General features: G+C 33.0%; 6 protein-coding genes across 9 annotated transcripts; all 6 read left to right on the forward strand.

Moving 5' to 3' along the window:
• Nucleotides 1-627: 627 nt before the first annotated feature.
• On the forward strand, nucleotides 628-3,564 carry LOC112802580 (uncharacterized). Its single transcript, XM_025845845.3, has 3 exons — nucleotides 628-1,152; nucleotides 1,295-1,383; nucleotides 3,171-3,564. Exons 1-3 carry the CDS (start codon nucleotides 1,126-1,128, stop codon nucleotides 3,322-3,324), a joined length of 270 nt encoding a protein of 89 aa, XP_025701630.1. The 5' UTR covers nucleotides 628-1,125; the 3' UTR covers nucleotides 3,325-3,564.
• An 11,554-nt stretch (nucleotides 3,565-15,118) lies between these two features.
• LOC112802581 (two-component response regulator ARR5) lies at nucleotides 15,119-17,777 on the forward strand. The gene is made up of 5 exons (XM_025845846.2): nucleotides 15,119-15,541; nucleotides 15,641-15,723; nucleotides 15,840-15,917; nucleotides 16,017-16,087; nucleotides 17,318-17,777. The coding sequence occupies exons 1-5, from the start codon at nucleotides 15,406-15,408 to the stop codon at nucleotides 17,529-17,531; spliced, it is 582 nt and encodes a 193-aa protein (XP_025701631.1). The 5' UTR covers nucleotides 15,119-15,405; the 3' UTR covers nucleotides 17,532-17,777.
• Nucleotides 17,778-30,778: 13,001 nt separating this feature from the next.
• On the forward strand, nucleotides 30,779-33,821 carry LOC112802582 (formin-like protein 4). The gene is made up of 2 exons (XM_025845847.3): nucleotides 30,779-31,702; nucleotides 32,454-33,821. Exons 1-2 carry the CDS (start codon nucleotides 30,951-30,953, stop codon nucleotides 33,742-33,744), a joined length of 2,043 nt encoding a protein of 680 aa, XP_025701632.1. The 5' UTR covers nucleotides 30,779-30,950; the 3' UTR covers nucleotides 33,745-33,821.
• Nucleotides 33,822-37,560: 3,739 nt separating this feature from the next.
• Nucleotides 37,561-40,750, forward strand: LOC112802583 (protein EDS1). The gene is made up of 3 exons (XM_025845848.3): nucleotides 37,561-38,652; nucleotides 38,818-39,603; nucleotides 39,866-40,750. Exons 1-3 carry the CDS (start codon nucleotides 38,323-38,325, stop codon nucleotides 40,631-40,633), a joined length of 1,884 nt encoding a protein of 627 aa, XP_025701633.1. The 5' UTR covers nucleotides 37,561-38,322; the 3' UTR covers nucleotides 40,634-40,750.
• Nucleotides 40,751-52,109: 11,359 nt separating this feature from the next.
• LOC112802585 (protein EDS1L) lies at nucleotides 52,110-55,404 on the forward strand. 4 transcript variants are annotated; one of them, XM_025845850.3, is made up of 3 exons: nucleotides 52,110-52,801; nucleotides 53,526-54,284; nucleotides 54,484-55,404. In XM_025845850.3, exons 1-3 carry the CDS (start codon nucleotides 52,397-52,399, stop codon nucleotides 55,228-55,230), a joined length of 1,911 nt encoding a protein of 636 aa, XP_025701635.1. In that variant the 5' UTR covers nucleotides 52,110-52,396; the 3' UTR covers nucleotides 55,231-55,404. The 4 variants fall into 4 exon arrangements, with proteins under 4 accessions (XP_025701635.1, XP_072093862.1, XP_025701634.1 ...); XM_072237761.1 differs by having other exon boundaries at nucleotides 52,123-52,801; nucleotides 53,817-54,284; XM_025845849.2 differs by having other exon boundaries at nucleotides 52,125-52,801; nucleotides 54,490-55,404.
• A 1,244-nt stretch (nucleotides 55,405-56,648) lies between these two features.
• LOC112802586 (protein EDS1L) lies at nucleotides 56,649-60,297 on the forward strand. Its single transcript, XM_025845851.3, has 3 exons — nucleotides 56,649-57,359; nucleotides 57,967-58,752; nucleotides 59,192-60,297. The coding sequence occupies exons 1-3, from the start codon at nucleotides 57,021-57,023 to the stop codon at nucleotides 59,906-59,908; spliced, it is 1,842 nt and encodes a 613-aa protein (XP_025701636.1). The 5' UTR covers nucleotides 56,649-57,020; the 3' UTR covers nucleotides 59,909-60,297.
• Nucleotides 60,298-67,343: the final 7,046 nt, after the last annotated feature.

Consider the following 67,343-nt stretch of genomic DNA (forward strand, 5'->3'; position numbering starts at 1 on the left):
TAGTTGCTCTTAAGTTGTATAAAGTGATATTTTATGTGATTTAAAAAATTGTTTCTTATGATTTGTACTTATTATAACATAAAAAAATTTATGATTCATAATCTATTTTTGAATTATTAATTGTATATTTTATTTTATTTAATTATTTTAAATTAAATAATAAATTTATATGGATAAAATACTCTTTTTATAATATAAAAACAAAAATATTATTTAATATTAATTCATTTTTTCCGATTTTCTTTTTAATCAAACAAAGAAAAAATATATATTTTTTATTTTTTCTTTATCCAAACAATTTGAAAAAAAAAATAAAAGTACATTTAAATTTTTTATTTTTTTCTTTTTTTATTTTCTTTCTTTTTATTTCTATCCTCCTATCAAAACAAACCCTAAATGATTAGAGATGTATTTACATGTTTTATTAGTCAAGAATTGATCTGTCACAAAAATAAAAAAGTTAAAAACTTATTTTTTTTATATATAAAAAATATGGAAAATAAATTTATTATGCAATAATATTCTCTTATAGTCTTATTTAAATATTTTCTTAGCACAAAATCACAATAAATTGTTCCTACAACGGTTGCGTGGCATTTAGGCATTGGCAGTCAGTTCTTGAGTTGTGTGCACCACCATGACGCGGAATCTTTTGTTCTTTACCGTCCCAGTTGCAATGCAAAGTGCAATTGTGCAAACAACCAATAGGGTTGCCTCTCCACCAATTTTAGCATTAGTTTAATCCATACCAAAATTTTAATTTATTATTATGATTGCGACTAGTATTCTTTATTAATCTATATCTATATCTATATCTATATTTATATAAATTAAATTTGAATAACAATAATAATAATTTTGATTTTAGTCAGAATCATAAATATGTTATATTAAAATTAAAAGTTTTTTAATATCAATACATTAAAAATAATTTTATTAATTTTTTATATAAAATTTTTTTTATATTAAATATCTTAATTTGTGTCTTTAGTTGACCTATTATTGCCCACTATAAAGTCCAACACAGTATTTACTATTTACCCTTCATTAGTTCATTCCTCTCTCACTCTCTCTGTTGTAAACGCCCTCTCCTCCCCTTGTAAAGTTCGTTCTCTGCCGCTGTCAATGGCAAACCGCTGGCTTAGACCCGAGGTTCCTTCCGATCTATCGCTTCACATCCTTCATATTCCAATCTCTTCTTGCTTCGCGTTTCTTATAACTGGCTCATCCTTAATTTTCTCTTTAGGGTTTCGGTTTTTTGTTTCTAATTTGATTATCTTTTTTGTTGATTTAGGTGTACCCTCTGTTTGCAGCCGTTGGAGTTGCGGTTGGGATCTGCGGATTCCAATTGGTTCGTAACATCTGCATCAATCCTGAAGTCAGGTCTATTTCTTTCTATTCATTGTTTTCTTAATTTTCTGTGTTGGAATTGCAAGACTCGATTTTTATTTCACTTTAAGAGTTTTTTTAATGTGGTAGCTTGCGATTTCTGGAATTATTTAATAAAACGGATTTTTTAAACAACTTTAGTGGGTTTGAGTTTCACTAAGTTTTTGAAGGAAGAGTAAAAGTATTAGAAAACTCAATTTTTTTCCACAAGATACAATTCTCATTTTTCTGAAAGATATCTTTCTATTTAAAAAAATGTTTTAATATAATAAATAAACAAAAAGTATTCTTATATCATTGTGCCAAAACATAATTAATAGATAAAAAATATTAGTTTTACAAGAGGTACTCAAATATCAAATTACTCTTATTTTTCAAAAAAAAATCTTTAAAAAAAATCACTTAAATTTTTTTTAAAGCTCATCCAAAAAAGCCCTTATAAAAAAGCTTCTCATTTTTTATTTTGGCCCTATGAGATTATCAGCGTGAATTTTTGTTTTCAAAATAGTCTAAGATTAGATTTGAATATTTGATAGAGGGATATGATTTTGCTGCTTAGATTGAAAAGATTGCAGAAGCTATTTTTGTTGGATAAGAATTCTTCCATGACTGGTTGAGTCAAACAAGGTTTATCCGTTTATGACTATTGACTTGAGTCAAGAGTCAGATTCAATTTTGCATTATAGTCTATATGTATTTCTAGTTTGATTTAGGTTTTTCACATTTTTTGTTTTGGATGAAATTGTTGCCTATGTCTTTCTAGGCATTGGATTGGAGAGTATAAAAATAATTATAAAGTTTACCACATGTTAATTTTTGTAATATTCAAAAGGTACCCCTCTAGTGTTCTGGTTGATATTTAACTCCCTTGAGTAATTAGAATATTACACTTACTTTCCTTGTTCTAAATTTTAATTTTGTTTTCAAAAGCAGTTTAGAAATAATTAAATAACTATATTATCCTTAGTTATATTCTAACTCAATGTCACTTACAAACCCAAGAACCTATATCAAATCCCACGCAAAAATCCAAAAAACATAAATCAAATGCAATAAAAAATCAACCACTATTTTCCTCAAGAGATAGAAGATACTCATAATAAAAAAGAAAAAAACATAAGCAAATCCCAACTACACTAGTCTACTCATTCCTCCAAGTAAAACAAACAACCCAGCAGCAAAGATATATAAACCTAACAACTACTTCCCTTGGATTGGAGCAGAATGGTTGATTCACTTTTTGCATGAGACAACAATGACTTATTCCTACTATTCTACATACTTTTTTTTTTGTCTTGGATGAAATTGTAGCCCAGGTCTTTTTAGTTTGGTTTAATTTTTTCTTTCATTTTGTTGGTCTTGGATGAAACTAGGGTATCCAACTTTGAAATCACTGACTAATTTCCTCTTATTGAAGGAGGGTTTGTGAATTCATGAGTTGGAATTTTGAAGGAGAAGAAAGAAGGGTTTGTAGTGCCAAAATTTAAAATTTAAGACTACAATCTTTTCCTTTCATTTCCTTTTCTTCCAAAACCCCAATTCACAAATAACCCCTTAAGGAACCTACTGAGCTTACTGCATCCTATTGGGCCATACCTACATGATTTATCTTTCTAGTTTCTAGTATTAGAAAATGGCCAAGGGCCAGGCTCCCAGTAGAAAAGTCATCAGTTTGAACACAAAGGAAGCTATTTCAGTTTCATTATTGCTGCTTTGTAGCCAATTAACTTGGTTTTTGTTTGTTTGAAATGAATACCTAGTGGTTTTGAATTTGTTTTCAGAGTGAGCAAGCAGAACAGGGCTGCAGGAGTGCTCGAGAACTTTGATGAGGGAGAAAAGTATGCTGAGAACTTTCTGAGGAAGTTTTCACGCAACAGGGCGCCGGAGATTATGCCCTCCATCAACAGCTTTTTCGCCGATCCAAACCGCGGTTAAGTTGCTTTCGGGGAACAGAAAGATCAATTGATGTGTGAACTCTATTGTTATGGCATAGACCTCTTGTTGTGCTATTTTAGAAAACCATAAATGTTGATTTTCTCAAGATTGAGAGTCAGTCTGGTGTTTGATGAACCAAATATTATAAATGTTTTATAGCCAAAATTATGTTTACTATGATGTGGACGAGCTCTTTTTAAGTTTGGTATTCAAAATAAATGGACCTGAAATTTTTACTCCTATAGTCTCTTATTAACATAAGTTCGGGATTGTTTGGATAAGTTTTTTAAAAAAAAAAGAAGTTATTTTGAGGGAATTTTTTTTTATAAAAGTATTTTTTTTTGGGTGCCTCAAAGTAAAATAATTTAATGTTTAGATATCTTGCAAAAGAATATTTTTTATTTATTAATTATATTTGAGTACAATACTACAAAAATAGATTTTATTTATTTATTGTGTTAAAATAATGTTTAAAAATAAATTTTTTAAAAAAAGATGTAAATTATAATTTTTATTTTTTTTTATAACAAGCTCATCAAAGGGAAGACAAAATGTAAACCATGCGTCACTCAGAATTTTTGGTGGGAACACTACAGAACATCCTTAGACCTTAATGCATTCATACAAATAAATCAAAATAGTGAAAAATTAAACACATAAATCTTTGGATGACAAAATTGTAAATGCAGAACTAGATGTGTAATGAGTATATGTATCAAACAAGACAAAATATTTCTATAAAATAAAAGGATGTATTATATAATATCTTTTTTAATAAAATGTATCGTTTACTTTCATGCGATATTTGAAATAAATTTTCTTTATCTATTTTATGTGGTGTTGACTGATAATGTGAAAAATAAAAGTTTTTAACTTGTTAACATATCACACTTCAATTGGATGTGACACAAATATAGAGTGAGGCGTATTAAAGAATAAAGACCATAGATCCATTTTGATCTCAATGAATTGATAACAATGGTGTTTGCGACTTTTTATTTATACGACGATGAGGTATATGAGAATTAGGAGTAGAAGAGAATTAAGAGTATTTGAGGAGGAGGTTTGCCCTAGTTCTAGTCCAAAATCAGGGGGCTACAACTTGGTGGAGCCAGCTCCGATTCTTCCCCACTTGGCACAGGGTCACCAACTTTTGCTGTCACCCTTCAAAATAAATAAATGGATTTGCGTAAACAATGTCTTCTTTTATTTGTTCTAGAAAATAATCTATTTTTTAAAATTCATTTCATAAAAAAAAAAAAAATGGAAGGTCAATATCTAACAGCTCCAATGAAAACCAGCAAACCACTTTCAGAAAATCTTACATAATTCTAATACTATAACTAAGAGGGTGAAAAAACTTTTTTGTATTAGTTTCAGCTATGATTATGTCTTGCACTTTCATGTAGATCAATCATGGTTCGTGGATGAAAACTAGAGAAGTATTTGAGGAGTACATTTGAAAATGGATGAAAAGGAAGATCCAAATATACCAGAGTAAAATTTAGGTTAATATATATATGAAGTTAAATTTTTTATATATTGGAGACTCAAGTGTCAAGCACAATAAAGTTACAAAATTTGATATTTTACCTGATGTGGGAGTATTTTGCAAGTATAAAATATGCAAGAGAGAATTGTAAATTTTTTTAAATTTAAAAATTATAATTTTAAGAAACTGAATTGTACCAAATTCTTTTTCTTTTTTGTTTGAAAGTACAAAATGGGAGGGTGTTTTGCTAATTCCCACGTCCTTGTATTACTCATGTTAGTGATGGCAATAGAGCAAGGTGGAGGTGGGGATGTTTTTCTGTTCTCTGATTTTGTCTTTAAATTTGTTTTCCGTCCCCACTCTCGATCCTGTTGTGAGAAAATATTGTCTCCTATCTCTATTTTTTGCGAATCTCATTTTTTACGAGGTTTCTATTCTTCATCTTTCCAATAGTTCTGACTGGTTATTAATTTTTATAGGAGTAGAGATGCAAATATCTATCCTATAAAAAAACAAGATTTTATATAAAAAGACTAAACGACAGACAATAATTTATTTCGAACTGATGAGATGGGGGACGTGATGGCGAGGCAGAGCACAGAGCAATGGACGAGGTGGGAGACGCGACAGCAGAGAAGAGAATAGACACGACAGTGGAGTTACGGACGTAACCTCGAAGAGGAGAAAGAACGCTGAACAAAGAGAACGACGCGGTGAGGGTTGACGACGTGGTGAGGAGTGACAGTGTGGTGAAAAAGGAGAGTGACAAGAGGGTAGTTGCAGAGAAGTTGGATGGATTATAGACGATGTTAGGGATCTCTAAATTGAAGAAGAGTTATGTAAATAAGAATTATGAATTTAGGGTTTTTCTCTTTATATATATATATATATATATATATATATATATATATATATATATATATATATATATATATATATATATAACATGTGAAATGACTAAAAAATATATATGAGAAATAAACTATTAAAGACAATTAAGTAAATTTATGAATTTTAGGAATTAATGAGGATGCCCCGGGAGAATTTTGCTCCCGTCTCTATCTCCGTAAATAAAATTTTTCGCAAATCAATCCTCATTTGGAATGGTTCCTATAAAAATTTTCGTATCTCGAAAAATTTTGCCATCCCTAACTCATATTTTGGTTAATGATTAGTGTTTCACTCATTTAAGGACCATTTCTAAATTAAAGTATGCAAAATTTAAACTTTAATTGTAAAAATTAGACCATCTTTCTCCTGGCAAATTGAAGAACTAGTCATCCGTTTGTTAGCAGAATTGACCTTGCATAAGAACATGTGAGAACCGATTTGAACCTTCAAGGTTTATAAAAATCAGTGATCTGGTTGATTTTTAAAAACCAAACTAGGTCAAAGTTTTACTCTTTTTTTTTTAGAAAAATCCTTTTCAATATGATATCGTTTAAATAGAAAAAAATATATTATTTTCATCTTTAATGTTAAAACTAAAATTTAAAATTATTTCTAATATTTTTAACGATATATTTAAGTCTCTAATATTTTAAAATTATTACATTATTATTCTACTGTCAGCTCTATTAAAAATTCTATAACGAACCTATTAAAAAAAAAATCTATAACGATGATATATGCGTGGATGATATAATCCACAGTAGAAAACTAATTTCATATTACTTTTAGCGAAAAATAAAACACTAAATAAATAAAAAAATAACACTAACATATCAGGAAAGGAAATATATTTTGGATTTTGTATTGGTAGTGTTATTTTTATTGATTTATGTATTTTTATATTTTTTTATTAGTTAGTAATATGAAATCTATTTGTAACGTGTACGGATTTATATCTATTATAGAATTGTTAACAAAGTTAATAATAAGATAATGTTATAATAGTTTTAAAACATTAAAAATTTAAATATAATATTTAAAATAAAAATATTACAAAATCGTTAAAAATTATTATTTTTAATTATTAATTTATTTTTTTAATCTAATAATCTAATAACATATCCTAGTCTATTATTCATATTCTAACCTAAAAATATATTCAGGCCCAAAACAAATAAAAGTCCACTCAAGAGAGCTGGCATCATTTATACCTACCCGACCTCGTAGAAGTCGGACGCGACAACAATAATTCAGTTCTACTTCTCTAACTAACTCCTAAGATATCTCCTATTTATTTAGAAGGGGGATCTCAACAACTCTCCTAAAAAAAGGAAACAGTAATCCACCATAAAAGATGGAACTACACTAAGGCTTGATTTGGTAAAATTTTTTGAAGAGGTGCTTGTACTTTTTAAAAGCTCAAGCTCCTTATTTTGTGTTTGGTAAATCAAACAGACAATGTGCTTGTACTTGCAACTTTTAAAAGATTGGGGTACTTTTAAAAGCACCTAAGATAGAGCTTTTCAAAGTTGGCTTGTGCTTTTCAAAATTCAAAAATCTAATATAACCTCGTATGTTAACTAATTTTCAAATTTAATACTTACATTTATGTCTATTATAGTATTTTTAAATTTTAAAAGCTATTTTACCAGATGCAATTGTTGTTGCTTGTGTTTATTGAAAACTATTTTTAATTTGATTTACCAAACTTTAATGCTATAATTTTTAAAAGGCCATCTTTTAAAAATTAGCTTTCATAAGCTAGTTTTGAAAAGTAAAAGCTTTACCAAACTAAACCTAAAGGTGGTTATTTATTCTATTATAAATATACTAACATCCTCAGATATATTCAGGACCCAATCTACTAAAAACCTACATTAAACCCTTGTTAACTTAAGCATCAGAATCCGTTACAAGTATCACCCCCTACTTCCTCACGAGGAACTTGGACGGCGGCATTTCGGTACAAGTAGAAGTCGGACGCTACCCTAAAGGGAGTTTGGATCTCACATTCAGGTCCAAAAGCAACCTCGTTTTAGGTAACCCACAAAACATTGGCGCCGTTGCCAAAGACCTGGAAGTTTACACCCCACCATGGCGGACAATCAGTTCGAAGACGGACACACAACATCCGAATCAGAACCCGAACCTCAAAACAATGACCGAGCACTCATGATACCTCTGCGACATGATAGAGCAAGTGGTCCTAATTAGAAGGGAACATCAGGAAACCCCCTGCCTAGGAGAATTAATTCAAAAATACATCCCTTAGAGAATGAAGAACTCCTGCATCCAACATAAATTATGGGACTTGTACATGGGCACCATGGTCGATTAGAGCAACTTGAGCGAGAGACCGAGCGATAAATGGAAGCTGAAAGAGACTTGTGAAAGGAGGTGCGACAACGAAGAGAGCTAGAAGAAAAGCTCTTGAGATTAGAAGCTGGCCTTCGAAATCGGAGCAACCATGCAGATCAGGAGGAAAACCCTCTTGGAGGAGAAGATATATTCATATAAGAGATCATGTGGGTTAGGGTTCTTAGGAACTTTAAAAACCCCGACATAGACCTATATGACAAAATGACCGACGCAAGACACCACCTTAACAATTTTAAAAGTCGAATGTATTTGGCTTATGCGTTTGATGCAATCCGTTGTAAAATTTTTCCGACAACGTTAACCAAAGCGGCGATGAAGTGGTTTGATAGCTTACCACCTAGGTCAGTAACTTGTTTTGACAACATTGCAAGAAAGTTTTTCACCCACTTTTTAATTCAGAAAGATAAAGTCAAGCATGCTCCTAACATTCTAAGGGTTAAACAAGAAGTCGGAGAAACTCTCCGAGTTTATATGGAATGATTCAACAAATCTTGTTTGGAGACTTAAAATTTACCTAAAGAAGCAATGACAATGGGTTTAGTTAACGGCCTTAGAGAAGGGCCGTTGCTCAATCTATATCCAAGCGACATCCAACCTTTTTGTACGAAGTACAAGAACGACGGAAAAGTACATCAACATGGAGGAGAATTTCTGACTTAGCGAGCCAACTCCAAAGCAAAAACTTCCTTATCAAGCTCGAGATAAAGATAAAGAAGCAAAGAAAAAGGATGAACACAATTCAGACAAGCCTCGAAGATACCATAATTACATCCCCACTCCAGTTTCTCTTGTCGACATCTACAAGGAGATTTGCCACACTGAAAAACTTCTCCCCCTCATCTCATCAAGAACAAGAAAGTTGAAAGTCAGACGGAATAATGTGAGTATCACAAATTATATAGACATTTCACCAATGATTGCTATGATTTGAAAAACATGATAGAGAAACTTGCCAGAGAAGGTCAGTTAAAAAGATACTTCACAGAAAGATCGAACAATCCAGGAAAAAGGAAGAGGGGTGATGAAGACAGGGGTCGATGAGATCGGCCAACCCAAACCCCTGATAGGCACATCCACATGATAGTTGAAGGATGTGCAGGAGGAGGGGTAACTAAGTCTTCTCGTAAAAGACATCTAAAAGAAGTCTACCAAGTTGGTGAATAATGCGAAGTTTCTGATTTACCCACAATCTCATTCACCAAAGAAGACGCTCAAGGAATAACCCCTGGCCATAACGATCTTGTCGTAATTACAAGGATACTAGCCAATGCAAACCTCCAAATAACTCTGGTAGATCAGGGGAGCTCGGTCGACATATTATTCAAACCTACTTTTGACAAGCACATGTTACAAGAAAAAGAATTAAGAGCTTATCCCGACAATCTTTTCGGTTTAAGAGACATGCCCATTCGACCTCTTGGCTTCATCTCCTTGCATACCACTTTTGGTAAAGGTTTGAAGTCTAAAACTTTGAGTATAGACTACATTGTGGTCGACGTGGCATCGGCCTACAATACCTTGATAGATCGGACAACTTTGAACAGATTAGCTGGGGTCATTTTCACTCTTTCCCTGCATAAAATTTCTGACTTCAGAGGGAATCGCTACCATAAGAGGAGATCAGAGGTTGGCGTGAAAATGTTATAATGAAAGCTTGAATCTACGAAAAAGTGTTAAGGAAAAAGAAGTCAACACCATTGAACTGGGTGGTGTCTGAGCACGAGAAGAGCTACGAGCTCAACTTGGTGGAAAGACTGAAGAGGTTTACATCGGAGATCAGGCAGAAAAAGCAAGCATAGGAGCTAACCTGGATAAGAACTGAAAATAGATCTTGTTAAGCTCTTACAACAAAATTCTAACATCTTTGCTTGGTAAACTTCCGACATACCTGAGATACACCCCGACCTCATGAGTCACAAGCTCGCTATCTACCCGAGCTCAAGACCTGTTCAACAAAAGTGACGAAAGCTCGGGCCCGAAAGAGCACAAATCGTGGTATATGCACATTAAGCAACTTTCGACGCATATAAAAACCTAAATCCATAGTTGCTATTTTCACTACTTCACTTTCAGGAAATGACATGTAACATCAACTTTGAGCATGCTTAAAACAAATCATGAATTCATCAATTAACTCCCAATCATCGTGCTTCAAAGCTACTAAATAAGTGATTGTTACATTTAATTCCCCTTTATAAAATTAGGAATGAAAAGCACTCTCCAACTGTGCCCAAGTTACAATCGAATAAGCCTGAGATTTGAAAACCAAGTAAAAGCATTCTTCCTTAAAAAAGAAAGAAAAAAATTTCATTTTCAAATTTTCATCATTTACTAAATTGCGTAATTCAACCATATATTGAGTGATATGCTTAGTAGTCAATCCACCAACCTCTCCAGCAAACTTTGTTATTATCTTATGATTTTTTACACTCCTAGGTACTTCTGCCATTTGTACGACGGCAAGAAATGTAGAAAAAAAAGTATGGTCGATTCATAAAACCCACATTGAATCCAACCCTATTGAGAACATCTTCGACAATTCTCGTAACTTGATAAAGTTCACCGTGTTGATTAACTCGCATTCGAACCAATACTTCATTTGCATTCTGATTGCGTCGAACTACTCGAGGGATCTCTTCACCCAAGTGTATATTTTCATCCCTATTTCTAGCCATGTTCTCTAAATCTTCTGGGTTTACTTCAACATTTTGTCAATCATCTTTGTCATAGTCAACAATTCGGACAATCCGCTTGACTTGTCTAGCAAGTCGTTCAAACTTTATCTCGTGATCAGCCATTATGGGATTCAAGATAATAGTCATCCGTTGAGTTAATAAATTGACCAAATCATGATGACTTTCATTGACATGCTATCGAAATGTCACCATCGAACCCTTGCTATTCAATGTTGTATCTACCTGATAATCAGAAACAAACTCAGGATGTTGTAAAGGTAGTTGATTACTAACTACCCCTGATGTACTCCCAAATTGAATTTGAGGCCCGTAACCACCCATTGGTGGAGTATAACCTAGAGGGAGGCCGAAAGGAGGCTAGCCTACAGTTACTGGCAGTTGCGTTTGTGTTGGAGCAATTTGTGGATGTGGATAGGGATGGCAAAAGCCCCGGCGGAGTGGGTATCTGCGGGGATTTACCCACTGGGGGCAGATATGAGGATAGTTTTTTACCCGTGGAGATGGGAGACGGATACCCGTATAATAAATGGAGTGGGGATAGAGGTCCCTGCCCCGTGGAGACCCATATATATATATATATATATATATATATATATGAGGGGAGGTGGAAACCATAGCCGCTGTTACTCACACTTCACAAACCCCAAATCCCTCAATCCTTCTTAATTCTGAAGCCTCAAATGGACAAACCCCATCCTGCTGAACCACGCATGGAGCCATGGACGGCCACCTCCGACCCCCAATCCTTCACCACTACCTCCTAGTCTCCCACCTCAGTCTCTCTCCCTCACCACCACCTCTCAGTCTCTCACGCATTGTGGATCTCAGTCAAGACACCGTCAGGCCACGCACGCCGGCACACTATAGCAGGGAGCCCGTTGTCTTCGCCGTCGTTGTGTCTTCTTGTCATCGCGAGTTTGGCCGTGTCATTTGGTCGGGTCTTCTCGTCGTCGTCCTCTGGGTCATCTGGTTACCTCTTTGCGTCTTCTCGTGGTCGCCGGCCGTCACCTGTTCTCCGTCGAGTAAGTCACAGAACTCTGAAATCTTTATTGTTTGCTTTCATTTTGAAGGATTTGTTATAATTTCTGTGAGTTAGGTTAAGCATAATTTATATTTTTTATGCTGAGTTATTGAGTCTGGTTTCTATGATTCTGAAATTCTTATTGTTTTACTTTGATATTGATTTTTTGATGTTGAGTTATTGAATTTGATTCCTATGATTCTGATTTTTCATTGTTTGCTTTGATTTTGAAGGATTTGTTATATTTTTTGTGAGTTAGTTTAAGTATAATTTATATTTTTGATGCTGAGTTATTGAGTCTGGTTTCTATAATTCTGAAATTCTTATTATTTGATTTTGATTTTGATTTTGATTTTCTGATATTGAATTTGATTCCTATGATTCTGAATTTTTCATTTGATTCCTATGATTATGAAATTTTCATTATTTACTTTGATTTTCTGATGTTATAATTGTTGAATTTTTGAATCTGATTCCTATGATTCATTATTTGTTGAATCTTTTTTATGTAGGATTTAAGTAAGTTGGAATCTACCATCACTACCATTACGAGATGAAAGGAGGATTGAAAATTATGTTTTTACAATATAATAAACTTTGTTTGGTTGTTTACGGATATGTTTTGTTATTTATATTTGTTGATTATTGTTATTTAAGTCTTTAAAGATTATGAAAATTATGTTTGTAATGAAAATTGAAGATTATTTTTAATTTTTCCTAATTTCTTCATTTTTTTAATTTTTATTAGTTTTTACAAAAATTCGCGGATATCCGCGGAGATCCAGGTCACCCGGCGGATATAGGGTCCCGTTACCCGTCACGGGGATAGGGCGGGAACAGGGATTGGGGCGGGAGGCGGGGCGCATGTCCCCTCCCCCATGGGACTCGTTGCCATCCCTAGGCGTGGATTATGCCCACTATTCCCAGCAGGTGATTGCTAACCGTCGCATTCTCTTCCAACATACTACCTTTCATATGTGATGTTAATTTTGCAGAAGTTTGTGCAACTATAGGAACATTATTATTTATGGATAACCCACTATTGGTATTAGAGATTTCGTTCGCCATATGTATAATCCTTCCACTTCTAAGTTGCATAAACTAAATCATCACAAAAATTTTTTGACACACTTTCTCAAAATTGTCCCGCCGGACGTGCCAATTTGTTATGCAGATTTTTAGCAAATCTAGGTTGGTTTGATATCTAATGATTTGGAAGCGAAACCTACTCCTCTTATGAGTACCAATTTCGAATTGTACATCAAAATGTCCCAATTTTAGATGAATAAAGAAGAGAAAAAAATATTCAAAATGTAAATGGAATTTAAATGACTTGAAATTGAAATTACAGAACAAAGTAAATGACTTAAAATTAAATCAAAGCAATAAAATACCTTCAACAAAAGTCAAAGAACTTTGAATTCAAAAGATAATATAGAAATGTTAAAGAGAAAAAAAGGCTTTGCAAGAAAGTAAATTTGCAGAAATGGAAAGATTACAAGAAAGTTAAAGAAATTTAAAAGCTCTTTGCAAACTCGAAAAGTCGTTGGAGATGTGAGTATGCGAGAGTGTTTTTTGAAACTGAATTTCAACTCCAATTTCTTTCAAGTTATGTCTATTTATAGCCATCTTCAACCAATTAGATTTTCTTCACGTGCTCCTTATACAAGGAAATCAAACATAACTGCTCCCGCTATAACAAGTATGATAACCATCTTCAACTGCCGTAATTACTGGCCTATCCATTGCTTCGATCACGAACTTTTATTTTCATTTATATTTTCAATCAATCTAGCTTATTCATTGATGATTTTTTTTATCACTTTTAAGCACTTTTTCGACGTAGGCTTGGTTTGGTAAAGCTTTTTAAAGAGGTGCTTGTGCTTTTTAAAAGTTTAAGCTCCTCATTTTGTGTTTGGTAAATAAAAAAGATCATGTGCTTGTGCTTGTAGTTTTTAAAAGATCGGGGTACTTTTGAAAGCACCTAGAATAGAGCTTTTTAAAGTTAGCTTGTGCTTTTCAAAATTTAAAAGTCTAATATAACTTCATATGTTAACTAATTTTTAAATTTAATGCTTGCATTTATGTCTATTATAGTATTTTTAAATTTAAAAAGCTATTTTACCAAATAGAATTGATGTTGCTTATGTTTATTAAAAGCTATTTTTGATTTAATTTACCAAACATAAATGCTACAATTTTTAAAAAGCAATCTTTTAAAAGTTAACTTTTATAAGTTACTTTTGAAAAATAAAAATTTTACCAAACTAAGCCATAGTCTATACAAATGCCTTTGATTTGCTGGTCATCAAATTATTATTTTTAGCCAACACTAAACTTTTACTCCATCTTCATTTTAAAATTTTGGATCTTTATCCTCATCTCTTTTTTTATAAAGTAATTTTATTTTTTATTCTTATATATATTTTCGTATATCTTTGAGATATTAAGATATATATATGAATATATATGAATTTTCATTCATTTATAATTAAAATTTATTTTTGATAATAAAAAAATAATTTATATAATTATTTAATTATATTTTTTTAAATATACATATAAAATTATTTTATATTAATAATATATTATATTTATATAAACATAAAAATACATATGAAGAATAAGTTACATTGAGATAAAAAACATATAATTAAAATATACTATCTCATTATGTACTCCATGTAAAAATACTAGTATTTCTCTATTTTTATTGTCCGAATATTTCCTTTTTCTCGGTCTCTTGTTCCAAAAGGGCCACGACTTTAAACATGATTCAGGTTAATTTACATGACTCTCCACAATTGGAAACTTTTCATAAAATTTCAGTGTCTTTTGTCTTTGACTTTAATTATAATTAACGGTATAAAATATTTTATATAATTATTTAATTATATTCGTTATTTTAAATAATTATTTATATAATTAATATAAAAAATAATTATTTTTATTAATTTAATATTATATAATTAAATATGTGAACATAATTATTTTATATACAGTACATTAAAATTAAATTTTTAATTTTTACAATATATTAATTAAAAACTGAATTCTTTTATAAAAATATTGAGAGTCATAATATGTGAATCATAAAGAGTCATAGTTTTTTTTTTACTTTCTAAATGTATTTATTTTTTATTTTATATTTTTTATTTATTATTAAAATAAATAAATAATTTTAAATATAATAAATATATAATTATAAATATTAAGTTAAATAGAATAACTTTGTGTTATTAGCATTATTGTTCTTTTAAACTATTAATTATTCTAAAAATTAAATAAATATAATCATATGTGACAAAGAAAAACATATAATTAAAGAAGAAACAACAATAATAAAAGTAGGAGTTTGACAGGGGAAGAGACAAGTGCAGGTGGGATAATCTTGTCTCGTGGATTTCCGATAGAAAACAAAGGAGATCTCTCGCCAGATATGGATCCTCAGAATCTGTCACCTTTCAACCTATAAAGCAAAAGCAACTTCCCCTTCTCTTTCTCAACCAACTCCTCTTTAGTCTTTCTCTGCTTTTCTTCCCAACACACTCTCCGTCTCTCCTTTCTCATTTTTCTTCAAAGGAATATTCTCTTCATCGGAGATGGCAGCTGCCGCCGATCTTTTCATTCAGCGACTGCCTGAAGTGTCCGCGCGTGAGCTTCACGTCCTTGCCGTTGATGACAGCCATGTTGATCGCAAGGTCATTGAACGGTTGCTCAAAATCTCTTCATGCAAAGGTAACAAAATTCGTTGTAGTTGTTTTTATTTTATTTTCATTCCTTGGATTAAAAATTCTGAACTCTAAAGCTTATTGGAACTTGGTTTTAATTTTGCAGTGACAGTTGTGGACAGTGGAACTAGAGCTTTACAGTATCTAGGGTTGGATGAAGGAGAGAAAAATAGTTCAATTGATTTTGATGTAAGCAAAAAAAAAAAAAAAAAAAGAACAAAGGCTTTAAAATTGTGTTACTCTTAATGAATTGAATTGAATTCCACCATGAAAGTGTTGCTTATTTTTTTTCATTTGTTTGACAGGGCATGAAGGTTAATCTGATAATGACTGACTATTCGATGCCGGGAATGACAGGATTTGAACTCCTAAAGAAGATCAAGGTGAGAATCTATGCTGTTATATTGTTTTTGTATGGATTATAAAAGGGGATTTTGAATCTTTGACTGTTAATGTTTACCAATTTATGTTTGTTTAAGCAGGAATCGTCGATATTTAGAGAGATTCCGGTGGTGGTGATGTCTTCTGAGAATATCTTGACCCGAATTGATAGGTAAATAACACCTTCACCTTGTTTTGTTCTAGCTAAGCATGGTTTAGGGTTTAATGATGGTGTTTGTTAATTTCTAGCTGGTTTATAATGATCTAGAATTGTAAAAAATTGAATTCTATTACTCTTTTTGTGGAACATATGTATATGTATGTGTATATAGAACGCAGATCTCTAATTGTGAAAAAGATGTATATTTGGATGATTAGATTAGTTCAAATTACATTATATTCCTTATATTTTCCAATTCAGGTCTGCTCAAACAAAAAATTGCTTGATGTAAAGATGCAAATCTTCCACAAATACAACAATTATAACATTAACACCCTTGTGGGGATCCAGAATTTAGAAATGATAATCGGGAGGAAAGGGTGTCAAAGTTTCTAAGATCCTTTGATATGATAGCCACTTAGGTTTAGGCTGGCATGGCAGTTTGGTTGGGTTGGGGTTAGTGCTAACAAGACATGAGGATAGCATAATAACTTGTTAAACTGGCTAATTTTGAAACTTTTAATAACAACACTAAAAAGTTGAAATTTTCAATGCTTTTCTATTTAGTAAATCTTCTACAAAAATGCTTGGTGTACATAAAAAATCAGCCACCAAATTAGCTATCATATATTTGTGTATATATATACATGTGCTATTTAACTTTTTTTCACTCTGTATTTTATATTTTAATATGTATTTTATATTGGTAGGTAATTTAGTGATTGATTTTTTATGTAGTTGAACTGTCTATCCTAGGTAGGGGCACTTGTTGGCTAGATTAAAAATTTAAAATATCAACCCAAGAGTAAGGTCTAAAGGAATTCTGGGATTGCCAATTATGCTAGGCTGGCAGCAGTTATTGTTTCTCGGTCAAAACAATAATTCACTAGACAACACATGGCCAAATATGATTTTCCCGGGATTTGAGGTTATTGACATTATCACACCCCATGTCCTTGATTTTGCAAGCAATCTTGCAAAGATCATTCAAGTGATACAAATGGATATCTAAAGCATTGAGTAACATGCTGCCCTTAATTGGCAATTTTGACCTCAATGATTGAAGCAGCAGGATCAAATACTGATTCTGACTTGTCTGCTTGTCCACACAGATTATCGGCAACAATTATTGTCATTGCAATATAATTAATAATTGCCATATATAATTGAAATTTTTGTTGCTTGTTTGAGTGGCCATTATGTATAGAATCACTGATGATAGTTCAATTTAATCATTTTCAGTTGCTTGGAAGAAGGAGCAGAGGAGTTTCTGTTGAAACCTGTTAAGTTGTCCGACGTAAAACGTGTGACGGATTTCATCATGAGAGGTGAAGGGATGAAAGGAGGCAAAAGATCTCAAAAACGAAGGCGTTCGGACGATTGCGTTCCATCTCTAACAACTGAACTTTCACCATTGTCTCCATCCACCTTGGCCTCAAAGAAATCTAAACTATGAGAAGTCGTTTTTATCTTATTATTTCTCCATTTTTGCCAGAACCATTGTTCATATACCAAAGCCTCATGATGTAATGTGCATTTTACACTATAGATTGCTGACAATGAGAATTAGGAAAACAAAAGAGACAGAGGATTGAGGTTTTTCCTTCCCCACCCCCACTCTCTTTCCTTGGCTGATTTTGTTGTTGTACATATAAAAATTCATTAATAATTTTGATTAATGAAACATTCTATTTTGAGTCTACTTTATTCTCTATCGTATACTGTTCATCAGAAATTATGTATCCTTTGGAATTTACCAAAGTACTCATTCTGAGCCACAATGTTAGTGTTGTGCATAAGCGTTAAGAAAATACTGTTGTGCATAAGCGTTGAGAAAATAATTATGTTCTAAACTTCTAAGAAGAACTAAGTAAAAGACTAAGATATCCTTCGCACTTTTCCATATCATAATTTGTAACTATATATCCCAAAAGGAGTATAAGGATAAAATTGGTCTGAAAATTGTGTTGCATTGAAATTCTATACTGACGATCAATTTAAAATGTTAAATTTTTAACAGAGACTAGCATTGTGGAGTGTGGACTTAAGGAAATATATGAATAAATAAATAAATAAAACAAAAACATGTACGCAGAGCCTTGAGATTGTAATTTGCTGCTTCGTAGTGCTAGATAAAGATAATAAAATTGTTTCAATGACATCCACAAAACCTAAAGAGATAAACTGCCTAAAATAATATGAATTTTGTAATTAAAATCACAATAGCATTATTGTGAAAATAAAGAAGTATCTTATCAAGTGCTACTACCAAAGGAATTATTACTTACACATAAAGTGCATGTAAGGAATCCTCACAAAAAAGAAATTGCATATAAGGAATAGGTTTCCAAGTGGATACAACTCCAATTGTGACAACTCTAAAATTTATATCCATGATATTGCAAGATCCCAAGATAGTAGTGCATTCTCAATGCGAACAATCATTTTGGGCATTTAAAGGATGCCTTAAAGAAAGACTATACTGCTGATGTTTTTTTTTATTCTTTTTTATTTTTTATATTCTGAAATCTTAACTAGACTTTGTTGCTGAATTTTCATAAAATTAACCTCAAAATTAAAACTAATAATAATAAGAATATTCATTGAAACATGTATTATTTTAAGAGTGCAATATATTTTCATGCCCAAGAATAAGACCAACGAGAATGCTATTTTTAAATTCTAGTACAATTTTGTCTCGATTCTATAATGGGTCTTTATTTAATTTTTCTCATAAAAAAGACGGATATCTATAGATATTGATGTGAAAATTTGTAACTCTACAACTTGACAAATATACCAAATCATATTAAGTAATATCACGGTAAGTGAGTTATCGTTTTTATGAAGATTAAAAGACTAAACAATAATGATTAATTGATTATTCTAATTAGACAAATCAAATGAATAGAAGAACTAGGAATTAAAAGCAAATGTGTAAAACAGAGGCAATAAAAGTAGCAAATAGTGAGTTGTAAAAATAATGATGGTGAGAATGTTAATGTTTCAGAAATATTCACTTCTTAGGAAGTGTGTTCATTTATTTGAGGCATGCAATGATCAATCACGACAAATAATAAATAATCAGATTCCAATTTCTTGGTAATTCAATTTCTCTTAACCTAATTAATCGCTAATTTTTTAGTCAATTATTTAAGAAAAGAGATGAAGCACAATTCTGATTTAATTTCAAAATAAGATTCAAGAATAATCCTTAGGTTAAATTATATGTCACTTATCCAAACTACTCCTAAACAATTGAAACTTACAAAAAATAATAATTTTCAAAAGTTTTCTAATCCAAATTATACATTATACGTCACTTATTCAAACTAGAGCAATTGAAAATCACAAAGTGTTGCACACTCTTTGAAACATTATTACTAGTTAAATAAAAAAAATATGAGAAAGAGTTATACTACATTTTTCAAAACAATATTTAGAATCTAAAACGGAGTTAGAATATTTTTCAAATAATTCTAAATCTTTAGAGATGAAGAACGAAAGCTTAATCATGAAATAGATCAACGCAGAAACTTCAAATAAAGTAAACACTTAGATTAATGATTCATAAAAAGATAAACATAGCTCCTAAATTTAACAAAAAAGATTAGTTACTCATAATCAAAAAAAAATCTAGAATTATGAATTGTAAAAACTGTCGAAGAAAAAAAGAAGAGAAGAAAAAAGAGAACTCACGTATGTGACTCCTCACCTTATATATGTTACCTTAAAACCTAAAATTCAAAATTCAAAACAGAATCAAATTAAAATAGAATCAAATTTAACTAATTAATGTTTTTCTTCTCAAGTCAAGCTTTAGATCCTTCTCTAACTGATCTTCAATCAATGCTTCACATGGGCCTTATACCTAATCTTCAATCCCTCATTTAAGCTTAAAGGCTTAGAGATTAGTGAAGAAAATCAAGAAGCCCCGAAGGGAGAAAGACCCATGAGTTGGACGTGCCATGAAAAAGTTTGATGGTGTGTTAGACTTGAGCTTTCTCATGTTGGACGCATGGTAGGAAGTGAGCTCTCGCAGGAAGCCAAGAATGGCACATCCAATATGTCCTTTCTTGAGTTGAATGTGGCTATGAATTGAGTCCCTGGAAAGTGCCAAGAATGACACGTTGGACGTGTGTGAGGGGGAGTTGGACGTGAGCTTTGAGATGAGCCACTAGAGGTGCATTGAAGGAGGTATGTTGGACATGGTGTGGCTTACGTTGGACATGAGGTAAGGAGGCTTAGAGATGCATTGGACGTGCTGCTAGGCACGTTGAACGTGTGGCTTGAGTGAACCACTAGAGGGTGCCACCAAATGGCACATTGGACGTGCTATGATTTATGTTGAACATGAACTCAAAAGGTAAGTCCCTGATAGCGTTTGTTTTTGGGGACATGGACAACACTTGTTTAAAAAGTGTTTGGAAGCAGAGATATGGACAGTGAACATATTATCTCCGAGACAATTTTTTATACTTTTGTGTCTACTCTTTCACGAAGGACAATGATGGACACGGAATTTGGAAGAGTGGACACGGACAATTTTATAAATTTTGTTTTTCTTTTTTCTATTATTATCCCTTTTTATTTTTCCTATTGCGTTGTTCAGAGATACTTTTTTCTTGCTGTTCTTTCTCTATCTCTTTCTTTTCCAGGTATTCTCTTCTTTCTGTAAAATTTTTTATTAGGGGTAGATAATTCTTTTATTTTTATCGTTTTACTTCAATACCATTTTAACCTTATATTATATTATTTAATTTGTAATAAAAATAATAACAAAAATAATTAATTTTAAAACTTTTGAAAGATAAATATTATTAAAAGTAAAATTGATCTTTTAAAATGTTAAAAAATAATTTATAAATTGTAATTGATTTTATATCATTTAAAGAAAAAATCAATTTTTTATAAAGAAAAATCAGTTTTTAGATAAAAAAATAATTTTTTTTTAAAATAAAAATAGATTTTTATATGAAAAACTAATTTTTTTTATGTAAAAATGGATTTTTTTAAAATTAAATTTTTAATTAAAATTAATTTGACTTATTAACTTAAACAAAATTTTTTATTAATCAAACTCAAATTTATTTTTTTTATTAATCTTAAAAACATGTATTTCTACATATTAATAATAAATTTTAAAATAAAATAATTATATTTATAAATTTTATTTTAATATAAATACTAATATATTTTTTTATTAAAATTTGTTGCCTCTTCAAATATTTTTTTCAAGTTCCGTCTGTACTCCTACGTACTCTCATTTTTTATTAAATTAATTTGTATTGATGTAGAAAATTTGGAATCACAGGGCTATTTTAGTCATTTTATATAATATTTTAGTCTTGTCCATGTGTATCCAAACATATTTTATATAATATTTTAGTCTTATCCATGTGTATCTAAACATAATACTAAACATTACATTAGTGTCTTGTCTATCGTATCCAAACACAATACACAAAAGATAATTTTTATGTTCTGTTTTGTCTCTAAAAACAAACGCAGCCTAGGAGTGTTTTAGGATGGCATGTTGAAACGTACTATGAGGCACGTTGGACAGGGCAAGGATTGTCATCTCTTGGAGCCTTTCTCTTCAATCCAGCAACCTTTTTGTTCAGTCCAGCAATCTTTTTGTTTGCTTTCTCCTTCTTTTGTTCTTGCTTATTTTCATCATTTTTCTATACATACCAAAACTCAAAATAATTTTAAGAAATATTGATTAAAAGCACTAAAATCTTAATTAAGAATAAAAAAATACTACTTTATTCAAAGACTTAATAAAGAAAATAACAAAAGATGCTCATGCATTAGATATCTATAGATATTAAAAAAAAAACATAAACCAATACGATTTAATACAATTTAACATAATCTAATACAATCCAACACAATTTAACTTCATTCACATAATAACAAAACATAATTAAAATCCAATAATAATCTATAAGAGCATTTCTAATGGAATGTTTTTAGAATATCACTTTTTACACTTTCAAGAAGTGAATTGATTTAAAATTGAAATCTACATTGAAGTTGATTTATCAAACAAAACCGATATCATCTTAGAGATACGGTACTGTTTTGGACCTAATCCTCGAGTTCTTCTAATGGCCGAGCTAAGACCTAGCTTCCTGAGTCCAGGCCATCACTACAGCCCAAATTGGTCAGAGACCCCAAAAAGCTCTAACTAATATTTAAACTCAAATACCTCCTTTATCTTAGCCGATAAGATAAGATAAAATAACAACGCAAGCTATATAGGGAGAGTCAGGAGCTCCTTCAGGTACGTCACACATTCCTACCCTCACCTATACTTCTTAGACCCGTTCTGACTTAAACGTCGAAATGTCTTTACAAGTACCACCCTCCATTGCTTCAGAAATCCAATCCTGTCGTTATCTTGGTCAGCGAATCCTTAATCAATCTCACAACCCGTACCAGCAATTTCGTGTACAAATATCACCGTAATGAAAAACCAATAAAATTTGTCACTTGCATATATGTTGATGAATATATTTAAAAATAATATAAAATTCTAAATGAATTAAGACTAAACATTAGAAAAACAATTTTTTCTTTTAATTTGAGATGTTTTAACATATTCGTGGATAGATGTATATATAAAGAGAAAGTATAGGAAACAATGACTTTTGCTAATAATGAGTACAATGAACTTTAAAAGGAAGGTATTTTAAAAATTAAAAATCAAATTTTTAATTAATTATTTAATAATTATTTAAATTCAAATTTTGAAATTTAAAAAATTAAGATTAGTAGTTAAATTCATTCACATTACGTATAATAACTCTAATCTCATAATAATCACCGGATTTCCCCTCCCTCTCGTGCCACCGCACCCTCATCTTTGCCATTCCACCCCCTCCACGCCGACCGTGCTGTCGCCGCTGGAGGAGACTGCTGACACCACCGAAGCCAGCCCTCGTGCACTTGTTTATCTATAGCAGGGACGGATCCATCCGCAGCCATACCCGTGTCTCCCCTTGCCGCCGCGACACCCGTCGGATGTGCCGTTGTTGCCACAACCACGCACCAACTCTCACTGGAGTGATGATGTCGGGATTCGTGACGAACCTGATCGGGATCCACTCGATTTTTGGGGCACTCATGTTCGGATTGACGATTCTGAAGGGAGGGGATTTCACAGAGAGACTGATAGAGGATCGAGGATTTCGTGTCTAGGTTGTTGCTGCCACTGTACTTCGCTTCGAGTGGGGTTGAAGACTAACGTGGCAAAGATACGTGGCAGGAAGGTTAGTGTATCGGATTCAAGATATCAAGAAGGCGAGTGCTTTGTTTTATGGTGTTGCGGAGGTTTCCGGCCAACTTGGCTTTCTTGCTTTCTTGGATTTTGCATTTTTGCTCCACTTACGTCTTCAAGGTATATACATCAACGAATGAATTTAGATGCTGGATGTTCAATTCACTAGGTATGTAGATGGTTATTTTAATTCTTAGTTGGATGGTTGTTTTGTTTGATTCAGTTTAAGTATATACAATTAACAAATGTTGGATGATCATTTCACTAAGTAGTCGGATGATTATTTTAATAACTACGTGGGTGGTTGTTTGATGGCCAGTAAGAAAATTTCTAACGCCGGAGAGGTAGGATGATTGATGAGAATGGGGTAGCAGACGTTGGGAGAGGGGGAAGAGGGTGTTTGAATAAATTCCATTGGTAAATTAAGGTTGGGATGATTAATTTTTTAAAATAGTTGTTTGCATTTTTTTTGTTTTATTGAGCCAAATTTAAAATTTATTGTACACATTATCAAGATTCCTCGTTGTCTCTCTAACGGAGTTCATATATAAACTAGGGTAATTAAAAAATGAGGAAGTATAGAGAGTTAATGGAGTATCTGTACAATGTGTATAATAGGGATTTAGGTATGTTCGATTCAGTAGGATATGGTACTCGGATGGTTATTCTGGATTGTATGGGTATACTGTGTTTGAGAAATTAATAGTATTTAACCTTAAATAATCATTTTTTAACTCATATTTGGCTAAATAAATAGTCTATTATATATATTGTACAAATACTCCATTAGCTTCTGAGCAGAATTCTTAAAAAAATTTACATTTACAAAATTTTAACAGGTCGTATGACGCGGGTATCTATACCCCATCCTTGTTTCCATTTATTAGTTGATCGTAGTTTGTATGTTGCGAGTCTCCATTTATTCCTCCATCATGGATAATTCTAGCAGATTGACGGACTTTTTTTCCTTTTCCAAACTTGACTAACTCTTAGACCTTATTAAATTCCGATAAAGGAAGAAATAAAAGTCTTTCATCAAGGATTTTACTATTATCAGGTTCAAAATCAAAACATTAATTAATGGATTAAAATATTCATCATCTTCAGTCTTGACCAATTTATGTTCACGTATTTTTTAACTCCAATGTTGATATGATGCCACTCGGCAGCTTGCAAGTGAGTCCGAATTCTTTCATTGATTGTTAAAATGTCCTAATTGATTGTTTTTTGACAGATCCTAAGCGATTCTTGAAGATGACGCCATTACAATACTTCAACAACCAAAAGAAAATGAGACAATACCTTGAAAACAAGACGCACATTTGCATTGCCAAATTATGGTTCGCCATAAAAACTAACCATTAGTACAATAAATAAGTTGGTTGATAACCTTTCAGCCTTCAAATGGATCACAATGCACAATCAATATATATAGTTTCCTCACAAGAAGTTATCATTTGGCTCGTGCATGTAGTTATGTAAATGATCATTAAAATAAGTCAAACATCAGCTATGTGCACAAGCACAATTAACAATTCCAATAAAAAATTCAAGTTAGGACGGCTTTAACCATTATATTGCACCAACTATGAACAATGCGTACATTAAGATTTGGCCGACTATGTAATTTTTTAATTATTATTTAAGAGACAAATTATTAGATGTCACTGCTTAAAACTAATAATAAAAGAAGGAGACGATTTTAATAAAGACGCTAAAAATATCTTTTTAAAGACGTTCACATATGTCATATTATTATTGGACATCTTTATTAAACCGGTTAATAATTTATTTTTTATTATAAACCAGAATAAAATCGGTTTATTATAACAACAATAATAAACCCAATTATCTGCATTATAATTATTAGATCTGATTTGATCCGATCGAATTATACTATCTAAATCTAATTTTTTGTTTTTCGGACATTTAAATCCTTAAAAATTTAAAAAACAATTAAATCCCTACAAAAATTAGGTTTATTGTTATTGTTATAAAAAAAATTAATTTTATTCTAATTTGTTAAAAAATTAAAAAATAATTGATTCATTAATATATTTAATAATAATGTAACACGTAAATATCTTTATAAAAAGATATTTTAAACATTTTCATGAGAGCATCCTCGTAAAGAAAAGGGTATTAGTGGGTCATATTAGTTTTATGAGCATCCAAGAATAATTTTTCTAATTTACGGTTCACAAACTATATTATGAGTATATGTCACTTCGGTGTTATGACTTTGATAGTATCTACTATTTATGAAAAATTAACTGCAAGAACAGTTAAGAATAATAAATTAAGAAAAGTGGCCAGTTATATTAAAATTATTAAAAAGGATCTAAACCTATTAATTAGAAATTAAGCTTAAAAAGACTTAAACCTATTAATTAGAAATTAAAAAAAAATATGTCTTTTTTTTTATCAAAAATAGGAGATTCAAATTCATAATTTCTTAATTGAGTATGAAGACACTATGCCATTTAAATTATTATTTATTGGCGATTACATCTCTCTTTTACCTATTACATAATAATGCCCTTTTATTGATGTTTAAAGTTTTTCAACACCTTACATTACTGAATTTTCTTGTCTGCCTCATTGAGCGGTTATTACACATCTAGATCATTTTTGAGATATTGGATTACGTATAAAATCGTGCTGAATAATTTCTTGATCTTGTTTGAAGCAACTAATTTTGACGATATGAAGATGATTGCAAATCATTATTCATAAAACTAACTTCTGAATTTTATTTGAATTTAAATTTTCATAGTTAGGATGAATTACTATTATAATAGTAAGTTTTATATACTAATATATAGGAGGTGAAAACTTAGATATATTTATTTTTATGTAAAATTAATATTAATTATAAACATATCAAATTTTTTAACAATTTTCAATTATTAATTTTATATAAAAATAACTACACTTATGTTTAGAATAAGATGATTAAAATTTGATTTGAGTTTTATTGTCCATTGGTTGTCTGTTATCTTTTAGTTATGTGTTAATACTTAATATTTATTCCATAAACACAAACCATGACAAACAATAGCTGTGCTCAATTCTAATTGATGGAGCTGGCACTCATCACAACATCATTGAAATTGTCAGCATCCATCGACAGTAGATACATTGTAAACACTACCACACCAACATATTGCGTAATAGGAAACATTAATATTTAACTTTTTAAAAAATCTTATTTTAAAATTTTAAAAAATTATATTTGCGCTAAAAAAATATGCCCTCTCTTATTCCAATTCCTCACGCCAAGACCTCTTCCTCCAACTCCTCTCGTCGTGACGCCGTGCCATTCTCTTCTAACTCCTCTCGTCGTGCCGTCGTGACGCCTTTCAATTTTTTGATGTTTCCTTTCTCTCGTCCACACCACTTCGAAGCCGCTTTTATGCACGTTTTTTCTTTTTTTTTTTTTAAGTTTTGAAGGATTTTTTCTTAGTTTTCATATTTTTTTTTGTGAATGAATGACCATTTGTACCCATAAGAGATGAAAACGCTGATATTTATACTCATGATAGCTCGAAACTAACCTTGTACCCATGAGAGATGCTGTCCCTGTGACAAAAGTGCCCCGCCTTGGATTTGAGCTTGGTTCGTGCCTTTCCGAACCTACGTGGCACTCCAAAACCCTCCCCCCAATCTGAGCCAACCATTCACCATCATCATCTTCATCTTCTTCACCATCACCATTACCATAACCTCCATCACCATCACCTTAGCACCGCCACAGCCACCTCCCTTCACCACAACCTCCGGCGACAACCCACACCGCCGTGCCCCTTTCTCTTCTTCTTCCTCTCTTCTCACCTCCGCTGAGCCCAGAAATCACAGCGCCAGCTCCTCCTCTCCACCAAAACAGCAAAATTTTCAAACACCAGCATGAATCAAAATACACCTAAATCCACTAACATGCATTTCTAACTAACCAAATTAAGCAAAATGAACTAAAAGCAATACAATGAAAGAAAGAGAACTCAGGAAAAAACGCAGGGGATGGAAAATTATTCTTCTGCAATTGTTCCACACAACCTCCAAAATCAGAACTCCATGGAGCTCAAACTCCACTCATCAATGGCGTCACTGGGACCGTTCTCCGCAAATTAAACACCGTCATCTCATCCCATTCCAAATTCCCACACTTCTCTCCTCCGAAGCCCTCCAATTGCTCTCTCCCTTCCACTCCCCTATGCTCCTACGCTGTTCCCGATTCTAAGAACCCCACCACCAACAGCAACAAGGTCCAACCCCGCCGTAAAAACGCCATCCCCACTGGTCATTTCGCTCAAAAGACCCAAACTTCACGGAATCTTCCCAGAGAACCAAAACCCAAACTTGATAATACTCATAATAGGGTCGACAAGAACCGCCAAAACGCGCTGTTTGATGCAACCACCCTGAACGTTAATTTGATTGAGTTGTGCGAAGAGGGTAAGCTCGCTGAAGCTTTGGAACTCATGGGTCAAGGTTCTGTTGCTGATTATGGTGTTTTTCTCGCCATGTTGAATTTGTGCCAGGGTACGAGATCGCTTGAGTATGGGAAAAGAGTTCATGAGTTCTTGAGAAGATCGAGGTTTCGAGGGGAGGTTGAATTGAACAATAGGTTGATTGGAATGTATGGAAAATGTGGTAACATGAATATTGCACGCAAGGTGTTTGATTGAATGCCAGAGAGAAACATGAGTTCTTGGCACTTGATGATCATTGGATACACTGAAAATGGCGCTGTGGTTTCTGCGCTTAGCGGAGGTGAGAAGAGGGGAAGAAGAAGAGAAAGGGGCGCGGCAGTGTGGGTTGTCGCCGGAAGTTGTGGTGAAGGGAGGTGGTTGTGGCGGTGTTGAGGTGATGGTGATGGAGGTTATGGAGGTTATGGTGATGGTGATGGTGAAGAAGATGAAGATGATGATGGTGAATGGTTGGCTTAGATTGGAAAAAGGGTTTGGGAGTGCCACGTAGGTTCGGAAAGGCACGAACCAAGCTCAGATCCAAGGCGGGGCACTTTTGTCACACGGACAGCATCTCTCATGGGTACAAGGTTAGTTTCGAGCTGTCATGGGTACAAATGTCAGCATTTTTATCTCTCATGGATACAAATGGTCATTTATTCTTTTTTGTTTATGTTTTGGATATTTCATATTGTTATTCGATACTTCTAAAATTTAAACATTCAAAATCCGAGTATAAAAAATATTTGAAATGATGTCTTTTTTAAGAGTTTTCTTTTATATTTTTATATACATTCTTAAAAAAAGTATCTGCTGGCGGCGGACAATGACTGAGCGACTAACGATGATGGGCAGTGCGGCACAGCGCCGCAGTTATGGCGTGACACAAAAGTTGAGACAAACATAATTAACTATTCCCTGTTATAACTAGCCATTATGATGAACATTATAGGAATCAATCAAATATGATATTAAGCTATTATCATAACAAACATAACTAACTATTGTCTATTATAACTAACTATTATGATGAGCATTATAGAAATTAAATCAATCAAGTATGATATTAAACCAAGTTAGAAAAGAATCTATACAATCAAAATAGCAAGTAATGCACTCCAAAATCAGATCATATTCATAAGGAGTTGCTGCATTCGAACTTGATGAGGAACAAAGAAAGGAAGATCTTCTCCTTAATGCCAACAGCTATAAGCATAATTGGTGCAACGGCTAGTTTTGTGAAAAAAAAAATTATATCGATCTTAAAGAAGAGTATATCAATCTCTATATAAGATAATTAAATGAAAACAAGAAAAAAGGCAACTATTGAAATAAACTCTGATTTGATACACAAAGTCTATTCCTTTGTTATATTTCAGGCTTAGTTTGGTAAAAGTTTTACTTTTCAAAAGTTGTAATATTTATATTTGGTAAATCAAATTAAAAATAACTTTCAATAAACACAGGCAACAACAATTGCGTTTGGTAAAATAGCTTTTAAAATTTAAAAATACTATAATGAACATAAATACAAGCATTAAATTTGAAAATTAGTTAACATATGAGGTTATATTAGATTTTTAAATTTTGAAAAGCACAAGCCAACTTTAAAAATCTTTATCTTAGATGCTTTCAAAAGTATTCCGATCTTTTAAAAGCTGCAAGTACAAGCACATAATCTTTTTGATTTACCAAACACAAAATAAAGAACTTGAACTTTTAAAAAATACAAGCATCTCTTCGAAAAACTTTACCAAATCAAACCTGAGTGTGTTCTTGTTCTCTTGTGTTTAGAATTACGATCAATTTAAAAGATAAAAAAGGCAAAGAGAGGAATTTATACAAAAGCCAAAATTCAATCATTGTTTGAATGTTTGTATTCGAAAGTGTGCTGGTTAGAGTATACTTGGTTTTCCTTAACTAGGTTAGATTAGCACCTAGGTAATATACTAAGCATGGAATAGCTTAGATGGTTTATAAGAGTGTGAGTCTTTTAGAATTGATGATTGCAATCTATTTTTATTACAGTGAAAATTCTACCATTATTGTGGTGGAAACTGAACTTAGATTATCATGACTGAATCAGAATATATCGAGGCGTCATTCTTCTCCTTTTCTCTTTTTTCACTGTTTCAATTCTGTTATACATTTACGAGACAAAACCAGAAATAATCTCATAAAATCAAATTTTACATAACTTGTTTATTCAAATCTAAAAGTTGTTCCATGATTCAACTCCTTTCGATCTCAACTCACTTGGAATTTTCAAAGGTAATACTAAATGCCACGGATAAGAAACGTGGAAGAGAAGGTAAAGGATTTTGTAGTTGTTTTTTTTTTTATTATTGTAAATGAAAGTAAAAGTGAGATTAGGATTACTCTTGATTTAGAATCGTATTTTTTTTTACTTGTTGAGCTTCTTTTGTAATGCATATACTAATTAATTGCAGTTAACTGATACTCTAATTAATTATCTAATAAAATTAATTTTATAAGTATCTATTTATTTTCTTATCTTCTTAGTATATTACTATTCAAAAAATATTATTTGTGCATTAAACAATAAATATTTTTTTATACTTGTATAAAAATACAGTTATTATTAATTAATTATATATTTAAATTATTTTTTAGTTAACAAAAACAAAGAGAATACATGTTTGATTATTTAAAAAAGGAGAATGCTAGGTAAACAATGACCATTTTAAACAACATGAACAACCATCAATCAAATAAAAAACACATTACACTTTTAAATTAACCATCTAAATTTAAATATTAAAATAACCATACGTACACCTAGTGAAATAAACATCTAATATATCTATTGTTCACAGTGTTTAGTATTTTTATTATCTATTTATACTTTTTCTTTAAAAAATTCTGATATGAAAATTGTATTTGTTGTAAAGGGGTAACCAAACATTGTTACTAACTTACTATCCTTGTACTACTTTATTTTCTTCTCCTCTGCTCTTCGTATTCTATAGTATACTACTCCTTCAAGACAATCATTAGTGGCTAGTAGTATTATATAATATGTGGAGTTCGTTCCTTTAGAAGAACAATCAACAAATAAACATTGGATTGGAACCTTAATTACCAATTCACAAATTTATCAATGTCAGACCCTAGTTATGCAATTGCAAAGGCTGTGGCTGCTACAGCCGGAGCTATGTTACTTATTGCAGGGATTTTCTTTTACTTGTTCCAAAAATATGCACTTGCTACGTACCCCAAGAGGAACAAATTTCCATATGATTATGAGGGTATAAGGAAACTTGTTGGCGGCAATGTGAAGGGACTAATTATGGAAGAAAATGGGGTTGATGTTCTTTACATGTTGGACATTGGAGGCAAAGAGTTGGTAACGGGATTCACAAGTAGTAGCTTCGATCCTAGTTTTGAAGATCATGATTTAGAACAAGAAAAGAGAATTGATGTTGTGGTCCAAAGATCCAAAATATCAAAGCCTAAGGTGATTCTAGAACCTCCACTTCCTCCACTATCACAAGCTTCACCAAGAATTGATCAAGAGAAGAAAACTCAACCACCACCTCCACCTCCGCCTCCACCTCTTCCACCACCGCCTCCTCTCTCTCCACTACCACCGCCGCCGGCACCAAAGGCAGTGCCACCTGGTCCACCTCCACCTCCAAAGGCTGGTGGCTTCAGTTCATCATCCTTGAAGCCCCCACCTGTGCCTAAAGGGAAACCAAGCAGCCAAAGAACCAAAGAGGGTATTCTAGGAGAGAGCTCAAGAGAGAAGAAGGGTGCCGGCGAAACAAGGCTTAAGCCTCTACATTGGGACAAAGTTATGGCTAATGTTGATCATTCAACAGTGTGGGATCAGATCAACGACGGTTCTTTTAGGTATGTCACACAGGGTTTTAAATTGTGGTTGCATTTGCAGGATGAATCTCAACACTTGCAGTGTGTTTTTTGTTTTAATTTTCTTTTGAGGTGGAAACTCAGGTGCAGTCGATGAAGTTGATATCTGAGAGTCGTTAAATGATTTGACTGATTTGACTAAATTTTCATCTAACGGTTCTGAAGTATCAACTTCACATGAAGTTTTCACCTTCTTTTGATCGTGGCAATGATTTAATTACACTGACATCAATTTATATGAATTAAAAAGTGAAAACTTTCGGAAAGTAGTCTTCATGTAAAGTTGGATAGTTGAAATCATCTTATGATAACTTAGTCAAATATATTAAGTTATCTAAAAGTTCTTAATTATCAATTTCACATAAAAACAAATCATATTGAGTTTCCAGTGCATTAAAAACACTACAATTGAGGTATCATGAGATTGAAATGGTAATTGCATCTGCAAAATTGTGACCACATGATATGTTCAATTACAGCCTAATGCAAATGTAATGGTGACGGCAACCATAATATGGGTGTTTATTTGAATGATAAAATCTTAATATGAAGATGATATTGTGAACCGTTAAATAGTTCAATTATATAAATATAAAAAATTATCTACCGATTCTCAATATCATTTTAACATGAAAAATGTCATCAGAGTAATCATCCTACAATATAGTGGCCACATTATGATGCGGCAATTTGAAACCAGATTGTTATGATTGTTTTTTCTTTGCATTTACAGGGTTGATGATGAGCTCATGGAAACACTCTTTGGTTATTCAACCACCAACAAAACTCAAGAAAGAAACAAAAGTGTCTCAACTATGACAAAGTCCAACTCCAACACACCAACTCAAACATTCATTTTGGAGCCAAGAAAATCCCAAAACACTGCAATTGTTCTAAGATCACTTGCCACCTCTCGCAGGACTATCTTGGAAGCACTACTTGACGGCCAAGGACTAAGCCTAGAGACGCTCGAAAAGCTCACCAAAATAGCTCCCACACCAGAAGAAGAATCCAAGATCATGCAGTTCAATGGCAACCCTGAAAAGCTTGCAGACGCCGAGTCTTTCCTCTACCACATCCTCAAAGCAGTTCCAACTACATTCCGTCGTCTCAAAGCCATGCTTTTCAGGTATACTTATGACTATGAAGTTCTTCAACTGAAAGAATATTTGCAAGCACTCGAAATGGGTTGCCGGGAACTGAGAACTAGTGCTTTGTTCCTGAAGCTTCTTGAGGCAATTCTCAAAGCTGGGAACAGAATGAATGCGGGAACATCAAGAGGGAATGCAAAAGCATTCAATTTGAGTGCTCTTAAAAAACTCTCTGATGTGAAAAGCACAGATGGAAAGACTAGTTTGCTTCACTTCATAGTGGAACAAGTGGTTCAATCAGAAGGTAAAAGAAAAGCTATGTACCAAAGAATCAATGGCGAAAAAGAACACATAATGCTTGGTTTTGCAGCCCTGGATGGGTTAAGAGATGAGGTATCTGAAGCAAAGAAAGCAGCGAGTATAGAGTATCAAACTTTTATCACAATGTATTCCAATCTCAATTCTCATGTTATTGAAATCAAGGAGATTGTAACAAAATGTTGTGGCAGCAGCAACACTAGCGTTGATGGGTGTGGTGGGTTTCTAAAGGAAATGAAAGGGTTCATAGAGGAATGCGAGGAAGAGCTTAAGGTTGTGAAAGAAGAGCAAACAAGGATCATGGATCTTGTGAGGAAAACTAATGGTTATTATCTACCAGGAACATTTTTATCTAAAGATAACAGCAATTTGACGAACCCCTTTGAATTGTTTGTGATTGTGAAAGATTTTGTTGATATGGTGGATCAGGCTTGTGTGGAGCTTAAAAAGAAGATGGAAAAGAAGGGTGTTGTAGGAACAGCAGAAGGTGGATTGGAACCACTACCTTTGTCTCCTTCAAAGAGGGTACCACCTAGATTTCCCAACTTTGATTTATATTTTTCGTCAAATGTGTTGGAATCTACTTCCTTCAGCCAATCAGAAGATGATTCCTGAAGCGTGTTTTTATGCACTTGTTTGTCTCCTTTACATAATATCCTGTTAGACACAAATGCCATTATACGATGACAACGGTTACAACTATGTTTTGTGTATATTAAAAATTAATTATTAATATAAAATGTGTTAAAATATAAATACATATTAAAAATGAATTAAACAATATATATATTTATATATAAATATAAAGTAACAGATTTGATAAGTGATTTCTTTTACACATAATATTTTTATAACAGTTATCTTAACAAATTTTTTTTTTGGGTAGTGTTGTTGTGGCTATCCTCCTTAAAAAGTGTTAATTGTTTCTTTTCTTCTTTTAACTTTTAACGTAGGTTGTCATTTTGATTGACTTTGAGACTTAAGAAGGACTAAAATTTAAGGAAGGTGAAATATATTCTTTTAAGTTGCAGTTTCTGTGAAGATTTATGACTGGAAAGATGTTTTGTTATTGATAGTCTTTGGACGAAGAGTAGAACATGTTACGTCATAGAATTAAAGTGTAGATTGGTTTGCGTTCGAGCAAGCTGAAAATGAGTCTGGTTGAGTAGCGTTTTGCATTAAATGAGTTTGATTTATCTTGTCAGCTGTGAGTATGGCACCCAAATTTAGGTCTACTAGTTCGCTTTATAAATTATAATTTAAAATTAGAAATTGTTAATACAAACATACAGATCAAATGTCAGTGATCGTTTTGACAACAAAATAACAGATGAGAATGGCATCATGGGAATTGACACAAGACGTCCGGATTCAAATAGTGACGAGAATTGTAGAAATGAAGAAAGTTGAACCAAACTGACCGATTGAACCGGTTTAACTGGGAACTGATATCTAATACGACTCGGTCCGTAAATAAAACCGTCTTTTGTAAGAATCGCTAAAGAATCGGAAAATCGTTTGGGAACCGTGAATCAAACCGAACCGAAACCGGACGGTTCTTGGAAGAAGAAGGCGATGGAAAAAAAAAAAAGAAAAAGAAAAAGACAGCGGACCAAAAAAAAGGAAAAAGAAGATGGCGGTGGACGCCGGAACAGGCGCAGACGGTGAAGGTGGCAGAACGATGATTGAGAGGGGAAGGAAAAATCGAGAAAGATGGGGAAGGAGAATACTATAAGGCTATAACAAAATATAGCACAAGACAAATCAAAACGAGAATCAAGGAGAGTAAGTTTCAATAACAAGCATTTATAAAGTTTTAAACATCCAAGGAAGGATTAAAGCAACAAAGACCTCAAGCCTTGCAAAGAAAAATGGAAAATGCTCCTTGGCGGCCACTGCAAATATTATGAGAAGAAACAGCCACACATAGATTCTACTCGGGCAATTGAAATATTCGGGTTAGTAATTGAAGGAGTTCTAGCTTCTAGGCTTTCTCTTTTGTGTTTTTGGGCTGACAACAAGAATTTTTTTTCCTAATTTAAGCAAGATTTGTCGTCTTCTTTTTTTCTTTCTTTTTTTTTAAATTTGTTTCTTTTTCAATATTTTACTTCAATTTAATTCTGTTTGATTCAATTTTATGATATTGTTCTTCATTTTTACTCACTTCTATGTTTTCAATTACTTCAGTTCTGTTTAATGTTACTTTGACTTTTCTTCTTGTTAAACATTTCTTTGTGCAAGTTTATCATAATTAATGCAAAAATTCATTTTTTTTATTATTTGTAAAGTTAGTATTGATACTAAAGTCAATAAGTCTTGGATTGAGCTCACTTTTTTAGAAGAGTAGTATCTATTTTTTGAATTGAGATCACTAATATAAATATGATCCACACCTATATTAAAATTGAACAAAAATAAAGTGAAACAAATTGACACATCCGATAAGACTTTGGACTAAGGTACGCAAATGTTGAAGCAGCCTCTCCAGCCATCAACAAAGGTCGAAAAAAAGAGAAAACTCATAGTATTTATGTTTTAAATTTTTAATAACCGAGTATAAAGACAAACTTGCAAATTTGTTATATACTGCAAAGTTAGAGATGACTATATGGAAGAATGAAGTTGGGCTAAATATTGATAAAATATTAATGGAACATATAGTTAGAAGTGAGTTTTTTAAAGCAGTTTTGATATGGAGATCATAATGTTATGGTTAGAGGGTCAAATGTTGTTGTATGTGTGAATCTACTATGCAAATAATGTACCTATCTTAAATGGCAAATGACTGAAATTTTATATCCACATGTTTGTGTTGCAATCAAAATATTACATGGCAACATCTACATTTATGTAGAGTAGTGCTATCTGAAAGGCTCACAAGAAAAGATTTATGCGAATAATATGATCCCAATTGAAACTCATGATGTGTCTGATGTCAACAACTTAATTCTAACAGATTGGAAAAATAATATTTTTCTCATGCCACTTACAACAACTCGTCCTCCAAAAAGACCATACAAAAAGTTCCAAGAGTCACAATTTCAAGATGTGAATGTTAACAAATGTAGCCGATGTGATTAGAGTGGTCATAATCGTTCTAAATGTAGAAATCCTAATCCAAAAAGAATATGAGTTGTTTTGGATAGTTCTAACTTTATAGATTGTCACATTTAGAATTGCAATGTCGGTGTTTTTTAAGATATGCATATGAAATGATTCTACTTTAATTTTAGTTGTATTTGTGAAAGTCTGCACTTGAATTTTGTAGTTTTCCTTTTATTTTTAATTATATTTATGTAATCTTACACTTGAATTTTGTAGTTTTAGGTTGATTTTAATAGCGTTTTTGCAAATTATGCATTAGGTTTATCAAATGACAAAATTCTATAATTCTGCATTAAAGTTGTTGTACTTAGTAAATAAAAATCTGCAATTCTGCATTAATTCTATGATTTTGCACTAATATTCTGTAATTTTCTGTACAAACTCTGCAACTTTGCACTAAAATTGTGTAACTATGGTCATAATTAAACAAAAGAATCTTAGAAACAGAAACATTTTTTTATAAAATTTTCAATTGATATTTCATTACAAGTCAAACATCCAATGAAAATGAATAATTGTGCTTCTATATCAGTCTTCCAATAAAATTAGACCACTCTAATGTTTTCATACCACTATTTCTTATGCTTCATTGTACAAGTACACTGTAAAAAACAACAATCATTAAGTACAAATACATTGCAAAAAGTGTAACTAAAGGATTGATCAAAACCAGAACAATCTTCTTCTAACACTCCATCATGATCTAACAATGCATTCTTATTCTTAGTCTAACTGAAGTCCCAAACACTTCATTGCTCCAATAGTTATCATCTTGCATGTATTCCTAAAGACTGGGGTCAAGCTATTGCCCCTACAACAAACACTGAATATGATGCACAGAGGAACCAATAGTTGGTTAAAACCTTACTTTAGAAACAGAAATTCCATCTTCAAAATTACCGAAGACATCCTGCAATTTTTTTGTGTAAACATAATCAAGAGTCATGATATATAATCTGGTTCTTCTAATTAGACAAATGGAAAAAAAATGCTACAATCATAAGCAACGCCAAAACATTGTGTTTAAAGTCCAAAAAAAAAATTTCAACACAACTTTAGAAACAAAAGCTAATCCATCTTTATTTTTAGTCTTATACCAAACACACCTTATAGAACATAAACCCTTCAAATTCAGATTCATTCATTTATTTTTTAATATACACAACAAATATTATTAGAGTTGTTACTAGGGCCAAAAATAACGCTCTTAACATCGTTCATCAATAATGTACTACTATATTCATTAAAAAAAAAACTTTAACTTAGATTTTGTTTAATCCATATGCCCTTATGACTCGAAAGAAACAAAATTGGAAATCACATAATCATTAAAATGAAACATTGACTAATAGCCTCATAAGCTTGAATTAAGGCATTTCTAAATCACACTAAAATCTTACCAATGAATTGAAAATGGTTAAACTTCAACATGTATTGCAGTTTTCACATAAATGCTAAGCTATAAAATTTCTAATGTCAGGAAAACTAATATGGCTCAAAAGCTTGAGGCAGAAACTTGAATCTGAAAGAAGTGTATGGCCTTGGAGAGCTTCAGACGGAGTTTGCTGTGAGTGACTGGAGAAGACAAAGGAACGATGACCGACGCGGGAGGAATGAGTTTTATCGCCGGCGGAGAGCTTCAAAAAACGATTTTGTCCGAAGATGATTCTATTGACGTTATAATTGAAATATATTTCCTGTTAAAATTAGAACAAAAAATTGAGTAAAACGATATGCAAGTTCTTTTCAAATTTCTGAGCCACCACTTTTCATAATTCATAATACTCTTAATTTATTGTTTCGGCCTTTTGGGTGCATTAGTAGACAAGTGGTTAACTATGACAGGTTGAATCCAATATCATTTTTCGGTACGCAAGTCTCCAATAGGAGCCCAAAACAATATCCTTCAGTTATTGTAACTTTCCAAGTCAACTTCCACCTTGACCAAAAAAAAAAGAAGTCAACTTCCACGAGTCCTCCTCTTTAGTTTTCTTTTATCAGTGAGACAATTTCTATATAAAACTCTCCCCTTTTGTGAGATGCAACAAGAAGAAACCAAGCAAGCAAAGCAGAGAAGAAACATCAAACATGGCTGCTGCTGTTGGAATCACAGAATTTATTGGAGCAGAGATGATTGAGAAGGCAATTTCTTTGGCCTGGAAGGCTCACAAGACACCAGAAAAACCTTTCATTCTTGAAAAGAATCGCAAAGGGGACCCTCAACAAGTGTTCATCAGCTTCCCAGCATCAGGTTCTGCAAAAGATTGGTACTCTCAGAAGCCTTTTGGGGAAGTCCCAATAGACCTTGATCTGTTCCCATCACTTAAAAGCATTGGTTACAATGATGCTGCTAAAGTAAATGAAGCCTTTCAAGGAAGGTTCCAAGCTATTTTGTCCAAGCCGTTACTTGAAACTGAGGTATTAATTGACCATAGTAGATAGTTTAGCCTAAGATCTAGTATCCTATTAATTAATTTTTCATATATCACCTGGATTTGGAAATTAAATAATGAACTGTTTTCATTTTTAAAAACTATTTCCCTTTGTTAAATAAAGCACATACATTTTGGAATGAATCTGTAGGTGAAAGATGCAATGGATAAAAAGAGGCAAATAGTATTTACAGGGCACTCTTCTGGTTCCCCAATGGCCATTCTAGCAACCCTTTGGACCTTGGAGAAGTACCCATCCACAAAATCCAACGGTAGTGTACCTCCAATTTGTGTAACTTTTGGTTCTCCTTTAATTGGTAATCATATTTTTTCTCATGCTACAAGGAGAGAAAATTGGTCCAACTTCTTCATGCACTTTGTCATGAGATATGACATAGTACCTAGAATCCTCCTTTCTCCACTCTCTTCTTTTGATCAAAGATTTGAAGCGGTTTCGCAGTTCTTCAATCCCAACCACAAACTCAAGTCTTTCATGAGCGAATCGGTTGGAAGATCCTCACACACCACTGATTTCTTTAGTGTTGTGATGTCTAATGCTGCAAAAGTTACAAGCCATGCTGTTTCTAAGTCAATAGGTACCACAGATTCAACACTTGAAATTATTGCAAATTTCGTTCCATTAAGCCCTTATAGACCCTTTGGAACCTACATTTTCTGCACCGGAAATGGAAAGCATGTTGTTATTAGAAACTCAGATGCAGTTCTGCAGATTCTGTTTTTCTCTGCTCAATTAAGCACCGAAGCAGAAGTTGCTCAAGTTGGCAGTAGAAGCCTACAGGAACATAGAACCAAACTGCAACTAAACTTTGGAAAGGAGAATTTTGTGTTCTTGGAGCAGGACCAACTTGAGAAGGTTCCATTGACTGATGATGGCTCAAAGGATGATATTAGCATGGCCTTCAATGATCTTGGCCTGGTAATTCTTTACTTTCACTATATTACTTGGATTAAGATAAGTATGGTATTAAAAGATTTGCATAATATTAATTACCATTTTTCTACTAAGAATTAACACAAGGGAAGAGAGCCAATGACTTCCTAATTAAGTGACAAAGTCAATTAAGAAAGAAGTGTTCCAAACAATATAATCCTTCATTTTGTGCACAACCTCAACACAAAGAATCTAACCTATCAAGATTTTTCTTATTATCTAACAATTCCTCATGTTGAAATCTCAGAACCCAAGAGCAAGATTGTATCTTCGAGCAGCAGCAGGGTTAGAGAAACAAAGACTGAAAAACGAGGAAAGAATGAAAGAGAAGATAGACTCTGATGAGTTCGAGGAAAAAATGAAGGAACTGGAGAAATACAAAAAAGTGATGGAGCTTAAAAACATTTGCTACTACGATGCCTTCAAGAAGCAAGAAAGCTCTGAGGACTTCCAAGCAAATGTGAAGAGGCTACAGCTGGCAATGTTGTGGGACGAGATAATGGAGAAGCTAAGAAGTTATGAACTGCCAGATGAGTTTGAAGGGAGAGCTGAATGGGTCGAACACGCGAAGCGATTTCGGAGGCTAGTTGAGCCTTTAGATGTCGCCAACTACTACAGACACTTGAGGCAAATTGAGGCTGGTACTTACATGCGTAAGGGAAGGCCAATGCGGTATAAATTCACTCAAAGGTGGCTTGAACATGCTGAGGGATGTAAGTTTGAAGAAGAGTACTCTGAATCATGCTTTTGGGCCGAGGTGGAGGATCTTTCCCACATAACAAATAATGCCACTAGTATTGTTAATGCTTCATTTGATAAAGATGTTTTGGATCGAACTCAGCAAAGGGTTGCGAGATTGGTGGCTAGGATAGATGTATGGATTGACAATAAGGTGCTAGATAAGGATGTGTTATTGGAGGGTTCTACTTTGATGAATTGGTGGAATTCTCTACCATCGCAATATAGGAATGGCTCGAGCATTAAGAGTCTTGTCAAGTGTACAGAAACAAGGTGAGAAGAAGCAAACATGTATGAGCAATGAAAACTTTAGACGCTTTCATATTTATGCAGGGTTCTTTACATGAATAAATTAAAAAGAAATAAAATTACGTGACTCTTTTAATTCCTAAAATAATTTGGTTATATCCATGTTTTCTTTTATTGTATATAAATCGTAATTATGAACAAAAATTTATGGCTAAGCAATCCAAGAGTGGATTGTGATTTTATTCTAGGATTTATCCATGATTTTAGAGCAAAGAAAAAGAATGTAAATTATGGTTCTTATCCACAATTTATAACAAGTAGCAATTGAAAGAAAATTGTGGTTAAGCTTCACAATTTAAGAGAGGTCGTAAATCCCAATTTTAGATCACGATTTATAGAGGTTGAGCTTCTATAAATTCAGAGCACTACCTCGAAGGGAATTAGACTAAAAATATCACTTGGTAGCCACATTTTGTAGTCATGGTTGAGAGTTTGTGATTGTGTATTACAGGCAAAATTGAACAAATCGTAGATGAAATATGTACAAAATTTTTAAAAAGTTCGGATTTTAAAAGTAAAGGATTTTTTATTTAACATTAAAATACAATAGTTTTTGAAAGGGTTAATTCTGAAATTGTCCTAAGATAAGGGGCGAAAATCAAATTCGTCTCCGACCTTTTTTGTTATTAAAATCATTCCGAACACTGAGAAACACTTTAAAATCATCCTTCCCTGCTTAAAACAAATTTTTTGGACACTTTTGCCCTTGTAGCCGTTAGTGCCTGTTGCAGCTTTTAATTAATAAAATTAATTTATTTGTTTATTTATTTATTTTTATAAAATCATGGTTTGGGGAGGGTTGGGATTAAATCAGAGCTGTCATCCCTAACCAAAGAAGCAGAGCAGGAGATAGGGCTTGCGAAGGTGAGTGGAGCCATGGCTGCCGAGAGCTCACGGTCGTGTCGGAGTAGGTCGTCTGTGCAGAAAAGGGAGCTTGTGTGTCGGCATGGGGAGAGACCCGTGCTTAGAGTTTTGGGAACAAGGAACAACCCTGGGTGACGATTTTGGGAGTGTGTCTACTATGAGGTTAGAGATTTAAGTTTCTGTAGGTGGGTGATGGCAATGTATTGTTTGTTCTGGGCACTAACTCTGATGGGTTGCTGTAGATCCAAGACGAGTGTGATTTCTTCCGATGGGCAGACCCAGAAGTAGACAGTGACGATTCTCATGTTGCAAGGATGAAGAGGAAAGTTGCGGCCATGAAAGCAAAAGTGAGGGACATTGAGTGGAAGTTCAAGGTTGCTACAGTGTTAAGGATTTTTGGGTGGGTGGTGTTATTTTGCTTCTGGTGGCAGATTTGGTTTAATCAGAGGCAGGAGGTAGCATGTGTGATGCCGTTGAAGTATGATTGATGAAATTAGGGGAGAATTTAGGGTGCAGTTTGGATTTGTTTGATTGGGTCTGAGTTATGTAAATTGAGTTGTACTGGGTGTTGAATGAACATGTGGGTTTGGTTGAGGGTTTTGGTGATTAATTATGTGAGTGAAATGATGTCCTTGTAATTTGACAATTAATTGGAAAGAAAAATTTATATGTTAGCCTGGAAATTGTGATTGATGAATTGTGTTAATCAACTTTACAACATATCAACTTAAAGGTGGAAATTCATTAAACAGAACCAGATAATATTAGCCAGAACACAACTATGTATAATTGATTAATAAGTATAGCAAAATAACACCAAAAGGTGGAAACTTCAGTCACCATGAATTTCATTACATGGACACAGAACAAAATATAGTCTGTAGGGTAAGAAAATAACAACAAAATCAGGGGATTCCTAGGATATCCAGAAACCTAGAGCAAGACTGTTGCTCACTAAGAAAGTTGAATCACAAACTATGTTGTGTAAGTTTCAAACAAACCAAAATAAGTGTCACACACATTGTGTCTACTCAATCAAAAGTACATTAATAATAGCACAACTCAAATTTTCACAATAGTCTAAAGTTTTTTCCAAAGTTTTGGTGAAAATTTTGCCATGAGCCTCAGCTTTCTTGGAGATACATGAAGTGGAATTCTGTGGCTGAAGGAGACAGTCCTGGCTGGTTGGTTGGAGCTGGCTGCACCCATCTCCTTTGGTGGTGGTGGTTGCTGTGTGATGCTTCTGGTGGGCTTTCTCTTGGGCCTTCGGTGAAGAGTACCTGCTGGTGGACTGTTGGGCCTAGTTGAGGATGATGTGGACTTGGACCTGGATTTGGTTGAGTTGGGTTTAGATGTTTTGGTGGCTGGTTGGGGTTGAGATGATGATCTAGACCTGGTGGACCTTCTCATACCTCCACTTGCAGATTGCATAACAGGCTGTGATGAAGCCTTAGAACTGGTCATGGGTCTGCTAGATGAAGGCTTCCTCCCTCCTCTGGTTCTCTTGCTAGCAGCTTGACTAGGTTGTTGGGCTTGAAACACATTAAAGAATGCAGTTGATGAATAAATGATAATGTAACCCTAACATACATGAAATACACACACTTACATCCAGGGATGGCTTCTTGCATCCTCCCCTCTTGTGTCCAAATTCAACTGTAGTCCAGAAAATTTTTTTCTTGAAGTTGCTGTAAAAATAGCGGACACAGAACCTATGGTCTACTCCTGGGATGACTTCATCGAAAGCAGGCAAGAGACCCTAACAGAGCAGGTAAAATTGTGTAACATTACAATAATTGTTTGAATAAAGGAGAAAAGCTTCAATATCCAGAATTTAAATATATGTATCAACAAATATATTTATCAACCAATTTACCTTCTGCTGATCAGACATGAAGGTTGTTTTCCCAATGATCTCAACTCCAAAATCATCAATTAGCAGCCGGAGAAACCACTTCCAGGTGTCTTTAGTCTCTGCCTTCACAACGGCATACGCGATTGGAAGCATTTGATCATTAGGATCCCACCCTATCGCTGTCAACAACTGCCCTTCTTGAGGTGTCTTTAGAAAACACCCATCCAATCCCATAAACTTTCTACACTGCAGGAAGCTCTTCTTGCAAGCAGCTAGACACACATATACCCTTTGAAATATGCAATAATTGTTTAACCCCTGGTGCTGGTCCTCAACCTCGAAATCAGGGGACCTCTGGACCTTGAGCATGACTGATGACCCTGGATTAGCCCGTAGCAGCTCCGAGAAGTAGTCAGCAATCCTTTTGTACTACTTCCGGTAAGCTCCCTGAATCTCATCTAATGCAGCTTGTCTAGACCTAGCTGTCATTGAAGTTGTCACTGTCAAATTCCATTTTCTTTGTGCCTTGTTGACCAGGTCCTTTATCTTTACCTTTGGGTTACCTTCCACTTTCTTCCTAAATGCCCTACTCAACCAACCAGTATGCAGTATCCTTACCCTGTGTGACTGGCCACAGGTATGCTTAAGGTTCATTGACCTAAGTTGCCAAGTCTCTTCCTCACTCATTTTTGCTGTGTATAACCAAAACGGACAACCCTCTTGACAAACAGCCCTCACTCTCACCAAGTCAAGCTTGGCATACCTCAGTCCCCTTCTTGTTTGCACTGCATAAGCTGTAACAGTGTCCTTGAATTCCTCCCTTGAAGCATATACAGTTCCAACTTCCCATTTGTAAATTGTCATGTCTTTCACATCTCTATGTATTGGATATCGACTAGCTTCATGGTTATCATCATCCTCATTGTCCTCTTTCTCTGAACCACCACCCACTTCATAATCTACATCAACTTCATCACTATTGAACCCTTCCTCATCACTGAAATCACCTCCTGCAACCCCTTTTCCTTTATCAACCCGATTACCATCAGTCCCACCTCGTACTTCATCAAATCCGCTCTCATCATCGTACTCCTCTTCACTGTCTGTAAACATCACATCATCTGCACTGTCAACCTCATCAGCAGATGGAATGAAATCCTCGTCATCGCTATTATCGTCACTATTCGATTTAACCTGCTCCTCCGGGTTCAATTTATCTCCTTCATCAAGCTTCTTCACATTGTCCCTTTCCACCTCCTAACCCTGTTCATCCTGAAATACCACCAACTTCTTTTCATTATGTACCTCTTCATCATTGCCCCTCTGCGCCTCCTGACCTTGTTCACTCTGGCCTCCAACATCAAGAAACCCTACTTCGGGAAATTCTTCAGCATCCTCAATTTTATGGACCACATAGAGCCCAACATGATGCCTCTTCCCCGCTATTTTACACATCTCAATGGCATCTCTGTCTCCATCAATTAACTTCAGATCCTTCTCTAACCATTCAGAACTTGGGTCCTTATACCAAAAACCTGAAATCTTTTCCTTTGTATACCCAAACTGTCCCACCTCAACATATGCCTCAAAAACAGACCAGCAATCCATATCAATATCTTCGATCACTGTCCTTTCTCCCTCTATATACTCCAATGTACCATTGTCATATCCAAATCTACCACCATAGTAGACACTCAGGTTAAAGGTTCCCATCACCTAAAACCTACAAACATAAATCACACCCAAATCCCATTTGTAAACCAATGAATACCCATGAGTGATTATGTAGTTCAAGCTCGAAAAAACCGAAACAAATGCTACACACGTACCTGATTCGAGATGACTTCCATGAGAATGAGCTCCTCTCCCACTCTTTTCCACGCAATGCAAACGCAGTGACGCTACTAAATCAGGCCAGCTATCACTCTGTTAGGGCATCATTGAAGGTGAAGGATCAGTTTTCCTTAGGGTAACGTTACTCAGAGAAGGAACCCCTTTCGCGAGAATAAAACACCAAACGTCAATGGGTTCAGGGGCAGAATTGTAATTAAAATTTTTTTAATGCACTTGAGGATGATTTTAAAGTGTTTCTGAGCGTTCGGGATTATTTTAAAAGCAAAAAAATGTCGGGGACGAATTTAATTTTCGCCTCTTACCTTAGGGACGATTTCAGTACTTAACCCTTTTTGAAATATGTAACGCGTAAAAGATTTACCATATTATGCAATATATTACATCCTGATTACTAAGACCCAAAGAAATAAAAGAGCACATCCCGAGTATTTAGCAACCAGAGGAGCTTTTTTGAGTGGGGAAAGTATTTTTAAGATTTTTATGATCTAAGATTCTCTATAAATCATGGCCATTAAATTTTAAATCAATGGTTTAGATTTAAAATTTTTATTAATAATATAATAATTATATATATGTTTAAATATTTTTATGAATACTTTTATTTTAAAATTATATTTTTGTCCTTTCTTTCATCTTTTTTCCATCACCCCCTCTTGTTGGGGACGCCGCTGAAAGGAGGAGCAGAGCCGCCACGAGGAGCCGCCATCACCTGGCACTTGGAATCCTCCGGAAGCTTCTAGAAGGCCTGAAAACAGGCGAAAAGCCAACGAGCGAACACCGTAGCTCCCTCCTACAAATAACCGACATAGTCCCTGCAAAGCTTGACGAGAAGAGCCTCTTCCCCAAACACGGCTTCTACATCAAGCTGTCTGATTCCTTACACTCCATCTACGCCGCACTCCCTTCTGACCAACACGACTTCGTTTTGAGCAACAAGATGCAGCTCGGCCAGTTTATCTACGTTGACAGGCTGGAACTCTGTTCGCCCGTTTCCATTGTTCGGGATGCCAAACCGCTTCCTGAAAGACACCCTCTTGTTGGAACTCCTAAGCCTTTGATGGGTTTAAGAGAGAGGGGTTCACACAGAAAGAAAAATTTCGCTTCTATCCCAAGACGAGGCTCTTGGAAAACTGTGTCCTCTTCCATGGTTGTTAAGCTTGTGAACTTGGATTTTGACCAGTGTACCCCTATTAAGGAATCTGTGGTCAGGAGTGTCAGTTCTTTTATCTCGCCGTTGGTTAGAGTCAGGGCTGGTGGAGGTGGTGGTGGATACGGAGGCGGGGCCGTCATGAAAGGAGATACAACAGAAATGCTCGTAGTGGCAGTGGCTACGGAGAAAAAAATGTGAGAAGAAGAAGAAAATGGGAGAAGATGAAGAAGATGAGCGCATTTATGTAATTTACTATTTTATTTTATAATTTTTTCTTTTAAGACCACCAAAGACCTGAATATATTTTCTCCACCTAAGACAAAGTCTCCATCGAACATCTCTTATGTAGGGTCGGCAATGGGTAGGGTAAGGTAACGTTTGGACTCTACCCTAACCCTACTCGCGGGTTGAAATTTTTTTTTAAATTCTACCATACCCTACCCACGGGTTGAGAATTTCTCAACCCTAACCCTATCCGCGCCCTAAAATTCTAAACCCTACCCTACCTGACTCTACCTGCAGAAAAATAAAAAAATTTCAAACAAATATAAAATTCAACCATTCCAAATTGCATACATATTAATAAAATAAAAAATAAAATATTAAGTTTAAATTAAAAATAAAAATAATAAAATCTTAAAAAAATCTAACATAAAATTACAAATAATATTATCATCAACTAGTTTAGTAGTTATTTCAAATTTTTATAAAAGAAAGATTGTGGATTCAACACTCACTTTCTTCATTACATATATAACTTTTACATATATATTATATAATATATTAGAGGTGTAGATAAAGTAGAGTAGGGTATATCTTGAACCCGTACCTTATCCTACTCGTAGAGTAGACAACCCTACCCTATTCGCAACAGGTAGAGTAAACAATCCTACCCAAACAGATTGGTCCGAATTGAATACCCGCGAATAAGGTATAAATTGCCAGGCTACTCTTATCTTATTTTATTATGTTGTCTCTCTGGCTTCCTTTTTAATTTGATCAAGTAATTTTCAATTTTTATTTACATCTGTTACTATGCTTTTCTAAGATTCCAAGAAAAGTATAACAAAAAGACGGTGAAGAACCAGTGCTGCACGGCTTATTAGTGGCTTACACCATTTCTAGGTGCCTTCTGTATTCCTTTTATGTGGGATACTACGCGGGAAATAAACATACCAATATTATTTGGATAATGGTATTATTATTTCTATATTTTTATAATATTACTTCATATACATGATTTTTCTTATTCTATATTTATATAATTTTATAAAAAAAGAATGATATTATTAAAATAGAAATAATAATATTCATTCCTTATTATTTAAGTAAAAAAACAATACCAATATTATTTTTATTAACGTGGTAGTTGAATTACTTTTAAAAGTTTTTTGGCACTAATATAATTTATTAATAGAAAAGTTGAAAAGGAAAACAATAACGCGGGTCTGTTCCAACAGAGCAAAAGTGCAAAACATGGGTGCGTCTGAAATTAAATAGATGCTTGTTTTGTTTCTTGACTTTTTATGTTTATGTGTGTGAACTTCAAAACTTATTCGTAATTTGTATTAATTGTTATAAAATAACTAAATAAATAAATAAGGAAGAGGTAATAAATATAAAATAAAAAATATAAAGAGAGAGATATTAATAGTGTAGAAAGAAAGAGGAAAATGATTAATATATTTACTAATATTATATATAAAGAGTGAGAGATCATAGAATTTAAAATACTTGTAAAATAAAGAAAGAGAGAGAAAGAAGTATTGCAACGTAAAAAGAGAGAGAATTTTTTATTGCTGTGTATAATTAACGGAGGCTTAATCTCCTATTTATACATATACAAGAGTCATCTTTTTCCTCTTTCATTAAATGTAATCTCTTTGGTAATATGGCACTTCACTATAGGAAAATTGAGCCATCAAAGTCATACATAGTCAATGGTCATCCATATTGTAACACTCCTCCTTGTATGACCATTAAGGATTATGTCTCGTTAAAATTTTACTAAAGAAAAATCCAGTGGGGAAAAACCTTAATGAAGGAAAAAGAGTACAAAATCCTTTGTGATGGAGACTGCCTCATTAAAAATCTTGTCAAGAAAAATCCAATGAAAAAAAAAACCTGACCAAGGAAAAAAAGAGTACAACCTCCCCCTCTTGTCGACATCATTTAAAATCTCGAAATCGGCGAATCTCAATCTCATGCACCAATCTTTCAAAGGAGGATTTTGGGAGTGACTTTGTGAATAAATCTGCCAGATTGTCATTTGAGCGGATCTGTTGGATATCAATTGTCCCCTGCTTTTGAAGATCATGAGTGAAGAAAAATTTGGGAGAAATATGCTTTATTCTATCACCTTTGATGTATCCGCCTTTAAGTTTAGCAATGCATGTTGTATTATCTTCAAACAGGATAGTTGGAGCTATCTTATGATCAATCAGTCCACATGATGACAGAATATATTGGATCAAAATCCTAAGCCAAAAACACTCGCGACTTGTTTCGTATATTGCTAATATTTCAGCATGATTAGATGATGTTGCTGCTATCGTCTGTTTCGTGGACCTCCATGATATAGTTGTACCACCATATGTGAACAGGTATTCTGTTTGAGATCTCCCTTTGTGTGGATCAGACAAGTATACAGCATCTACATAGCCAACTAGTTGTGACTTAGATCCATAGGGATAAAACAATCCCATATCAACCGTTCCATGAAGATATCGAAAGATTTGCTTGATTCCACTCCAATGTCTTCTGGTTTGAGATGAATTATACCTTGCTAGTAAATTCACCGCGAATGATATGTCAGGTCGCATATTATTAGCAAGATACATTAGTGCTCCAATGGCACTAAGATATGATACTTCAAGACCAATGATATCTTCATTTTTTTCCTTAGGACGGAATTGATCCTTCTCCACATCCAAAGATCTTACGATCATTGGGATACTCAAGGGATGTGACTTATCCATATAAAATCTTTTCTGTGTATGTCGCTTGATGAATAAAGATCCCATTTTTTGTATGCTCGATCTGCAGGCCGAGACAAAATTTAGTCTTTCTAAGATCTTTCATCTCAAACTTTTTTTTTAGAGTTTTTATAATTGTTGGAATCTCTTCAGGAGTTCCAATGATATTTAAATCATCAACGTACACAGCAATTATAATGAATCCAAATGCAGTTTTCTTTATGAAAACGCATGGACAAATATCATCATTCTTGAATCTGTTTTTGGCCAGATACTCAGTAAGACGATTATACCACATTTGTCCAGATTACTTCAGACCATATAAAGATCTTTGCAATTTGACTGAGTATATTCATTAGATGGTTTAGATATCTTTAATCTTTCAAGGACTTTCATATAGATATCACAATCTAATGAGCCGTATAAATAGGCTGTTACCACATCCATTAAATGCATATGCAGTTTATGATATGCAGACAAACTGACCAAATAACGCAATGTTATCGCATCAACTACAGGAGAATACGTTTCTTCATAATCTAGATACATCATATTGCGTGGTGGAATTTTCATCATTTGAAACAAAATTTGTTTCCTTTCCTTTGTCATCCTTTTTCAAGGATACTTGATAAAGATCAACTAGGTACCTTTGGGGTACGACAGGTACGTGACCAATGGCCTTTTCCACCACAACGGAAGCATTTATCCTCAATTGATTTACTTTACTCATTGTTACTTTCCTTATCCCACTTCTTGTGAGATCCTTTCTTGTGAACATAATTTCTTTTCCTTCCATAATTTTTCTTGTTATCAAAATCTTGCCATTTACCTCTTCTGGGGTTATAATTTGCCGCATTTGCTTCTGGGCGCGCTTCATGATTCTTTAAAAGCAATTCATTGTTGCGTTTAGCAACAAGAATGCAAGAAATTAACTCAAAATATTTTTAATTTTTTTTCTCGATTGCTACTGCAGGAACACATTCGAGGCATGGAAGGTCGAGAAAGTTTTCTCTAACATATTGGGCTTGAGGAGGTATCACTGTCTTTTGATGATTGTACCTTTTTTCAAAGTCTTTTCACAAATCTGCAGGATCTTTTAATGTGGGATATTTATTTTTCAATTATACGTCAAGATAACGACGAAGAAAAATTATGGCTTTGACTTTATCTTTTTGGGATGTATTATTTTTAGCCTTAATGGTATTTCCAAAATCCATTAAATCAAGATGAGAGAGTTTCGACATAATGAAAATTTGTTACCTGGAGTTTTTCTAAAATTTCGTTAGAGTTTCGTGCTAATAACGTGTTATAAAATAACAAAATAAATAAATAAGGAAGATGTAACAAACATAAAATAAAAAAATGTAAAGAGAGAAATATTAATAGTGTAGAAAAAAAGAGAAGAATGATTAATATATTTACTAATATCATATATAAAAAGTGAGAGAGAATAGAATTCAAAATACTTGTAAAATAAAAAAAAATATTGCAACGTAAAAAAATTGAGTCATCCAAGTCATATATGGTCAATGGTCATCCATGTTATAACGTTAATGTATAGGTTTTCAAAATTTTCTAAATTGCATATTTAGACACCAAAAAGCAATTATAATTTACAAATGACAATTGGCTTTATATTTAAATATAGGGGAGTGCTAGGAGAACAATGGTTATTGATTATCTTGAACAACATGAACAATCACCAATCAAATACAAGTACACTACACCCTAATTTAATGCTACTCATTAAATTTACTCTTTTAATCCTATTAATTCACATTGTTCACACATTGTTCAAAAATGTTATTAGTTACCTATACTTTTCCTTAAATATAACACACGGTCACACTGACACACGGTTAGTTGAGTCACCCTATAGAAAACGAAACTTCCTGTGAAGATAAAGTAGATTTATAAAATACTCGCTTTGTTGAAAAATGGCAATAATTATCCACCAAAATAATAATAATAATAATAATAATAATAATAATAATAATAATAATAATAATAATAATAATAATAATAAATATAACACACGGTCACACGGACACACGGTTAGTTGAGTCACCCTATAGAAAACGAAACTTCCTGTGAAGATAAAGTAGATTTATAAAATACTCGCTTTGTTGAAAAATGGCAATAATTATCCACCAAAATAATAATAATAATAATAATAATAATAATAATAATAATAATAATAATAATAATAATAAATATAGACTAACAAAATAAAAGAACCTTAAGTAGGCAATTTCTTTTATTATAAGCAGATAAAACTACCTTTACACAAAATATACCTTTTTATAAATATAATTGATAAATATTATATTTATTCTTTGCTTTAAAATAATTTAGAATAATGAATTCACATTTTATATCACATAAATTAAGAAACTAATATTTTTCTAATATATTTACTTTGTATTTGAGCTAAAATTAATCATTTTTTTCTTGAAGTGTTGACTTGGAGCATTTATGTTCTATATACAATTATGTAAATGAAAAAAAAATACTAACTAGATATTACAAATGACATAAAATTTTTAACGTCTTAAAAATAAAAAAATGCTATATGCATAATAAAAATTAACCAGTAAATCAGTTATTATATATTTGTGTATTAATATATATATTATTTAATGTAAATATTTTAATATATATTTTATATAAATTAATTATTTGATAACTAATTTTAATGTATAATTAAAATAATTGTAAAATAAAATAAAATAAATATTGTGGAGTAGAGAATTATACTTTTGTTTGGAACCCCTTTTCTTCGAAGTTCGAAGATTTGGTATTGACTTATTGATATTATACAAGTTTATAGCATATATTGTCTTTTTGTTTTTTTGTTTTTTTTTTTTCAATATAGTAATTTATTTAATCTGAATGTGCCTCCATCAATATAAGAAAAGGCAGCACATATAATAAAGTTGTGAATCACTAAATTGTAAGCAAAGAACAAAACTTTCTGAAACTGCATATATAGGACGCAGCTCTTACATATATCCCCAAAAAGCAAAAAAAAAAATGTCCCTTTTTAATTTTCGGAATTGTTGCTATGGAGACTCCAAAGCTTCTGGGGTGGACAAGGATCTCCCTCAATCACATGAAGATTCCCTATTGGGATTGAGAGTGGATTTAATCAAGAAAGCGTGTGCTTTGGCATTCAAAGCTCACAAATCTCCAAAGAAGTATTATCTTCTTGAAAAGAAGAACAGGAGTTGGTTGGAAGCTGACCTTATTATTATCAGCTTTCATGGATCATGGGCTTCAAGTGATTGGTTCGTTGACAAATCTTACGGGGTAACAAAGATAAACCAGCAATTGTTTCCTTCACTTAAAAGTATTGGCAATGATGAAGCTGCCTTGGTGAATGAAGCTTTTCAGCTGAGATTCGAATCAATTTTAAGCAATTCATCTCTTAAACATGAGGTATGTAAATGTTATTAAATTGATCGCTTTTGTTGGGAATGGATGAATTTTTTTTGGACATGGGCCAACGTCAATGAGTGACCCGATCCAAATGCATGATCTTCTCATTTAAAAAAATGAACAACAGATAGTAGTTTTCGTTTTTATTTTATAGCTTTTAGTTGAAAGAACAAAGTTAGTAGTGTTGAATCACGTTTGAGTTGATACTTTTAAGTTTTAATCAAATATTAAGTAATTTTCTTTGTATTTCATTATTTTAAGTCAAAGTATCATTTTAATATTAGAATTTTAGCTATTTAAACATTAGGAGGATAATTAGGATAATCATAGAATTTTACTTATTTAAGCATTAGAAAGATAATTTAAATGATGAATTATTTATTAGGACTCTCAATCATCATTTTTTTTAATTATATATTGAGTACAATTTATGTATTATTATCTCTCCTCACAATACGTGAAAAAATAAAATAAAATAAAATTGTATTAGTTTTCACGGGTGATTAAATGTTTTTGTGAGTTCCTTATTTAGCTTAACCTTGTTGAATTTTGATAGGAAATTTTCAACCCATTTCCAATTTTGTTAAAGACTTTCTTACTCATGTTGGTTTTATTGTGGTAATTCAAGGTCCACATGATAACCAAGAAACCTTTAATGTTATTTTCAGTCATTCTATACTTTTTAATTTTGGTTAAACTTTCTCATTAAATATGGGTAATGTAGGTGAAAGAAGCTATGACAAAAGGGAAGCAGTTAATGTTTACAGGGCACTCTTCTGGTGCTGCAATGGCCATTCTTGCAACATTGTGGGTCTTGGAAGAGTACCTAACTAACAATAACAAGAACAAAAACCACAAGCTTCCCCAATGTATAACTTTTGGGTCTCCCTTAATTGGCAATCACATATTCTCTCATGCCACAAGGAGGGAAAATTGGTCTCACCACTTCACACATTTTATTACCACTTTGGACATAATGCCACGGATTTTGTTTGCTCCTTTCCATTCTATTCAGCCAATTTTCAGCTCAATTCTCCAACTCTTCAATCCAAAGTCCAAATCTTCTGGCACCGATTCGGAAACAGACCGTGTGATTTCTGAATTTTACTCAACTGTGATGAGAAACACAGCAACAGTTACAAGCTATGTTATCTCGAATCTCATGGATGACACAAATTTGCTACTTGAGACTCTACCCAATCTCGTTGATTTAAGTCCTTACCGACCCTTTGGAAACTTCATTTTCTGTGCCGCAGATCAACCACCGGTTGTGGTAAGAAATTCAGATGTTGTCTTGCAACTTTTATTCTACACTGCTCGGATAAACGACATGTCAGAAGTTTCTGATGTTTCCAAGAAAAGCATAATGCAACATTTGAGGTATGAGGTTGAATTCCAGCAAAGTTTTGAAATTTCGAATGTAGTGTACTTGGATCAACTGGAGGAGCTTTCTTTGGCTGCTGATGGTGACAGTTTTGGACTGGTACCTTTTTTAACCTTTTAGTTATTCAGTTTTTACTATTTCAAGCATAAAAAGATATACTATTTGTGGAACGTGAAATTTGCAAGAATAGATAGGCTCCATACACTTTAGTGATTACACTTGATATCATATCATTATGTCTCCCTAACATTAATTTCTAAAATTTTAGTGAAACATTTAGCTAATATGTTGGTTTTAGTTTCAGGACACAAAAGCAAGATTGCGCCTTCGAGCAGCTGGCGAGTGGCAGAAACAGAAATACAAAAATGAAGAGAAAGTCAACAGGGAATTTAATGAGAAAGCCGCGGCAACCATGAAGCATTTGAAAGATTACAAAGAAACATGTGAGATAAGTTACTATGATGCCTTCAAGGTGCACAAGGATGAAAGAGACTTCAAAGCAAATGTGAAGAGGCTTGAATTGGCAGGCGTGTGGGATCATATCATGGAGATGCTAAAAAAGTATGAACTCCCCGATGAGTTTGAAAGCAAAGCAGAATGGATTGAGCGCGGTACAATGTACCGCACTCTGGTGGAGCCTCTTGATGTTGCGAATTACTATCGCCATTTTAAGGACAAAGATGGAGGACCATACATGGACAAGGGAAGTAGGCCAAAGAGATATAGGTACTTACAAAGGTGGCTTGAGCATGCAGGGAGAATGAAGAGTGAAGATGATTACTCCGAGTCATGCTTTTGGGCTGAGTTGGAGGAACTATGGAAAGAAATTAATGACAACAATGGTTCATTTGAAGATGTTAAGGAAAGGGTTTTGAAACTTGAGACTCGCATAAAGGAATGGTTTGAGAAAGGGAAATTGGATAAAGATGTGTTATTCGAAGGTTCTACTTTGGTGAATTGGTGGAAAGCTTTGCCTCCTAATCATAAGAAAGAATCGCCCATTAGAAGTCTTGTTGAAATGTCTCGAGGAATAAACATGCAATAGAATGCCATTCTACTCTATAATAATCCATTGGGGGAGTGAAGGAGAAGATGTATTTGGATAGGGAAGGATGGCAATAGTTTCAAAGTTAGAACAATAATGTGCATATTGTCAATTACCTTTTACTAGAGGAGTATTAATATTATGAATTCAACTAGAGCTATTTTTTTTAGCCAATATTAGATTTTTTTTTAGTTAATATTAACTAATTTGTTAAACTTAAACCTTAAATTCTACAAAATAAATATTTAAAAAATAATTTTACAATAGAAAATTGACTAATATTAACTATTTAAAAGTTAATTTCTTATATTTTTCTAACATTATACAAATAGTTGTTAATACTAACTATCCCCTCTAGTGATGAGTTGGAGTCAATGTTCTCCCTTCCTTGAAATCAATATTTTATTTTCCCTCGCATTTTCATAACACATATCATTCAGTCATTTATATTATTCATCATTTTTATATTAATCATTTGCACAATCCAACACAGCAGATCAATTTCACATTGCCAAATTCAATCAAGATAACAATAATTATTGTAAAAATAAGATCAATATGTAATGCAAAATTTAGTTTTACCTTTTGACCGGAAACATATGGTTCTTTACAGAAGGCTAAGAAAGACATGCTTTTTTTTTTTTGCCATACTCGTAATAGCATGAACGAGTCATTAATCTGTCAACAGGTATAGCATGATACTTTGACACAATAATTTGTAAAGATCTGGGAGATATATAGATCCCCAAATATAATGAAATTCCTTTGGAGACAGGCACTTAAAATACATTGAAACACTGTTCTTGTAAGAATTTAGGATTTAAAATTTAGATTTTAAAGTTTAAATAATATTGTATTTTTTATTTTTTGGAGCGTATTAACGTTTGTTAGTTAAAAAAAATTAAATATGAAAATACGATGAGTGAAATATTTTAACATTCTAATTTTTTGTGTTTTTTAAAATTATAAGAGGTACATAAATCGAAAGGTCGATGAATACCAAGAACACTTTGAAGATCATGATACACAAATCGAAAGGTCCGATTTGTGTTTAAAAAATTTAAAAATTTTGGGTACACAAATCGGAGTTTCAATTTGTATTTAAAAAATTAAAAAAATTTGAGGTACACAAATCCAACCGTCCGATTTGTGTATTCCAAAATTTTTTTAATTGTTTAAACACAAATCAAAGGGTTCGAGTACAAAAATCATACGGTCTGATTTGTACTCCCTAAATTAAAACATCCCACATTTTAGAAAAATATCACAGTAAATCACAATTTTAAAAAATATAATTGTTAATCTAATATTAAAAATAAAAATATGACATTTGTCTAATTTATGTATAATTTTTATTTTATAATTTTTGAATTTTAAATTATATATATATATATTTATCTTAAACGTGACTAATTAGTAGTTTTGGTTTTTTGGGTGACAAAGTCATCTCCAAGTTATTGGCAGCTTCTTTATATCTTCCTCATTGCTTCCTTACAAATTATATAGTTTTTAAAATTGATGATTGGATGTAGAAATCATTATAGACCCCACAATCCACCACTCCGAAGTTTACACCAAAGTCTTCGTCAATTTAGCAATTTAAATCCCTCTCCATGGAAACTAACCAACCTTTTCCAAAACTTTAGAGTCTTCTCCAAACCAAAATAGCAACTTCACCGCAATTCAGTGTCTATAAAAGGTCATGAGCAAACTCTTTATGATTTCTGAAACCAATTAAACAAGCACACAACAAAAGCTTTGATTCACCATAAGTAGATATAGAATTAAACATGGCTGAAGGGTCTCTTTCAGACATGATAGGAGTGAAAGATGAGGTTGTCAAGAAAGCTTGTGCAGCGGCCGTTAAAGCTAACAAGTCACCAGAAAAACTTTTTGTTCTTGAGAAGATAAAGGTTTCTTCAGAAGCCGTTAATATTTTTGCTTTTCCGGCGTCATGGCGTGTCGCGAATTTGTATGCTTCCAATGGCAAACCATTTGGGGAAACCAAGATAAATGTTGAACACTTTCCATCCCTTAGAAGCGTTGGCAATGATGAAGCCGCTTTGGTCAATGAAGCCTCTTTGACAAGATTCCAATTGGTTATGAGCAATCCCACACTCCAAAACGAGGTATGTAACTAACTCATAACATTATTAACTAGCTGATTTTGTATTCTGTTATTTTGTTAAAATCCAACTGGTCCAACTAGAAAACTGATATTTCTTTTTACCAAGAATCTAAGTAACATGAATTTTAAATACATCTTTTTTTAGTATTGGTCAGAAATCACCGGTTTCCAAGTTTTTCCAAATCCTACATAATTGGCAGTTCTAAATATTAGAATTTTAAGTGTGAGTACTTTAGTGTTATATAAATTAAATTTAGATTGAGTGAATAACATAATCTAAGATATTTTAGTAACCAAGTTCAATCAAATTAGTCTAATAACTTTTTTTTGAAACACAAAGCTCAACACAACAAAAGTAAAGTAAAGAAACAAAACAAGAAACACAGACTACTACCAACTTCAAATAACTTGCTCACCCAGTATTTTTTTTTATTTTCTAATTACCTATTTAAACCGTTAATTTAGATTTGTTTTGAGCCCAATGCAATTCTCCAATGACATAAACATGACTCACTTTTTCAGTTTTGTGTTGTTTTAGTTACCCTGGACTTTCTGGTCAATTAGTTTCATTTGAGTAAGGTAATTAATGCATAAAGGAATATCTGTAGGTGAGTAAAGCAATCACAGAAGGGAAGCAAATAATATTTACAGGTCACTCCTCAGGTGCGTCAATGGCCAATCTTATAACATTTTGGACCTTGGAAGAGTACCTTAACCCAAACAAGAACCAACACTACAGGCCTCCAATCTGTATCACTTTTGGAGCTCCCTTAATTGGCAATCACATATTCTCTCATGCTACTAATAGAGAAAATTGGTCTCGCTATTTTGTACACTTTGTTATGAGATTTGACATAGTGCCGCGGATTTCGCTTGCACCTTTCACTTCTATTGAACGAATGTTTGGCACAATTCTTCAACTCTTTGCAACCAGCAGGCTTTCAGCGCTTGATCCGACAAGAGCCAGCGCGGCTTCTGAGTTCTACACCACCGTGATGAGGAATGCAGCGACTGTCACAAGCCATGCTGCTTGTATTTTAAAAGGCAGCACAAATTTGCTGCTTGAGACTGTGACCAATTTTGTTGACTTGAGCCCTTATAGGCCCTTTGGAACCTTCGTCTTCTGTGCAGGAAATGGACAGCTAACTGTGATAAGAAACGCTGACGCTGTTCTGCAAGTCTTGTTCCACGCTGCCCAAATGAGTGATTTGTCGCAAGTTTCGGAGGTTGCCAAGAGTAGCATACTGCAGCATCAAATTCAAAACTATGAAGCTGAATTGCAGGATAGCTTGATGATGCAGAATGTAGTGTGCTTAGATCAACTAGAGAGACTTCCTTTGTCTGCCGATGGTTCTAATTCTGATGTTGTGACAGCATTGGATGGCCTTGGAATGGTAATTTTTTAGTCTTTCCTTTTAGCCTTGTTCATTCATAAATAACACATCTTGGCTGTTTTTCACTCTACTGGGTTTTGTCCCACTAGGATTTCCTTTGAGGCCAGATAAGACTTGCATGCTAAGTCTCAGTTATTTGGTTATTTCATTTATTTATTCAACCATGCTATGTGTACCAAAAATCAGTCATCCAAATAGAGTACATGCTAAAGTATAAAGTACACATTGAAAATGAGTTTATCAATACATGTATTTATACACAAATACATAGTGCTACTTTTTTATGTACACATAACATATTTGTTATTTATTATGGTAAAGTTCTATGAATCAGCTAGTGTAGGAATTTTGTATAATCTTTGAGATATATATATATCAAGCATGAAATTGGCCTAAAAAATTTAGCTCAAATTTGTTGATATGTTGGCTCTAAATACAGAACCCAAAGGCTAGACTGTGCCTCCGAGCGGCGGGCGAGTTGCAAAAGCAAAAACGAAGGAATGAGAAGAAAATCAGCCACGAGATAAACACGAAAGCTCTGCCAAGCATGAATGATTTGGAAGAATACAAAGCATCATGTGCGTTGAACAAGGGATACTTTGATGCCTTCAAGGTACAAAAGGAACCAAGAGACTTCCAAGCAAATGTGAAAAGGTTGGTGCTTGCAGGGGTGTGGGATGAGACCATTGAAATGCTGAAAAGGTATGAACTCCCGGATGACTTCGAAGGTAAGAAAGATTGGATTGACCTAGGAACGAGCTTTCGCCGCCTTGTGGAGCCGCTAGACATTGCCAACTATTATCGCCACCTCAAGAATGAAGATACAGGACCTTACATGATCAAGGCTAGGCCAAAAAGGTACAGGTACACTCAGAGGTGGCTGGAGCATGCTAACAGGACTCCGAAAGCTGTTATCACGGAATCCACCTTCTGGGCCGAGGTGGAAGAGCTTTGCAGCTGGACTAGCACCAATAAACCGTTTGAGGATGTTAAGGAGAGGGTTGTGCAACTAGAACAAAACATTAAACGATGGATTGTGAAAGGGGAAATAACTAAGGATGTGTTACTAAGGGATCCTACCTTTGTGAACTTATGGGAGAATCTACCTAGGGAACACAAGGCAACAACATCATGCATTGCTAATATCATTGTGTGAGAAAAATTTAGTATTCAGCTTTATCTCAACAGGGGATAATGTTGTAAATCTAGGATGTGCCTATTGCTATGTTATGCAGTCATAGTAAATGCTTTGTCTAAAAGCAATAATTTTATATTTGATCTGATGCAACACAATGTACACTCTTATAATAAGTCTTCTAAGTTTTCGTCCCGGAATGAGGCGTTGTATGAGCTAATTTGAAGGCGGAGACTAATGGATTGACTATGGACATCGTCAAACATAGTTATCCCTGAGGTTTTTCTGTTTAAAAATAAGAATGCAGCATGCTTGATCATGTAACAATATATTGACTGATACAAGGTCTGTGGTTGTTGTTTGCAATTTTGAATTTATTATCATGAAAATGTGCATCAATGATTTCCTCATTTCAGAGTTTCATTTGTCATGATTTGTACAAAGTAGAAATGAGATTCTCACCAAAGATAAAATGAAGGAAATGTATGTAACAATTAAAACATGTGGAAGTAATACTTGCACCTGACCAGAACAAAGTCACCCACATTATGTTTATAGAAATTGATTCAAATGAGGCGTATAAAGGAAGAAAACACTGAGTTAGATACATTTTAATCTAATGTTCAGGAATCATGAGGCCATGTACAAGGAAAAACATTCAGTTTTTTTTTTATTTTTAGTTGGCTACTACCCATTTTTATTTACTTCATAATCATTCAATATGGTATACATAATTAATATCATACAAATTGTTAAGGCCTTCTCTAGTTCATGACTTCTATTTCACATCTTTTAAAAGAAACGAGCAGAGTAAAAATTAGTTTAGAATATAATTAAAATAGAAATAATTCAGATTAAATAAATACTTTTAGCAGATTATACGCTAAAATTAAAGTAGTAACCATCCTGTTCTATATGAAAATGAAAGTGACATGGCCAAGGGCCTCTACTCTACATTTAAAAAAATGGAAACAGAAAATGAATTTTATAAAGCATTGACATGTTAAATATATATTAACTCATCATGGAAACCAGGTATCACCATGCTGTGCTCTTTCTTCGAAATTGTGGTTGTGTCTCTACCTTGCAATTTGCATAACTATTATATTGTTCTGTCATTGATTCTTCAATATTGTTGTTCTTATCTTGAAGGGCTCAAGAGGCCAAGATATATTACATGACAATAAAAAAATCTTATGCAATTAATTGCTGATGATGTTTGTTTGTTTACAAGAAGAACTAGGTGCGATCAGCAAAAAGTTAAATTAATTATATTATATATTAATGATTTAAAATGTTATATTATTTAAAGATAATTAGATAATATAAAAATTAATATTAAACTTAAAAGTTAATTTATAAAAAATATTATGTAATATATTTGTTTGGCAATTAATTATTCAACAAATAAAAAAAGTACAAAAAAAATATACAATTTTAATATAGATAATAATTATATTTAACTGTTATTCTTTAATTTAATTCAATAATAATATATATTAAATTTAATTAATTAAAAAGTTTAAAATTTTGTTTAATGATTGATCTTAAATGACATATATTAGTATTAATTTTTATATAATATAAATAGATGTCGCTTGTCTAAATGCTTAGTTAAGCAATAATATGACTTTACCTAATTCTATAAATAAACTTGATCAATACTCATGTTTAGTAATTTTTATTAGGGGTGCACAGACCCGGCTCGGCCCGGGACCGAACACTTTAGGGGCTAATTTGGTGTGATTTCATCGGGTTTAGGGTTAGGTTAGGGTCTCAAAAATAAACTCGGTCATTATTTTGGGTCGGGTCCGGGTCATAGCTCGGGTCACCTGAAGTCGGCCCGGTGGCCCGGTCATCATACATAATTAATATTTTGTGTTATTAGTGATGGATCATGACTATTTTTATGTGGAATTTAAGTATTGTAAACCTTAATATTTTGTGTTATTAGTCATTATAAGACTATAAGTTAATGTTTTATGTTTAGAATGCATAAGACTTTAGACTAATACATAATATTGTGTTATTTGTATTGATTTAAATATTTGATATTATTAGACAATATTAGTATTGATTGTGGTTTTACTTTAGTATTGATTGTGGTTATGCTTTAATTTTAAAGAAGGATTGATTCTTGTTATATTTTTCTAAGTAAATTTTACCATGTTAAATAATGGTTGGAGCTTGAAAATTTGGATATTTTTACATGCTAGCTTACAAGAAGGTATCAACGTAATGTAATGTTAATGGCCCGGTTTTCACCCGGTATAATTGTAGCCCGAAAATGTATTGGTTTCATCGGGTCTAGGGTCGGGTCCGGATCTAATAAATAGACCCGGTGTATATTTCGGATCAAGTCTGAATCCCATCAAACCCGGCTTCACCCGACCCATGTGCACCCCTAATTTTTATTATGAAGTGTAACTTGTTCCTGTCTAAGAAAATTTTACAGTGTATGCACATAGACACAACTCAAAAGTAGGAGCCTTCTTTGAATATGCCATGTGCCGTAGTATATACTTTGCTGACCCTCCTTTGGCAGATCAAGGTGAAAAGTCACAAGGCTTAGGTCCTTTACTGTATCCATAAAAAACAAAAGAAAAAAAAAATGAGTCACAAACACTTGCATCACTATCATTTTCTTAATTATTACTCTCAAGAAGATAAGATTACAGGTGAAGAAACAAAATAGATATATAATCTTATAATCAGGGCTAGAACTTAGTTTTGACCATGGGAGTTATGGTCCTCCTGAAGTTAAAAAAAAAATAGTAATATTATTACAAAAAAATAAATATAGTTCAATTTGTTTAGGTCTCACTTTTATATTAGGCTTATGGGATCAATGGTAGCACTTTCTTCCATTTCTGTTTACCAAAGAAGCTCTCTCTCACTCTACAATCAAAATATAACAATTTTTAATTCAATTCTATTGGTTTCTTTGTTTCCAAGTTACCACTTTTACTTTCACGCCTTGAATCCAATGAACAAAGTTAAAAAGCTATACAGCAACATCTGAAGACTCAGAAAGACTTCATTTCTGAAATGCAGTCTAATTTCTTCTTTCATAAGGGTAGATGAATTGAATAGCCTCTATGCTACACATTTGAATGATTTGATAAAATAAATGGATTCAGCTTTCTATTCCAAATGGCTCACGAACTTTTCTTTGATAATATGGCAATATTACAAGTTTCCAGAAATCTAAGCTAACTACAGCTATATTTTTAATTAGTTTAATTTCCTTCAAAACTATTTATTAAAAAAAGCATAATGAAGTGTAATTAAGATATGAAAAAGGAGTTTTTGCATTGGTTAGTGGTTTTAAGTTTGCCCTGCTGCATTTAACAAGTGATTGAGTTCATTAAGAAATTAGTTTCTGTAAATTGAAGCCTTTGACAAACTAGCTGTTTATATATGTATAATGTATTGCATGCATCAACCAAATCAGAAGAAGAATTAAGAATAAGAGATTAAGCTTAGCTTGGAGTTGTTCTTAATTCATAAAAGTCAATAATAAATGATATCAAAATGTCTAGTGCTGCGAGGAGCATACATCTTAGAAAAAAGTAATCACCTATGAAATTCTTGACTTTCCATTTGTCATGCTTTATACAAAGTAAAGATGACAATCATGTCTTAAATTACAACTAAGAAGTACATACAGAATACACAAATTTATAAAACGAAAAAATGTCGAAGAATAAAAGCAATCAATAACACTAATAATTTGATGGGTTCAAAATTTGCAATAAGGATATAATCACATATCTCATTCGACTCGACATATAGATAGTCTCTTTTGTTTTGTGTTATTTTTTATATTTTTATTTTGATAATTTGCAATATCTCAAGTAATAGTGTAATACCAATGTGATTGTACTGATGTAAACAGTCCAACGTTCACACAGCGTCGTAACTCAAAACCCAGATCAATCAACCAATCACAAAGTAATTTACAACTTACTCTATTCTTACCAGAATAGAGAGAATTGAGAAAACTATTTCAAACAACACCAATCAAAATGCATATCAAATCTAGTAATTTAAACTTAATCAAGGTCCTTCGAAGTCCAGAGTAATAAAACGTATTTACTATTCTATCCACTGAATCTCTCCTTCAATACCACCTTTCCCAACAAATCTGAAAACATGACAAAAATATTACTTAGAAGAGATACATAATATATTGACTTTCATGTAACAATTCAAATTAGATGACATGAAATATGGCCTAGGCAATTTCAATGCATCTAACTGAGTAAGTGGATACTCCTAAAAAGACCAGGTCAGTTACCCGAAAGAAACAAAGATACAAATAATAAGAAGCTGTATTACATTGCATAATATAATTATTGAAGATGAAAGACACATTTATACAAAAAATTTTGCTCAAAATTTAGAATATGACAATATAAAAAATGATTTATCAAAATCAGGAATAAGTAGATTTTGCACTATAATATCAATTTCTCCAAAGAAATGTCCTCGACAATTTCTCTTTCCGCGACTGGTGCAAACGTAGTGCAGTGGAAAATCTTCATTATCAGTTTATATTATCTGTAGTGATGCCATAGTTCCGATGACATTATTCACCAAACACATTTTATTCTTTCAGGTGTTGGGTCGCTAGCTTATATTACCACATAGTGTAGGTGCTGACATGATATTCAAGAAACTCAAGCTATACACGTGGCACGGCTCAGAAACGCTTGAGTAATAACAATGTGCTGCCATCATTAGGTACAAATAAAAATTGCCTTCAATATGTGAAGGTATCCATCAAGATTCTTCCAAAGCAAGAAAACCTTCTTTGCTTAGAAGGATTGTCAAACGCTTTTTACGGTAACAGTGCATATTTAACTTTGCGTCATCATTAACTTGAGGGAGAAATTTTAGAAATACTTGAGCAAATTTCTGGTCAGAGGTGTTGTCTTTTCTTAATTAAATGGGACAAAGGCCTCAAGTAGACAAATTATACAATGAATCGGAGGAGAGAAACGCCCTCGAGTCCTCACAAATCAAAACATAATAACGGAAGGTAAATCAAAATAAATATGAGTTATGCATATTTTCATCAAATTCTAGTTGGTTCGATTTCTAGATTTTGAGAACGAAACCTATTTTTTGTTGTGAGTACCAGTTCTCAAACATGCATTAAAGATTCTATTTTGGAACAAACAAAAAAATAATTCAAAATATAAAGTAAATCTAAATGACTTGAAATTGAAATTATAAGAAATAAAGTAAATGATTTTAAATTAAAAAAAAAACCTATAAAATATCTCCAATACAGTAGAAGGACTTGAATTCAAAAGGCAATACAAAAATTTAAAAGAACAAAAGAAAAGACTTTGCAAGAAAAAAAAGTAAATTTGAAGAAAAAAAATTATAAAAAAATTTAAAAAAAATATAAAGACATGAAAAGAATCTTACAGAAAAAAAGTTCTTAGCAAACACAATAAAAAAGATGAGAATGCGAGAGTATAGACCAATTCAACCAACTTTATACTTCTAAATATCATCTCTAAACAACACAAACTAATTGTTCCCACCAAATCCAAACCCAAGGAATTGCCACTTTCACGCAATTTGTCTTCGATTTCAATTATGTTAATCTGTTGACTTCGACCTTTGTGTCTATAATTTTTTTTATTATCTCAATAATTTGTTAGGTTTGTCGTCGATAAAATAAAAAAATAAAAAATAAAAAATAAAATATTAAAATCGACTTCAGGATTCTCTGTTATTCTAAAAATTTAGAATATTTTATTGTTAGCATTGTATTGCCGACAAAGGATGGGTTGAGATATTTTTTCCCTTTAAAATTGTTAAAAATGCTGTCAATTTTAATATTTATTAGAAAAATAGGAGAGTCCCTTCTCGTCCTTTATTTTTCTCCTTCTTTTACTAAACTCTTATTCACTGTCTTTGTTTCTCTCTTATCTTTTTCACCTAAACATATGTGTGAGAGACAGAGAAGAAAAATGTGATGGTTAGTCTGATTAAATTGATGGAAATAAAAATAGGATTGGAATAAGAGAGATGAGTGAATAGAATTAGTGAGATATGGGTAAACCATTGATCATTTTCCAATTCCAACTATATATGATTTATGAACGAAGGTGTATAACAGTATAAGGGTTTCACTTTGATGATAAATTTAAAAGAGAACAAAAGTGAAAAAAAAAAGTAAAAAGGTATTAATGTCAGCTTAAAACATAAATTTAATAATCTCTTTAATTATTTTTTAAACAAATTATTTTATCATAATTCTCATAAAATAAAGAAAAAATAAAATAGAAAAACAAAAAAATAAAAAATTTCAGCCACTCAAAATAAAAATTACAAGAAATAAACCTCCCATAGCCGACTAATTTTTTTGCATGCGACGCAAGGTTTGGTGTAACGTCAGGTTATAGAGTTTATAAGAATTTTACACCAGTGTGACGACGGTCAAGTGACGGAAAAAAATCAAACGGTCCGATTTCTTACAGGTGGGAAAGGACACAAATCTGTTCGATTTGTGCATGGTGAATAGTTGCATACACAGAAGTCTGAGGCTGAAAGTGATGGTGGGGTGAAGGTGGGGTGAAGGTGGAATTTGAAGAAGAGAGACGAAAGTGAAATGAGGGGCTCAGCTAGTCAGCTTCACTTGGTTTATACAACATTCACTATTGATCCCTACATGTTCGACACGTGACTTGAGAGTACAAATCGGACGATCCAATTTGTGTACTGCCCAGCAAGTAATCAGACCGTCTAATTTTTTAATCCTAATCGTCACACTTCCGTTAAGCATCCTGCACTCTCATAATGCGATTATACACCATCACTCACCCAATATCAAAAATAAAAAAAGTGTCCATAGCCATGTTAATATGGAGCGGCAAGAGAGCAGCTTTGAGAATAAACAGAGCCGTAAAAAGACAAAAGCAAAAGGTTGGAGGCTTGGAGCTTCCTATATGCTAAAGGGGCAATGGTCTCTCCTAAATTAAAAATTTTATGCATAAAATTCTTTAATTTTAATATTTGTCCCATAATTTTTTCCTCTTCTAAAAAATTATGTTTTGTATATTGCCCCCTCAAAAAAATATCCTAACTCCATTCTTAGGAATGAGCACGGAAGAGGCAAGCATAGACAAGCGGCATCATCGAAATAGCAAGGTAGAAGCAAGTACAGACAGTCCAGTGTAGTAGGCTAGTAGCACTGGAGAGGTAACAATAGTATAGACATGCGTAGGTAAACCATCACCACACCATGATGTTTTAGTATCTTTAGTGATTTTTATATTTCTTTTTAGTAGTCTTTTTATATTTAAATTAAAAGTTTTTATATTTCAATTAAAGTCTTCATAACTAATTTATATATGAATTAGTAATTTGATTATTTATTTTATTGATTAATGGATTGATACTTGTTTTAAGAATTGAATTTTGTTATTTTTAATGA

This window comes from Arachis hypogaea, chromosome 5, assembly GCF_003086295.3.
Source record: "Arachis hypogaea cultivar Tifrunner chromosome 5, arahy.Tifrunner.gnm2.J5K5, whole genome shotgun sequence".
NCBI classification, from domain to species: domain Eukaryota; kingdom Viridiplantae; phylum Streptophyta; class Magnoliopsida; order Fabales; family Fabaceae; genus Arachis; species Arachis hypogaea.

Coding starts and splice junctions, on each gene's coding strand:
- LOC112802580 (XM_025845845.3), top strand. CDS start 1,126: ATGGCAAACCGCTGGCTTAGACCCGAG. Junction 1,153..1,294: donor ACCGCTGGCTTAGACCCGAG/GTTCCTTCCGAT, acceptor TTGTTGATTTAG/GTGTACCCTCTGTTTGCAGC. Junction 1,384..3,170: donor TGCATCAATCCTGAAGTCAG/GTCTATTTCTTT, acceptor ATTTGTTTTCAG/AGTGAGCAAGCAGAACAGGG.
- LOC112802581 (XM_025845846.2), top strand. CDS start 15,406: ATGGCAGCTGCCGCCGATCTTTTCATTCAGCGACTGCCTGAAGTGTCC. Junction 15,724..15,839: donor ATAGTTCAATTGATTTTGAT/GTAAGCAAAAAA, acceptor TTTGTTTGACAG/GGCATGAAGGTTAATCTGAT. Junction 16,088..17,317: donor ATCTTGACCCGAATTGATAG/GTAAATAACACC, acceptor AATCATTTTCAG/TTGCTTGGAAGAAGGAGCAG.
- LOC112802582 (XM_025845847.3), top strand. CDS start 30,951: ATGTCAGACCCTAGTTATGCAATTGCAAAGGCTGTGGCTGCTACAGCC. Junction 31,703..32,453: donor ATCAACGACGGTTCTTTTAG/GTATGTCACACA, acceptor TTGCATTTACAG/GGTTGATGATGAGCTCATGG.
- LOC112802583 (XM_025845848.3), top strand. CDS start 38,323: ATGGCTGCTGCTGTTGGAATCACAGAATTTATTGGAGCAGAGATGATT. Junction 38,653..38,817: donor AGCCGTTACTTGAAACTGAG/GTATTAATTGAC, acceptor ATGAATCTGTAG/GTGAAAGATGCAATGGATAA. Junction 39,604..39,865: donor CCTTCAATGATCTTGGCCTG/GTAATTCTTTAC, acceptor TTGAAATCTCAG/AACCCAAGAGCAAGATTGTA.
- LOC112802585 (XM_025845850.3), top strand. CDS start 52,397: ATGTCCCTTTTTAATTTTCGGAATTGTTGCTATGGAGACTCCAAAGCT. Junction 52,802..53,525: donor ATTCATCTCTTAAACATGAG/GTATGTAAATGT, acceptor TGGGTAATGTAG/GTGAAAGAAGCTATGACAAA. Junction 54,285..54,483: donor ATGGTGACAGTTTTGGACTG/GTACCTTTTTTA, acceptor TGTTGGTTTTAG/TTTCAGGACACAAAAGCAAG.
- LOC112802586 (XM_025845851.3), top strand. CDS start 57,021: ATGGCTGAAGGGTCTCTTTCAGACATGATAGGAGTGAAAGATGAGGTT. Junction 57,360..57,966: donor ATCCCACACTCCAAAACGAG/GTATGTAACTAA, acceptor GAATATCTGTAG/GTGAGTAAAGCAATCACAGA. Junction 58,753..59,191: donor CATTGGATGGCCTTGGAATG/GTAATTTTTTAG, acceptor CTCTAAATACAG/AACCCAAAGGCTAGACTGTG.